The 52,975-nt window shown below is 29.8% G+C and overlaps 8 protein-coding genes, 1 non-coding gene and 3 pseudogenes across 11 annotated transcripts; 4 read left to right on the top strand and 8 right to left on the bottom strand.

The window, feature by feature from the left end:
• Positions 1-972: 972 nt before the first annotated feature.
• On the bottom strand, positions 973-5,293 carry LOC111277026 (binding partner of ACD11 1-like). The gene is made up of 8 exons (XM_022863121.2): positions 5,156-5,293; positions 4,929-5,032; positions 4,417-4,492; positions 3,124-3,195; positions 2,976-3,041; positions 2,117-2,457; positions 1,400-1,523; positions 973-1,286 (listed from the first exon to the last, which is right to left on the bottom strand). Exons 1-8 carry the CDS (start codon positions 5,159-5,161, stop codon positions 1,269-1,271), a joined length of 807 nt encoding a protein of 268 aa, XP_022718856.1. The 5' UTR covers positions 5,162-5,293; the 3' UTR covers positions 973-1,268.
• A 1,960-nt stretch (positions 5,294-7,253) lies between these two features.
• Positions 7,254-11,809, bottom strand: LOC111277492 (uncharacterized). Of its 2 annotated transcripts, none has more exons than XM_089763883.1 (4): positions 11,697-11,809; positions 9,531-9,834; positions 9,215-9,331; positions 7,254-9,128 (listed from the first exon to the last, which is right to left on the bottom strand). In XM_089763883.1, exons 2-4 carry the CDS (start codon positions 9,813-9,815, stop codon positions 7,596-7,598), a joined length of 1,935 nt encoding a protein of 644 aa, XP_089620009.1. In that variant the 5' UTR covers positions 9,816-9,834; positions 11,697-11,809; the 3' UTR covers positions 7,254-7,595. The 2 variants fall into 2 exon arrangements, with proteins under 2 accessions (XP_089620009.1, XP_089620008.1); XM_089763882.1 differs by lacking the exon at positions 11,697-11,809 and adding an exon at positions 11,395-11,601.
• A 950-nt stretch (positions 11,810-12,759) lies between these two features.
• On the top strand, positions 12,760-14,080 carry LOC111277491 (annexin D8-like; annotated as a pseudogene).
• A 737-nt stretch (positions 14,081-14,817) lies between these two features.
• Positions 14,818-16,245, top strand: LOC149518151 (uncharacterized). Its single transcript, XM_089764359.1, has 2 exons — positions 14,818-15,256; positions 15,400-16,245. Exons 1-2 carry the CDS (start codon positions 15,172-15,174, stop codon positions 15,972-15,974), a joined length of 660 nt encoding a protein of 219 aa, XP_089620485.1. The 5' UTR covers positions 14,818-15,171; the 3' UTR covers positions 15,975-16,245.
• Positions 16,246-16,987: 742 nt separating this feature from the next.
• On the top strand, positions 16,988-17,673 carry LOC111278036 (inactive protein RESTRICTED TEV MOVEMENT 2-like). Its single transcript, XM_022864472.2, has 2 exons — positions 16,988-17,142; positions 17,242-17,673. Exons 1-2 carry the CDS (start codon positions 17,046-17,048, stop codon positions 17,586-17,588), a joined length of 444 nt encoding a protein of 147 aa, XP_022720207.1. The 5' UTR covers positions 16,988-17,045; the 3' UTR covers positions 17,589-17,673.
• A 6,781-nt stretch (positions 17,674-24,454) lies between these two features.
• Positions 24,455-25,528, bottom strand: LOC111277490 (uncharacterized). The gene is made up of 2 exons (XM_022863923.2): positions 25,317-25,528; positions 24,455-24,850 (listed from the first exon to the last, which is right to left on the bottom strand). Exons 1-2 carry the CDS (start codon positions 25,438-25,440, stop codon positions 24,570-24,572), a joined length of 405 nt encoding a protein of 134 aa, XP_022719658.2. The 5' UTR covers positions 25,441-25,528; the 3' UTR covers positions 24,455-24,569.
• A 1,710-nt stretch (positions 25,529-27,238) lies between these two features.
• On the top strand, positions 27,239-28,075 carry LOC149518150 (uncharacterized). Its single transcript, XM_089763429.1, has 2 exons — positions 27,239-27,364; positions 27,654-28,075. Exons 1-2 carry the CDS (start codon positions 27,274-27,276, stop codon positions 28,073-28,075), a joined length of 513 nt encoding a protein of 170 aa, XP_089619555.1. The 5' UTR covers positions 27,239-27,273.
• Positions 28,076-28,454: 379 nt separating this feature from the next.
• Positions 28,455-29,420, bottom strand: LOC149518149 (blue copper protein 1a-like; annotated as a pseudogene).
• Positions 29,421-30,651: 1,231 nt separating this feature from the next.
• Positions 30,652-30,731, bottom strand: TRNAL-UAG (transfer RNA leucine (anticodon UAG)). The gene has a single exon. It is a non-coding gene; the product is annotated as a tRNA-Leu (tRNA).
• A 213-nt stretch (positions 30,732-30,944) lies between these two features.
• On the bottom strand, positions 30,945-32,260 carry LOC111277489 (basic blue protein-like). The gene is made up of 2 exons (XM_022863922.2): positions 32,083-32,260; positions 30,945-31,484 (listed from the first exon to the last, which is right to left on the bottom strand). Exons 1-2 carry the CDS (start codon positions 32,246-32,248, stop codon positions 31,153-31,155), a joined length of 498 nt encoding a protein of 165 aa, XP_022719657.2. The 5' UTR covers positions 32,249-32,260; the 3' UTR covers positions 30,945-31,152.
• A 3,354-nt stretch (positions 32,261-35,614) lies between these two features.
• LOC111277488 (blue copper protein 1a pseudogene) lies at positions 35,615-36,804 on the bottom strand (annotated as a pseudogene).
• Positions 36,805-41,083: 4,279 nt separating this feature from the next.
• LOC111277024 (caffeic acid 3-O-methyltransferase-like) lies at positions 41,084-45,522 on the bottom strand. Of its 2 annotated transcripts, XM_089763881.1 has the most exons (5): positions 45,287-45,522; positions 42,277-42,722; positions 41,866-42,176; positions 41,541-41,605; positions 41,084-41,428 (listed from the first exon to the last, which is right to left on the bottom strand). In XM_089763881.1, the coding sequence occupies exons 2-5, from the start codon at positions 42,687-42,689 to the stop codon at positions 41,129-41,131; spliced, it is 1,089 nt and encodes a 362-aa protein (XP_089620007.1). In that variant the 5' UTR covers positions 42,690-42,722; positions 45,287-45,522; the 3' UTR covers positions 41,084-41,128. The 2 variants fall into 2 exon arrangements, with proteins under 2 accessions (XP_089620007.1, XP_022718855.2); XM_022863120.2 differs by lacking the exon at positions 45,287-45,522 and having other exon boundaries at positions 42,277-42,838.
• Between the last annotated feature and the right edge of the window lie 7,453 nt (positions 45,523-52,975).

Raw genomic sequence — 52,975 nt, 5'->3', positions numbered from 1 at the left:
CTTATAATTTAATGATATTTTTATTTTTATTTTTATTTTGGTTTTTGCTTCCCAATTTTTTAATGGATTGTTCCGGAGATTTAGAATGTTGGCATGTTCTTTTCGCTTCTAGTTCTAGTTCTAGGTAAGGTTGTCAGCTTGGTGTCGTAAACTAGAAATTTTCACAAAAATTATAAACCAAGTCAGCCAAAACCTAATGTAATAAGATATTCATGTATACCTGACAAGAGAGTACTAATAAAGGAAAAATATTAACATGTACCTAACTGGCCAACAGACACATTTATTTTTAGCATATGATTGGATTGACTTCATTTGCTCTTCTAAGAGTTTATTTTATGCAATTTGACTTCACATCCTTACATTGTAACTTGAATCTTAAAATTTAAACTCAATTATCTATGTATTTATATCATATTTATTTTATATTAAACACATATAAAATATAAAAATTATTATATCATAATTTATGTAAACACATCAAATATAAAATTTTTTTATTTTTTACTAAATCCGTATATAAATTTATTAAGATATTAAAATATATTATTTATATATATATATATATACTTTTTCGTATCATTTTCGTATTTAAAATTGAGTCCCAACTATCAAATCACAGAAAGAAAACAAGTTGTTTTAAAGTCAATTGTGGGTGTTAGTCCAACTAAAAATAAGGTATGCCTAAACCCCAAATGCAGTTTCGTGCACCTGTACTTGGATTTTTAGTTCATTAATATGATTTTGCAAGGAAAAAGGTGAGACAATATTTTCTTTGGGATCCTTCAGGCTGGTGAAATTGCCAGTAAAGGGTGAATATGACAAGTTTTATTTTGTGTGTTGTTCAATCTTGTTCTGGTTTGCACATGAAGTGATGCCAGAAGGATGAACTTTTGACACATGAGTGTAATTTCAGCTTTCTTCTTAAAGGAAAAAAAAATTACAAAAGAGAAGTATCAATGAGCACAATGCTAACATCAATTTCAGCTTCTTTCTGATTTGAAAGCAATGTCACAAGCTCTAAAATTACAAAGGACATACACACAATACCCCTAGGCATCAAAGAATATTGTAAAAAATAAAACAGAAACATTGTATTGCATAAGCACACACGTCAAGCCAAAAATGAACACAACTTTGTGCATCCTACCCAAAGCATCTAGATCCCCAGTTATAGATACCTCTTTCCTAGTTGGTGTAACTAGGCCATTCAATGCAAGCGTAAACAAGGATCTAAAAGATGCGACCTTAAGATGCCGAATTCTGACTTACACTGCAATTGGATCCTGCACTTGAATAAAATTAAAGGCATGATTAACATGGGAAAATGGACATTGTTTCTTAGGCCTGCAATCTATAATCCTACTATAGTCGTTTGAGTGCTACCAGAATGACGCACCTTGGTAGTCAAGTTTGACATGGCTAGATTGAACTTTTCTCGGGTTTTTGTACCTGCAACCTGCCCAGCCTTTGCAACCTTGCTGAAAGCACCATTAAGCCAAGCTGTCCCGGCAGTTACGTACCTGTCCAGAAGAAATCAGAGTACCCCAATGTTATCATAACTTGAGGATGAAGCTGATTAGAAGGATGATAGCGTTTTTTTTCCTCCAATATCAAATATCATCAAAGAAGCACTGCAGGATGCTCACTAGGCCTTAGAACCAGTTCAAGGTCCAACTAGTAATAATGCAGGTGTCTTTCACACACATAACATCCACCAAGATCAATTTATTCAGTCTAGAAACTTTGATTAAGTCTTATTAAGCATCCTTTCCTAAAGAAAAGACTGCAACGTATTGGAATGACCTTACCAAAGGAGGCCTTTCTAAGTTGGAGCATAAAGGCTGGATATAAGATTTTGAAGAATGCATAAAATAGCTTCATCAAAAGAAACTCCAATATGAGTTTAGAAATTCTAAAAAGTTAAAGTTCTTAAGATAGGGTTTTCCATCATTCCCAGTCTCACTTCTATGAGAAATAATTGGTTCTTCCGCGCTAAATGAAATAAAATGCCACTCATTGAGAGGTTTCATAGTTAACTCACAAGAAATCAAATTCATTATTGTCTTTGATCCAGAGATGTGGAGTCACACTGTTTTGAGAGGAGAATTAATACCTGCTAGATTTGACAGCTGATCCCGTGTCATTTATTTTCCTTTCTGCAGCAAATATTGCAGCCATTGTTTTATCCGACACCTGCAGCCTTTGATCCACAGACTTTACTTTCTCATTAACCACTGAAATTCCCACTGTCAATTTCTCTGTCAGCCCAACTCTCCGGTCAAAGGAAATGACCTTGGCAGATGCACTGGCTGTCAACTGATGTTTCTCATCAAATGCTTTAGCTTTGTTAACTGCATCTTTTCTTATGGCTGAACCTTTTGCCAACATGCTTGCAACAACATCTTGTGCTTTACTAACATACATTCTTCCACTGCTAGGTGAACTAGTTCTACCCTGATGCAATAAACAGATAGCCTGAGTTCATAAACTAAAATAATAAATTTTAGATCCAAATGACAGAATCTATTTAAAGTTGCCACCATAATATTCGTTTTGACTGAGCATGTCATAGCAAAAAGGGCAGGTACAAGCAGGAATTCAATATATCATGCATTAACAACAGGATGATCAACTTCAATTTAAAGACTATAAACCCATGTTTTTCCTTTTCCTTATCATCCTTTCCTTTTCCTAGGGTTAGCGACGGTTTATCAAGTGCATGAACATTCCTGATTGTATTTTCTTTAATCTGGCATTTGTTTAGTAAATTTGAAATTTCAAAATCTATTTGGTTCAACTAAACAAATCGGCAATTCTCAATATAATATTAAACTAGCTATGTATCAAAAAGAACTGAACACATCAACGTATTCTTTCCACCACTTTCCCATATTTAACCAGCCTATGCGACTAGGAAACAATTGATATGTAAAATAAATTTTAGACATTCTAATCCTACAGCAATTTGGTACCTCATCATGTGGTGCATTATGCGCAGCAGGAGTAATAGACACAATGCTGTCTGCTGTTCTTGCTTCCTACATGAATTGCAATTAAAAAGCATAAGAATTTCGCTAAATGCACTTGAAAAGAGAAAGCAAAACTTCACAGTCAACTTACATTAATCTCAGTCTTTGGTACATAATTTTCAGCACAAATTATTGTCACAATCTTGTCAACGATTGTTGCCCCCTGCAGTAGAAGATTCAGAAATTTCACTTCCTATAGTCATGTATGTAGAGTAATGTTGTCTTTAAAAGAACAGAGATTTCTAATCAACATATGCCCAACTCTTGGAAAAGAAAAGGTTGACACAAATTATAATTCATGACAGGAATCCATCTTGTTGAATAGACAACAAATGGAACAGTATAAGGAGAGAAAAAGACAAATGTTAACTACTATAGAAGAGACCGATGTGACAGGATAAAAAACTGTACCAAGAATTGCTATTAGTTAAAATCTTTTTTTAAAAAAGACATGAGATCTATTAATCTAATTGTTAATTAATGCAGAAAAAACAAATGTAGCAAATCTTAAAAAGCGCAAATCAGGAATTACATAGCTGATGGAATTTAACAGTAATTTTCAAAAGTGGGAAACAGGGAGGACAGTATTTCATTTGTCCCATTATACACAGTCAAACCATCTAATGAAAAAAAGGGAATCCAAGGGGGACTTGTGAGTATCCTAGATATCCACAGTGAGACCAAATTAGATATCTGATTAATAGTGAGCTGGATTCCAGCAACACAACTGACTGTCACAACTATCAGCCAACACCATTAACCACTCTTTACCGCTTCCCTCTGATGGTCTCTCTCTGGCCTCATAGGATATGCAATTTGTAGGGGGTTGGAATCAGGCAACAACAACCGTCAACCAAGGAAAACATCTAAAGCATTGAAATTTGTTAGTCCTCTCTTACTTCTGGATATTCCACAATTAGAATTACTAGCTGTATGATTGACTGTATCACTAAGACTAAGTAAATTACTTTTCCCGTTTCTGATAAAATAAATTTAGTTAGAGTAAAACAATGAAATACATTATTTCTTAAAATATTGATCATTTTGTGAGGACAATAAAACTTTCAAGAAAACCAAAATAGCCAACTTTTCCTACTTGGCAGTTGGCATTGCTTTACAATTATAAAAAAATGCTTTACATGCCCACTTATTTCAAGTCAACAAATTATAACAAATTATTTTGATTTAAGAAGGCATAAGCAACCAACTTTTGGGAAGAATTCACAAGGATAAGTATAAACAATGAAGATAAGGGAAAGGCATTGCAAGGTTAGCTGATTTCTTGAAGTAAACAATATTTGAGCTTTACAATGAAAAAAAGGAAAATGCAGGCATCAATAGCACACTACTTAGCAAACCATGGTTAAACCAATTAGGCACGAACCGATAATAACAATGCGATTTCAAGAGCTTTTGGATCCTTGAATGTAACATATGCAGTCTTTGATTGGCCAGGTTCACTGCAACAACCGTAAAACAACACAGCAATCCAAATTAACCAACAGCATCCCTTTTTCTTATGTTAAATTTCCATTATGTTGTTCAGAATACCAAAAAAAAGAAAGCAACAAAAAGAAGACCCAAATTTTATTCCAACTTCCTTTACTTGAACTTATCCACCAACCCAAAAAAGATTAAAAAAATAAAACATTAAAAACTCCAAAGCAGCCTTACCTTTCAGGTTAGATGCCTAGACAATAAAAAAGCAGAATAAAAAACACACGTTCCCTTTTTTTTTTTTAAGTTCACTTTGAAAACATTAACTTTGGCCCACAAAAGGAAAAACTCAAGATCCAAAATTCCAACTTTCTTTCATTTTCTCAGCCACCAAACACATTTTACACCAACCCTTTACACAAAACCAGAAAAGGAAAAGAAACGAATAGAAAAACTTACCCTATAATTTCAATGTGCTCAATATCACCAGAAAAAGAGAAGAACTCATGAATTTCTCTCTCACTTGCTAGATCTGACAGGTTCTTTACTTGTACAGTTCTTGTCTGAAAACCCAACATTAGAAACACAACAAAGTTAACATTTTTAATTCAAAATAACTCACAAGATTTAGTTTTTAGATTCATTAACCACAGAAGACGAGAAGAGAAAAAGAATTTTCAGCTTACCTGCATTGTAAAAAAAAAATTGCTGCAGAAAATGAAGTAAAAAATGCTAAGAGACAGAAACAGAAAGAAGCAGACAACTCGTGGAGAGCGAGAGGGAGGAAAGAATGTGAGCAGGAAATAATGTATATGATTGAGTTTATCATGACATCTCATAAATGCCCTCGCATTTTCTTTCGATTTGCCATTGTTTAATTTACCATTTTACCCTAAACAATATGATATCATACCATTTTTCTTTTTTTTTTGTATTTATGTTTCAAATTAACTTTTTTATGAAAAATTGAACTTTTATTATGGTGCGAGAAAATATTACGTCAATACCAGATTTTGATTTAGTAGTAAGGAAAAAATTATAGAATTAAGAGATTTTAGATTCAAATTTTATTGTGTGTAAATTTTATTTTTGAGTTATATTTTAATTTATTAATTAATTAATTAGTAATTATAGGTTTATTATACTATAAAAGTTGATTATTTAATTTATTATATTAACATAATAATTAACTATAATTGTAACTTTAAAAAATATTATATCTGTTGTTGGAATTGTTCAAATTATTCTTGAATTAGTTTAAAAATAAATTTATTGCGATCAAATGATTTTAAAATGTATTTGTATAAAATTAATTCATTTTTAAATTTATAATAATTTTATGATTTTTTTATATAATGTTAATGATTTTTTTAATTTATAAATAAAATAAAAATTGACACATATTTTTATTTTTGATCTAGTTTTTTTTTATTATTTTTAATATATTTTAAGAAGTATTTATCATTTTATTATTGTTAAATCGAAAAATTCTAATAATAATGGATGAAATAAGTCTTAAAGATAAGTTTTTTTTATAAAAAATAAGAGTGTAAATTAATAAAGTTTTTAATAAATTATTTATGAACATATTTAGTTTTTGTTTGTTAATAATCACTTATTAAATTTGATAAATAATCTTAAATAGTATATTTATATTTGTTTATTAAATGAATTAAACACAAACAGAAATCTGTTTGGTTCGTTTATATTTGTAAATAAATTTATTTAAAATACGTTACTTTATTATTTATTTATTACACATTTATAATAATCGTAACAAAATAACATTTTTATTTTTTATTTTAATTTTATTTTAAGATTTGTTTATATTCATTTAAGTCTATTTATATTCATTTAAGATTTATTTTTTTGTTTAAATTTATTTTAATATGATTTATTTATTATTCGTAAATATATTCATTTATATATATATTCTTGAATATATTTATTTAATATTCACAAATGAGTTCATTTAAACCAATCGAACTGAATACGAATATTTTATTATTTAAATAAATCAATTTTGAATGAATAAAATAATTTTTTATCAAATACAACTCTATCTCGAATATATTTAAAAATAAATAAATAAATTATATATATTTAATCGTTTATATTTAATTTATTTATAACTTATTAAAAAATTAAACTCGAGTAGAAACTTAAATTGTAAAAAATAGAAATTTATAAACATAAACTCGACTGAACATGCGTAATAATGATAAATGTTCATTTTATTTGAAAGAAAGGAAAAATGCATAGTATTTATCAATCACCAATAGCTAATTTAATAATGATAAAAACCCATTTTTAGATGTGAAAGGGAAACCCTAGCTTAAAAAGGGTTAAGGGTAAAACAGTAAAATAGGAAAAAGGTCACGTAAATAATTGCCGGAGTGCCAAGACATTTGCGATTCTTTTCTCTGGTCAAACATGTGGTATTGGACCTTAGGTGGATTTGTCTCTTTTTGGATTATGTGCTTTGTTTTGGTTTTTATTTTTTATTTTTAAATTAATTAAATTAAACAATACTTTGTTTAACATTACTTTTCTAAAAAACAATTTGTAATTTGACAGTCAAGTATTTAATTTTATGTTCGTATATTTGGAAATGATAATGGAATAAATCATGCCGAGTCATTTCGAATAAAATTATTTTTTATGTTATTCTAAATTGGATTACTTTGAATAAAAAAAATTTAAGTTACTTTTGGCTCGGATTATCTCGAGCTTGACATTTGATTATTTTGGTTTGATTTATTTTTGAGTCCAAACAATAAGATGTAATGTAAGTCTCACCATTAACATAGTAAAGTATATTGTTTCTTTTGGGTACATTCATATCTCTGCTTCATTAGAATCACTAGTCAAAAAATGTCAGTAACAAAGTAAGACCTAACACTTTTGTTGCTTTTCTATGCAAATCCAATTGCTTTCTTTTGGACTTTTTGCCATGGTCCATGTCCCACCATGTTTCCTAAGTTGCCTGCTCATTCCATGCAATACATTATTCCACTCTTGGGATGAACTGGACTGAACTCATCAATAAATGGTCACCAATCTGCCCTTCTTAAATCATTGGATTTTCCGAACCCTGCATCGTCATTAGTTCCAGTGTCAGCTTCGTTAACAGTCTGATTTGCCTTTGTTGTCGGTCAGGTTCTCGTATACTTCTTGCAAGCTGTTTGATGGAAGGTGGTGATGCTTGTCTGTCTTCAGTGGCCTTGTGACATCAGGACGAGTATTATTATCCAGCTCTACTCCATCGGAGTCTGTAGCCGTCAAGCTTTTGCCTATTTCTTCATTTTCACTATTAAGGCAAATTGGACTTACCATATATTGCGAGTGAGATTTTTTTCCTGAAGCATGGCATTCAGTTTCTCCTATCTTACTCTGCTTGTCATGTCTCCGTCTTGCTTGCAACAATGTAGAAATGCCATTGTTGTGAACTTCGGGTTCTGAAGTCCTACTCAAGCGCAAAAACACGCTAGGTTTGTTTCCACCTGAAACAGGGAATTTAGTTTCTCTCATGTTCCTCTGCTTGTCATGTCTCTCTTGCAACCTTGTAGAAATGTAGTTATCTTGTACATCAGGTGCTGAAGTCCTATTCAAACGCAAAAACACACTTGTTTTTGTGTTCACAGTGTGTTCATTTTGCCTTTCAACAGATCTAGTCGTTCTCACCATTTTCTTCCATTTATCATGCTTTTGTTGCAATTCTTCCATGATTTGTTGAACTGACTTATCCACTCTGGTAACACACTTCTGTTGTTTTCTAGTTCTATGCGCTGATATTTCCACTCTGGTATCATCCTCTTTGTCTTGTACTCCAGATGAAAAATTCAAGCGTGAGAACACACTGCTCCTGTTGTTTGAAGCATCAGAATAAAGACCCCTGACAGATGTATACTGATTGATATAATCAGAATTCTCATTTGCTTGGCAGTTCTCTACTGGGGATTTTAAACTATAACTGTTCTCCTTTATGTAGAAATCACCTGCTTTTGTGATGGGAGAAGCAGCAGGAACTGGGTGCCATGTATCCTCATATGGATCTGAGGCAGAAAAAGGCAGACCTATTTGATCTGTCATAAAACATCCAGATTCTGGAGAAGCCCTGGTATCTGAGTCAGAATCATCAGAGGGCAACAAAGGTATGTAATCTCCAAGATCAATGTCAAGATTTCCTGGAGTTTCCAACTCTTGAAGCTCTTGTCCAACACTAACAGGCTGACTTTGGATAGCATGGTCAGGATGAGGACCCAATTCCTGTCCAGAAGTAGAGCTGTGAACAGCAACAAATGGTAATGAGCTTTGGCTACAAGGAGATTCAGGAAAGCATGGGCAATTATAGTGCATGCTATCAGATTCCTTTAATGTAGTATGTGAATCTCCAGAATCTAACAGTTGAGATTCATCTTTTGCGACAGTCAATTTACCAGAATATGCTAGGGGCTCTGCATTAGATTGTGAGTCACTATCGATACCCCATTTCAGTTTCTTTCTGCCAATCTGAGTATGATTGGACCAATCTTTCTCCATTTCTCTTTTCTCAAGTGAAGCCTCATGATACCTGTTTACAATTTCACTATCTATAAGATTTTGAGATTGGAATAGTCTTATCTTTCTTGAACCAAACAACCATAGAAGCCTTTGAACCTGCAATCAGATGAACTCAACCACATAACATTTTACAACACAATAAAACTTTTTAACAGAATGACTGCAAAAAGAGAAAAAAAGACCTGATCTTTAGACAGCCCAAAGTTGAATTTGTTTGTAGTGAAGTAATTATCTCTAATAGCCATCTGAAATTCATGTTCCCGAAGAGGATGGCAGTGCCAGATTGTGGTAAATCTGACCTGGACAAATGTAAAGCAGAATACATAGTACTCTTCAACAAGAACCACACTACATCACCCAACCATAAGCATCAAAAGAAAAAGGTAGAGGAAAAAATAAAGCAAAATTACTGAAGCAAAAAATCTGGAAAAATAGTAAAAGTAATGCTGTAATAAAGCAAAAAACCAACAAAGTTTAAAGTGGATTACTGATGAATACCTGCGCAGGAAATTTCTTCCCTGATGATCTATATGCATGAGGAACAATATTTAGCTCACCATCAGTAGTTGCTTTGAAGACTCCATAAAGTTCTCGCTTCTCATATTCGATAAGAAACAAGATCATTCCAACCTTAACTCCTTTAACAAAGTCAGCAGAAGACATTGGAAGACCAAAGAGCTTTCTCTTGAGGCACTCTTCCCTCGTAGATGCATTTGACATGAAGATAGCACCAAAGTCAGGAAATTTTCCAGAAATTTTATTCATCAACCTGCCTTGAACCATTGCTATCTTTGCAAACAAGCTGGAAAGCAAAACAAGAAGTGCACCACATCAAATTTCCTACTTCAAAGGTTTTCTAAGTAGAAAACAAGCAAAGAATACTTCTATTTTGAAAATTTTTATTACTTCTTATACTAGAAATCAGCAGCACTTTATGCTGATGTGGTAAGACTATAAGAATACAAATAGAAGCCTTGCCATAATACATGGCAGAAACCGCAAAAAGTTGCAGATATTAATAAAAATCCAGTTATTATTTTAATGGAAAAGAAAATTCCACAATTAGTGGAGTGATGAACATAATAAACTAGGAAAAAGAGGAAACACATAGAGATTGCATAGAGGCCAAAATCAAAGGAAAGAAGAGAATGCTATTAAGTCAATGTCATTTCAGAGGCAAGAAACAAGAAGACTCCAAAAAAAGAAAATCAGGACACAATGTTTAGAATAAATTTCACTTTCTAAGCATGATTACCTTAAACCCAGAACAAACACTCAAAAGTAAAAGAAATATTGAAAAGCCTTAATAACTTGAACCTGCATTTATTCCGTATTCATGCTCAAAAAAACTTCTTAGAAAATGGTCTCTCGAACTTGAAGAGAACTTTACAGAAATAATTAGCAAGTTGCAGTTATAGAAGTTTATAAATAAAACACCTAATTGATGTATAATTTTGACAAACGTCCAGAATAGAAAAAGTTGATCTGATTGTGAATAACTAAAACCACCTCACTGCCATATTAGCCCATGCAGGTGGCAAAAACAACACATTAACCATAAATCTGTAGAAATCACAGTTCCAAAAGTGAGGCCAGGTAGAACCATCTTAAACAGAGCTATGACAAGGCATCTACGTCTGATAGCTCAAACCTCAAGCAAGAATATTGGCTATCTTTGGTTCAATTCACTGGACCATAAGTCAAGAATATCTTTGCTAAAAGCAGGAGACACTTTCATATATTCTTACTGCTGCATGTTAGACAAGACAACAGTGAATCTTTTTCGGAATTCCTTTCTGTTTACTCAAGCACAGGGGCTTTTGTAGCTATTTGCTCCTAAATATACCCCATTAAATATCCACAGCTAAATTCATGCCACATCCATAGAAACATACCAATCTAAAGAACATATCCATCCTTTCAATACTCCTAATGAAATAACACAATGTATTCAACTTGCATGCCATTGTTTATCCTGAGAAAATGCAATTTTGAACTTTCAATACAAACTTATCAAGATTTAATTATATTTGATATTGTGCAGCTCAAATCATGAGACAAAAGCATGAGAGATGGAAACATAGTAATAAACCAAGCAGGCTGCTAACATCAGTAGATTTGTTAAAACTCAAAAGCTAATACTACCATTTACAGATTTCACTCTACCAAGCACTTTAATTAACATCTAAAAAAAAGAGTTGAATCAACCCCATATACTTAATGCAATTAATTCTTAAGAAACAAAAATGCCAAAGAAAGGAGCAATGGAATCTAAAACCCTCTTAAAAACTAATCTTTATGCTTTTTCATCAAGCTAAACCTAAAAGAATCAAAAGGAAAAAAAGATCAAGAGTAAGGTTACCTATCAATGCGACTTGTTAAATCTACGATACAAGGAACCCAAAACCTAACAGATCCAGCAAATGTCACTAAAACACGCTTCTTTTTACTAGGAAAATGAAGGAAAAGAGAGCCTTGAGCCTCAAGTTACCCATTTTCCATACAATGACCAAAACCCAACAAAAACTAAGCCAAACCCATATGTATACTACCACATTTTCAAAGACCCACTAAGCATATAGCTATAAAGACACCTTTTGGATTTTCTTTGCAACCAAACAGAAAAACGAATAGCATAAGCAAGAAAATACTGAATACACCCACCAAAGAATGGAATATTTCCTTTCGGATCAGATGTAAGTGAGACTGTGTGTTAAAAGAGACAGAGAAAAAGCCATTCATTTCTCGTTAATTTTTTTTAAAATTTATATATAATTATTGTTAAAATTTTAAATTATATTATATTTTAAATTTTCAGATTTAATTCCTATAATTTATATTAAAATATTGGGAGAGTTAAAAAATTTTCTCCTACTATTTTTAATTTCTCTTCTAAATATAGCTGCTACTAATATAATTTTTTGAGATTTCCTATTTTGGGAAAAAAATATACTAATCACAAGCCAACATGATTTTGGAAAAGAAACATATTATTTCATCTACTTTTATATTATAGAGGTTAATAAGATAAAATGTATCAATTAAAAAAAATTGTACTGATTAAGATACACACATGCCCAATATATTAAAAATTAAAAAATAATTAAAAATAAAATATATATCAAATTTTTAATCTCAATTATAAAATTAAAAATGAATTAAAAAAATCCTTACAACTTAATTAAATCATAATGGGTTGGGCCAAGCAAAGGCTCAAGTGGCCCATGTTTTAATGTTTAGAATTTAGAAATAAGGCCTGGCCTATGATTAAATATTATATTGGCACAAGTTGATTTTTTTTATCAAAAAGTTTTTTATTTTCATTGGGTTATTTTGGTGGATATATAATAATTACTTCATATATTTCTAACAGTCTTTTAATTTTAATTTTAATTTTATTTTTTTCATAAAGAAAATAAAAGAAAGATATATGATATGAATATGGGTTAATGCAAGAATTTTACATCAATTTGTATATATAAGTTGTGCAAAGAAAAGTTGGAAGGTCTCTCTTTTTTTTTTAATTGAATTGAAAGTCCTTATAAAGAGCAGTAATTTGGGTAGTAGTCATGTTCATGTTAAAAATTGAAGTCAAGATTATGCCTAAATATCTTTAATTTGATTCAAAATTGTCAAAATTAACCTTTTTTTTTCATGATAAAAAATTATAAATGTTATTATTGACTTTAGACAAGCCTTTATAACAACTACTCCCCCAAACTCCTTCATGGCCACCAAAATCCTAGCATCTTCAAGCCATAGTTTTGAGAATGAATGCAAGGAAATTCATGATTCTTGGTGAAGATTGAACCAGTTGATTCAAGCTTTGGCTAGGCGAACTCAGCTTTAGAGGGACTTACAATACGGGGAAGACCTTACAATTCTACTTCAAAAGACTAGTATGAGTAGCCAGAGAAATGAGCCTGGGGTTTCACCAAAAACCTGTGTGCAGCCTTGTCTCTTTGGATGCTTGATCCTCACGATCGAGATGCCACTGTTGCTAGGGGAGCAATTCAGCAAGATGATACGAACTATAAGGCCCTTGTGGAAATTTTTGTAGGACGAAAATCAAGTCATATTTTCCTCATGATCAAGCAAGCCTATCAATCAAAGTATAAAAGGCAGTTGGACCAGGATATCATCAATATTGAGCCTCCCCACCCTTACCAGAAGGTAAGTTTGATTATAATTACAGGCATCATTTCAAGTTTAAAGCTTAGAATTCGAGCTGGAATTTGAGATAATTTATGTCAATGACTCATCATTGTTTTTGTGACAGATTCTGGTTGCATTAGCTACATCACACAAGGCACACCAGGCAGATGTTAGTCAACATATCACGCAATGTGATGCCAGGATGCTTTATGAGACAGGAGGGAAGTCCTGGAGCCATTGATGATGGTATTGTACTAGAGATTTTCACCAAAAAGGAGCATTCCACAGCTTAAGTTGACATTTTCTTGCTATAAGCACATATATGGACATGACTACACAAAGGTAATGTGTTTCTTATGCTGCATGCAATCTTAATTTTTGTTTCTATATTTGAAGCTTGTCGGTTTGTCAATGTTTTCCAGTCAATCACCAAAGGGACATCCTGGGAGTTTGAGGATGCATTAAAGATGGTTATAAAATGTATTTGCAATCCACCTAACTGTTATGCAAAGTTAACAATCTGTTTCCATATCTAAGTGGCTTGAAAACATTTCTTATTAATGTTTTAACCAAACTTAAACTATAAAAATTGGGAGCATCAGTCACATAATTGAATCACTGAAAGCAATTATGTTACTATTTCCCACTTCACCAGTTGCATACTTCATTTTCAAGCATTAAAGTGATGGTAGCCGATAGAGGTGCCTAGGCAGGAGTGATGGTGAACAGAGCTGAGATGGACATATGGATGACATTCAAAGGGTGTTCAACATAAAAATATGGAGTAGAATTGAGAGAAGTAATACATGGCATCATTTCCTCTGGGGGATTACAGAAACTTCCTTCTTGCTTTAGCGAACAAAACAGCTACTGCCCCTTCAAAAGCATGTTAGTTCTTAATTGTATTTTAGCTCCATTACCTCCATTGAGTATACTATAGTTGTTTTAAATCTTTGTTTTTTTTTACTGTAATTTGGATGGTTAATAGCCTTTAGTGGTATACATATGATTCAATGAGTTTGAATTAGTGAAATACCAAACAAAAAACTGACTTTGTTAGAGTTAAACAAGCTTGAGTCCCCTTAAACTTGCACATTTCAGCTATTATAATTCTCTCTTAACAAACAAAAAAATTGACTTAATTGTATATATAAATGGTCAAATTCCAAAGCTGATCAGATTTGTTATTAAACCAGAAAGCTCAAGAGTGAGTTAACGGTGCAGAGTTCAAAACAGACAACTTTTCATTGGCTAAAATGTCTTCATGTTGAGTTGTATAATTATACAGATCACCAGGAACATTTTTTGTTATCCTTTTTATGAAATTCTGGATATGTTGAAACATTTGTTTAGAAAGAAAAATCCTACATTCACTTGTAATCATTAATGAAATTAACGTAGGTGGAATTGTAATCCAGGAACTCATCCAAAACATTGAAAATTGACTCCAAACAATGAAAAGCATGGATTGGCTCTGTAATAGGTGTACAAAGAAGGCCGTGGCCTGGGGACAAGAGAAGAGATTGTAGCTGTTAGGATTTAAACACAAACTTGCTAAATGCTAGAGTGATTGCGTGAAACGACTAGACTAAACCTTCAATTCGAAATAATTATTCTTATATAAGGCTAAACCTCTTCTTTTGCATTAGTTTGTCACATGCTAAAGACCAAGGAAAACCTATGAAATGAAGAAGAGATCACGTATTGAGGGAGGACAACATATGTATAGCGTGAAGGGAGATTGTCCAAAGTAGCAAACCAATCCAAATGTTTAGGAATTGGAAAAGGAATGATTCTCTTTAATTCCAATAGGAAACCCAAAAGAAACCTCTTTAATTAGACCAAACCTCTTTCAAATATAAGCTTGTTAATCTTAGTATATGTAAAAGGAGTTGTAAAACAGTATTACTCTACCTCATTGAATTCAGAAAACAAACAGTACTATTTCTTCCAAGAGTTCCATATATATCTTTTTCCTTCCAAAATGTTCATTTCCTACGAAGATTTTGAACCTGATTGCCAATACCATAGAGGAGAAGCTCATGACATTATTGAATTTCAATTGAAAGGTAATATATATTTTTGGAAATAATGTTTTTTTGGTCATAAAGTTGGGACATTTTATAAATTTCTAAGCCAAAAATGAAGATGAATGCTGGTTGTTGTGCAAGTTATTGCTCCATTGCAAATTGATTCAATTCTAGTTTGTCAGGTTTTACAAAGGAGCAGCTGAAAGTTCACTTTTCTAATAATGGCGTCCTAAAAGTTTCCGGAGAGCGTTCCCTGGATGGAACTAAACGGATCCGATTCCGCAAGGAATTCAACACTCCTAAAGATTGCAAAGCAAATGAAATTCACGCAAAGTTCAGTTCTGGTATTCTTTTTATAACAATACCTAAGAAAATTGCTCCGCAGGTTCCTCAACAGGAACCACTTACACCGGCGCAACAAGCGCCGTCGCCAATTCAAGACAAAGGAAAACTAGAACAGGAAACCAGCAGTCAAAGTAAAGCGTCGTCGCCAATTCAAGACAAAGGAAAACTAGAACAGGAAACCAGCAGTCAAAGTAAAGAAGCTGCTGAGCAATCAGGTGCTAGAGATGTGATGAGTGCGCCAACTGAACATGCTATATTGCCTAAGGCTGGCCCCAAATCGTTTATTGCGTGGCTTAAAATGGAGAGAAAGACAGCAGTGAAGGTTGTGGCAAGTGTTACAGCGCTGTCACTGCTGTTTTCTTTGCTATTTTATGCACTCAAATTTTATGATCCCATGATTATTCATGTGTAGAAATACCAAATCCTTGTATATGTTACAGGTTTTTAATGCAAAACCTGTCAGAAAAAGAATGATCATGAACGATGTTTTTAGCTGAAGAAATGAAAGAACGTACCAATTCATCCGTTTATAAGAATGGTTTTTGCTCAAATTACATGTTTTTGCTCAATGGGAAAGGGCTAAAATTAAATTAAAAATATGTAACATAACATGTTGATGATCCTCAGATTAATTATTTGGATTATATTGTAGAATAATTAACTTATGGGAAATTTAGTGGAATTAATTGTATTAGACCAAAAAATTAATTGAAAAAGAAAAAGGTTACTATAAGTGGTCAAATTGCGAAGAAGTACTAAAAACCATTGATGAACTGCTGGGAAACATACAGCCACAGGCAACAGCCTTATTCAGAGCATAAATATCTAAAACAAAGAAACAAACAAAACAAATCCCAAACAGAAAATGTCAAGGAAAAAGAAAAAAATTGCTTGAATAATGAATATTTGATCTCTCTCAAGAAAAACTCCAAATATCCTCAAATAATAATCAATTCCCCGAGTGACCTGCAAACCTCTGATATCCCTTACATTCCTAAGTGCAATATTATATATTAATATTTTTCTTTATATTCGAGGCTGTCAAAATTTTATTTCTGAACAAGTTCAGTACTTTACCAATTTTTTATTAATGTGTTACAAAAATAAACTCTCGGAGACAGGAAAATTGGAATTTCTTAGAAAAGAAAGCGTACTCAAACAAGCCTAAAGGGTTAAGAAAAGTCAGGAATAAAAAAACAAAACAGTTTCTCCATCCATAGAGTAAAGATGGAAATTAAGCCTAATTGAAACAAAAAGAAACCCAATGTTCCAAAAACAATCAAGGAATCATTCTCTTACAACAGGAAAAACAAAAGGAAAACTCTTTTACCTGCTTTCTCAAAGGTTTCGCAACTCGGAAACTATAAAAGGAATATTCGGCATATATATATATATATATATATATATATATGGTTACATCTCAATCTTCTCATCGTCCAAATAAGCCTAAAAGAGAATTAAAAGAAGAAGAAACAAAAATAAGATGCAGCCTCCCATGGAAACCTCTTATGAAGATTTTGAGCCCTTCTGCAAATGGCGAAGGGAGCATAAGTGTGACACACTTGAGGTACATCTTCCCGGTAAGATTATATTTCCATATCTTCAAATTAATGATCAATTTACTGATCAATTAGTCTACGTATACTTAAATTTCTGTCGACCGAAAAAAAAAATTGTAGGATTTAAAAGGCAGCAATTGAAAGTTCAACTTAGCAGTTCTGGGGTCTTAAACATCACTGGAGAACGTCAATCGGATGAGGATAAAATGAAAAGAAGCCGATTCCGGAAAGAATTTCCACTTTCGGAGAATTGTCAACCAAACCAAATTCACGCAAAGTTCTCTAATGGCATTCTTTACCTGGCAATGCCTAAGGAAATTTCCAACATTTCAGGTGCTGGTGGAAATGTTAGTTCAGGCAATCGTAATAAAAAGATAGCTATGGAAATCATAGTAGCAATTTCCTTGGCAATGGCTGCTGGAGCTTATGTAATCAAATATTGCCAATGTTCTCATCTTTGGAACTAATACTTTGTAATTTCAACATGAATAAAAATGAAACATTTATAAGTTGAACTTATTGTTTGCGAATTTAATTATCTCCTGTTTTCTCTAATAACTGATTAAAATGAAAATTAAAGAAGAATCTTTATTGGTGGTAATTTGGAAGTATAACCAGAAGGGGAAAGGAATCATCTTGAACAGGTTTTGGGGCACAAATAACTTTTAATGGTAAGGCAAACTAAGGAATTAAAGATTCTGAACTTAATCAGAAATTAGGGAAAAATAATAATAAAATAAAAATGTATAATTAGGTACTCGGTATCATTACTGACAACATATTAAAATTTAGGATGGGTAAATAACCTACAATTAATCAAATATTTGATGGAAAAATGTTAAAATTTAAGATGAAGAATACAACAGCAACAAACTAAATTTTATATTCCATAACTTTGGGATCGGCTGTATGAAAAGTAAAAAAAGTCTCATGTTATATCGTAATTTTAAATTTTTTTGCATCACTCATTTTTATCAATAACAATCTTGTCATCTACTTTTTTAACTCTTATATAATTTTTTATTACTTGCATCAATGTTTTTTATGTTGTGCTTCTAATAGTTTTGGTCTCTCATAAATTTAGGAGCTCATTTCTCTTAATTGGTGCACAGAAACATTTCACATAGATAAACCAATGTTTTATATGTCCAAACTATCGTAAAAGACCCTATTTTATCTTCTCCTCAATTCGAACTATACTACAAGAAATCTTACATATAATGATGCTCGAAAAAATATCAGTAAAACTTCAAAATCCATCAATATAGCACCATAAACCCTATATCGACAGTCAAAATATGTATTTCGATGAATTTTTAATCATTAGTATATCATTATCGGTATAGACCTATACTGACGATTTTTTAAGTGTTGAAATAGCTTATAAAAATATACCTACGGTTTAAGACCGTCAGTAAATGTATATCTATTAATGTAGCATCTGTTGTGTATTAAACTATTATATCTTTTACTGACAGTTAACACCCATTAGTATAGACTTGTATATTTTAATTTTTTTTGCCTATACCAACAATTAATGTTTGTCAATATAGACTGTTAGTATAACCTGAAATATTTCAATAGTAAAACATATTGGTATAAATTTTAAAGCGTTGGTAAAAACTTTTTTTTAAATTATATTTTCAATTATTAATATTAATTTATTTATAACCATAATATAATATAGTTTCATATAAAGTAAAAATACACAAAAAAGTAAAAATATTTAATAACATTTGAAATAAAACAACAACCAAACTGTTTTATAATCCATAAATTTAAAATAAGTCAAGAACTAACATCATTATACCGAATCTAAAAAAAAAAAAGAACATTAATATCTATGATTGAATGTCTACAAACATGGTGCTCGAAATTTGCATCAAAGAATCCTCCTGATGCTATTACTAATGGCTGAACCTCAAATTCTCTATATATATTCTGAATAATATTTTAAAGATTGTTTACATTAGATGCATATTGATCTATTGCAACTCTTATTCCAATGCCAAAGCCACACAATTCATATCTTGATCAGCCAAATTATTATTTAAGAAATTCTTGTAAAAGTGAAGCAGGCATTAAAATTTTAGAAAGATTTTTTTTTTGTGATGTTTTTTTATCTAAGAGGCTTAAAGATAAGCTACTTACTAGATTAAGAAGAGAAGCTCTCCCCCAGCTACATGTTTCATAGTCACATTTATCAAGAGGTCACCAATCTACAGTAAGATAGCCGAAGTTTTCATCTATTTTTCCTATTAAAGCTGTTCCATTAACAAAAACAGTGCCGCTAATAACATTTCTAAGTTCTCTTCTACTTTTTGAGGTGATAAAGACTGAGCCTAGATTCATCTAATACAATAAAAAACATAAAAAAAAAAAAGGCATGCTCAATGACACAAAATTAAAATGCAAAAAATGAAAAATACCTTTAAGAAATAACGAGTCTTGATGCTTCAACTTTAATTCAACTATAAAATAAAATGAATGTTGATGGGTTTAAATTTGTAAAGTTAGTGAAAGGTGGAAAGAGTTTGTGGGAGGTGGAGATTAAGTATGTAGATCGGTGGAAGGTAAAGGTAAAGAAAATGATTTAAATTCATAAGCCCGCCATTTTTTTGAGATTATTCAAGGCATTTTTTATCAGAAACACCTTGAATAATCATTTACAAAAAATTTAATGGGGTTATTCAAGGCATTTCTCGCTAAATACGCCTTGAATAATCCATTGCCTTTTTTTAAGGATTATTGAAGGCATTTTTGGCTAAAAATGCTTTGAATAATCCCTTCATAAAGATTAAATAAGATTATTTAAGGTATTTTCGGCTAAAAATACCTTGAATAATCTCCTGCCTTTTTTTAGGGATTATTCAAGGCGTTTTTGATCAAAAATGCTTTGAATAATCTCTTACAAAAAATTAAATAAGATTATTCAAGACAGTTTTGGTTTTTAGCTAAAAATGCCTTAATAATCCCTTACAAAAAATTGAATAGTATATTAACAAAAACATTGGAGTAGGTCAGTTAATTAGAGCATGTAATTATTAATCATAAAGTTATAGGTTCAATTTTTTCCTTTAGTGTTTTGAGAATTTTTTAAAGGATTATTGAAGGCATTTTTGATAAAAAAATGTCTTGAATTATCCTATTCAATTTTTGTAAGAGATTATTTAAGACATTTTTTGCTAAAACTACATTCAATAATCCCTTGAAAAACCCTCAAAATGCTAGAGGGAGAGATTGAACCTACAACCTTATAGTTAATAGCTATATGCTTTAATCGACTGAGCTATTCAAATATTTTTGTTAACGGATTATTCAATGTATTTTTAGCCAAAAAAATGCTTTGAATAATCTTATTCAATTTTTTGTAAGGGATTATTCAAGGCATTTTGACAAATGTCTTGAATTATCCTATTCAATTTTTTATAAGGGATTATTCAAGATATTTTTGGCTAAAAACACTTTTAATAATCCCTTGAAAAACCTTCAAAATGCTAGAGGAAGGGATTGAACCTACAATCTTATAGTTAATAGCTATATGCTCTAATCAACTAAGCTATTCAAATACTTTTATTAACGGATTATTCAAGGTATTTTTGACAAAAAAAATGCTTTGAATAATCTTATTCAATTTTTTGTAAGGGATTATTTAGGGTGTTTTGGCCAAAAACACCTTTAATAATCCCTTAGAAAACCTTCAAAATGCTAGAGGACAAGATCAAACCTATGACCTTATAAATAATAGCCGTATGTTCTAACCGATTGAGTAATGCCTTGAATAATCTCTTGAAAAACCCTCAAAATGCTACAAGAAAGGATTAAACCTATGACCTTATAGTTAATAGTTGTATGCTCTAACCAACTGAGATGTTCTAGTGTTTTTGCTAATGGATTATTCAAGGCATTTTTTGCCAAAAATGCTTTAAATAATCCTATTCAATTTTTTGTAAGAGATTATTCAATGTATTTTTAGCCAAAAACACATTCAATAATCCCTCTCCAAAATTTTTTGAATGGGTTAGTAAAGGTATTTTTGGTCAAAAACACCTTCAATAATCCCATTCAATTTTTTATAAGCCAATCATTTTTTTTTGTTGTTTTAAGCTTATACTGACGGTTACATTAATAACCATCAGTATATAATATAATTATACTGACGGATAGTCATATATCGTAAAAAAAAAATTTATTTATACTAACAGTTAAATAAAGTATTGGTATAAGTATGGTATATTCTGATAGTATTAAAAATCTGTTAGTAAAAGTCTCTTTTACTGATGAAATTTGACTATCAGTAAATAATCCATACAAAAAATTTTGTATAGATCATTGAATGCATTTTTTACCAAAAACGCTTTCAATAATCCTATTCAATTTTTTGCAAGCTATTTATTTTGTTTGTTTTGAGCCTATACTAACTGTTACGTTAATAACCATTAATATATAACATATATATTGATAGATAGTCATATATTGTCAGAAAAAGTTTATTTATACTGACAGTTAAATAAAGTGTTGTTATTTAAATGGTATATTCTAACAGTATTAAAAATTCGTTAGTAAAAGTCTCTTTTACTGACGAAATTTGACTATTAATATAACCAAGCATTAGTATATAAAAAAAATTTTATAGTGCTACCCTTAATTTTCCTTGATTTCTTATTTTCTCTTCTAATCTTACCACACATCATCTAAACATCTTCATCTCAGCTACAACAATTTTCTCATCATGTAGTTTCTTAACGGCCCAACACTCAGTTTTATATAATAACACATGCCATACAATTGTTTTATACAATTTTACCTTTAACTTTAAAGGCATGTTGTGATTTTCCAACACCCTCAATGTACTTTATCACCTCACCCATCCTATTTGAATCCTATAATTTATGTCATTTTCTATCTCAAAATCACTTTGAATAATTGATCCTAAATATAAAAAATGACTACTTTTTTGTACTACATCACTATCCTATTTAATTACATTGGCACTTGCTTCCCTATGATTACTAAACTTATATTTCATATATTTAGTTTTAGAGCTATTCAATTTAAAGTCTCAAGACTCTAGTGTATGATTTCATAATTCTAATTTCGTAATAAGGTTATCACTACTTTTAGTAACTAGGACTATACCATTGGCAAAGAACATTCATAAGGACACCTTGTCTTGGATATGTCTAGTGAGCTCATCCATAACTAATGTAAAGAGAAATGAACTTAATGCTGAGCCTTGATGCAATCTTAAAGTAATGGAAAAGTTATTAATCACACCCCTAATCGTCCTCACATTCATTATAACTCTTTCATACATATTTTTAACTATATTAATGTACTTTAAAGGAACTCTTTTCTTTATTAAGGTCCACTAAAGCACATCTCAGAGAACTTTATTGTATATTTTCTCCAAGTCAATGAATGTCATATGTAAATCTCTCGAATTTGGGTTACAACTTATATTCAATTACTCTTTCTCAAAATTTCATAGTATGACTTCTAAACTTTATTTCTCTATATTTTGAATGATTTTGTATATCACCTTTTTTTTTGCATAAAAACACTAGAGTACTCTTTCTCAATTTTTTTGGCATTTTTTAAATAACCCAAATTTTGTTGAAAAGATATGTCAAGCATCATATCCATACTTCACCTAAGCGTTATCATTTCAATCGAGATTTTATTTGGTCTTATAGCTTTTTTTGCTTTCATCATTCTCAATACCTCTTTAACCTTATACCTTCTAATATTTCATTTAAATACACTATTTATATCCTTAAAAGGTATGTTAAGCTTGCTTATATCATGCTCAAATTTGTCATTAAAGAGATTATCAAAATAATCTTTTCATATCTTCTTAATCTTCTCATTCTTTGCTAAAACTCATTTGTCACTACATTTGATGCATCTTACGCCATTAAGATCCTTACTCTTCTTATTCTTCATTTTATCAATTTTGAACAACTCTTTTTCTCCGTCTTTTGTCACTAGTTTTCTATATAATTCTTCATAGATCTTAGTTTTTAAATCTCTAATAGCCTTTTTGGCTTTTTTTTTTTTAATTGTCTTATACTTTAAATAACTCATCTCATCCCTATTGTTTCTTAAATTTCTATAACACTCCCGTTTAGCTTTAATTGTGATTTTTGTATCCTTATTCCACCACCAAGATTCTTTTCCTAATGATGCACAACCCTAGATTCGCCAAGTATCTCTTTAGCAACTCTTTAAATTCTGGTAAAAATATTTTTTCACATTATTTTTACATCTTCATTAGGTTTCCAATAAATTTCTTTTACTTGTCTATCCCTAAAAGCTAACATTTTGTCCCCTTTGAAGTTCCACCACTTAATACATGGTTTATAACTCTGATATATGCTCATTGACCCTCAAAGGTGAAAGATATCTAGAATTAGTAGTTTACATTGTGTTGTCACACTCTTACTTAATATAACTTTGTAATCCTTATAGTTTCTTCTATCATCTTTCCTCGTAAAAAAGAAATCAATTTGACTATTGTTTGACTCACTCCTAAAAGTCACCAAATGTGATTCTTTTTTCCTAAAACACCTATTTAATATAGTTAGGTCCAATAGAATAGAAAACTCTAGAATACTATCTCTGATATGGTATGGTTTTTTTCTCCAGAACCATATCCTCCATGCACCCTCTCAAAGTCACTACAATCATTGCCTATGTGACCATTTATATCTCTTCCAATAAACAACTTTTCTCCATTTGCTATGACTTGCACTATCTTTTTTAAATCTTTTAAAAAATTTTGCTTATTGCCTTGATCCAAACCTATTTGTGAGGAGTAAACACTAATAATGTTAACGGTTTCCTTTCTTAATATAAGTTTAACATATAAAATTCTACCTTTATTTTTTTAACTTCAACCATATCATCTTTTAAATTCTTATCTACAATTATTCTTACTCCATTTCTACTCTTTTCCTTACTTGCATACTAAAACTTAGAGCCACATATTTTTATTTCTCTAGCCTTTTCCCCGACCTATTTAGTTTCTTGGAGACATAATATTAATTACTTTCCTAATCATTACTTCTCATATCTTTGCTATTTTACTAGTTATCGATCCTATATTCCAAGTAGCTAAGTGTAATTTATCCCATAGACTAATTTCTTTACTTGTATTCATCCATTAAAACATGAAAACCCTTGACCATTTGATACCGCACATGGGCAGCAATGTGGCATGTTGCTCCCAAGTGATGACCTAGCAACCCTTTCTCATTTAACATTACACCCGGACATCATTATATATATGATGTAATTTTTTCAATTCATAGAAAATCAGAAGTTCATATTCGAAACTTTGATTTTATTAGTAAACATCACTTTAGATTTTGATTTATTTTAGTACAGACATATATATGAACAATTATTTCATTTAACAAATTCCGAAAATTGGTTCACTCAGAATATTAGTACATACAAAATGCAAGAAGCAAAAGCAGAGCAACCATTGCACAGTTGATTGTTTTCTTCCCCATTTTGCAGAAGCTTAAGGCAGAATTTTTACAAGGCAGCCTTAGATTAAGATTCCCAGCTTCAAACTTTGCTTCAATTTCTTTGATGTTGTACTTTGAAACATCAATTTTTTTGTTGAATCGCCTTATTAGACTCTTCCCCACTTGATGCTCTCCCCTAATATACAAGAGTCTGTCCTCACCCATTTCGTACTTCAGTTCTTCCCTTTTGAATTCTGAAAAATTATATAGAAATATTCATATATATATATATATATATATATGTGTGTGTGTGTGTGTGTGTGTGTGTGTTTGTGTGTTTGTGTGTGTGTATGAAATACTACTAGTGAGATTATTTCTGCTTTTTACTCTGAGAAAAGATCTTTTTTTTTTTTGGTTTGGGGGAAAATTTTTTTCTTTTTCCTTTTATGTTACATTTGATCAGATTCATTACATTTAAGCTATACCATGAAGGAGTTTTCTCTCATCCTATAAATATTATCTCATTGTAAAAATTATCAAACAAACCTCCAAATTGAAAATTTAAAAATCTAATTGCTTTGGAGTTTTTTGGGATCTTGTTAGCCTAAATTCGACTCTATAACCTGTAAAATGCAAAAGCAAATTAATAACCAAAATTAAGAAGGCAAAAACTTTTTTTTTTTTGTTTTGTAAAAAGAAGGAAAAGATATTAATTTATACCCTGGAGCTGGATTTCAAGAATGTCAGCTTCTTTGAGAACGTAATCTTTGGCTTCTTTTATCCACTTGCAATAGGGTTCAAAATCTTCGTAAGAAGGCTCAATATTGCTTTCTTCCTTCTTCATTTCCAAAGGAATTTAAGCTTTTTTTTTTTTTCTTTTATTCTCCTCTTAGGATCTTGAAGGGAGAAAGGAAGATGAATTAATCAAGAGATTTGAGTGTATGAAAGTTGTTTCTTTGCTTCTCTTTTTATGGACTTAATTTGACACCTTCGAAACCAAAAAAAAAAAAGGTTCTTTTCTTTTTCATTAAAAAAACAACGTCTACTCTTGAAATTAAAGCATATTCTTTTCTTTTCTAAATGAGGGATTGCTTGAAATTGCATTAACCTTCAAGTATTCAAAGAATAATTTTTAATGAAAAATTATCTTAAACATTGATAATTAAAATTTTAAACTCTATATATAAGTGAATTTAAAGATCGCTGCATGTTCATTATTTTTAATTAAATCAGCAACATCTTCAACGTGAATTTACACATGCATGCAGAAAGTATTTCTTTTTTACAAAGGATTCCTATCTTTATTTTTTTTTTTTCTTATTAATCTCACGTTCCTAGTGAAGAGAATAAGTTCACGCTTAATATTTAGGTAAGGATAAAATTAAAAGTCTATTATAACATTCATGCCAATGTAACATTAATTAATAACTAATAATATGTGATCGTTTGATTTAATAATAAGTGCATGTGTCACGAATCCCACATCTATAAGAGAAGCAAGTGGTCTTAACTTATAAATAATGGGTGTTTTTCCGCTTAAGCGGAAAGTGTGTTAGGTTAAAAACGTGCATCTATGGTACATGCATTTTAAACTTTAGGCATAACCATTTACATGCGACTCTAATATGATCCACTAAAAAAAATCAAACTTCTTTGGAAAAAAATTGCTATTAAATTGCTATTTAGAGTATTATGAGCATTAATCCAAAGATACATATTTTTCTTTTCTTTTTTTCTTTTAAAGGCATTTCCTTCTTATATTCGTATTTCTATATGCACAATTCTCAAAATGATGTCTGTTTGATTGGTTACTACTTTAATCTTAATCTAACAACAATTGTGAGAATATATAGTGGCATTATTAGAATTTTTTTTTTCTTTTTTTTTTTACAAAGGAGATCACAACTAAAAAATAAAAAAAAATAAAAAAATGGTTGCAGCTGATAGAATTTGAATTGTAGAATTATTAAATGTCATATATATGTTGGGAAGATACATTTCTTGGAGTCCATATGAGCACTTCAAAAGTTCATACATAAATATTGAACACCACTTAAGCTCAAAATTTTAAATTATTATTTTTGGATTTTATATATATATATAAAATTTTTCACTCACATTTTTTAATTACGTGAAAATTTTTACTCACATGTGAATCTATCTCAATAATACATTTATATATGATCATCAATTAATAAAGAAAAAACGAATGGATGTTAAAAGCTATATGTCAAGTTAAAACTTGGTAATTGAATTTTTTTTTTTGAGGTTTTGCAAGTCATTTTCCTCTAAGTTGAAAAACAAAACACACTTTTTTTTTTTTTTTTGGTGTTGAAGAAGAGTTAATCCCACTTGCGTAATATAAGTTCTAGGTTGCGCTATCTCAACAAAATCATGTCATAACAATCAAAACAAATTTCTCCACATGAATTCAATTGAGGAATAAATGAAGTTAGGCTTTTAAAGCAACCTTGTCAATTCCTAAAACAACCACAAAATGTGAAATGATACTTTTCTAAGAGAAACTCCCTACGAAACATTTTATACCTCTTGTACTCAACAATGAATCAAAGAGTTAATTTCTTTATAAACATAAGAAATCCTTCATTAATTGGAAAAGAATCCCACAAATTAGCGTTTGTCTTCTTTCGAAATCCGACACGATAAACAACGAAAAATGGAAACACCCACAGAAGAATATTTTGAGCCCTATTGCCTATGGAAGAGAGGAAAAGATCAGTCGGATGCAATTGATATTATGCTTGATGGTATTGTATTTTACCCCTCTTTGAAGAATTTTTTTCTTTGAAATTAGAAATATTTAATGCTATGTTTGAAAAGATGAATTTAAAAAAATGGTTTTGAATTTGATTAACTATATAAATTAAAAATACTTAATTTTGAATACGAGATTTAACCAAATTTGTTCATGCAAAAGAGCTAGAAACCAATAGATATGGAGATTAAATCATAACACCTGTAGTTTCTTCAGTTATCCTTAGATTACGGTTCTTTAATACAAAAAATTTATTATCAATTTCTACTATAATTTCATAGGTTTCAAAAGGGAAGACGTGGAAGTTAAAATCAACCGAGTTGGGGAGAAAAAAACTATTATATCGATCATTGCAGAATCTCCGAGACTCCTTCGGAAGAAAATTGAAATATCAAATGATGTTTATGATATAGAACATATTCGTGCAGTATTTTGCAGAGGTAATCTCAGTCTAGAGCTGCCCAAGAAAGCTGCTTCAAAGAAGCTCGAAATTTCAAAGCCAAGTCTAGAAATAGGAAATTTTTTACAAGAATCGGCCAAAGACATGGGAAATTCTGCTGCTGAAAATTCATCTTCAAAGCTAATGTTTGGAGCATTTGGTTTTATGTTGATATCTGTTGTGTTATTTGCATACACATACTATATGGTGTTGAAAACTAGAACCCCACCAGCTTTTCCTCAAATTTGTAAATGCTTATGTTAATTGAATTGGAAATTAATAGAAACATATATTATTTATTTGGCTATTTTGATTAATTACATCTCTTAATTTCTTGTTTAATTATTTTTATGTAGCTTTTGATATGGAGGTTGTACATCAAGCCAAACAAGTTTCTCTTTGGCACATGTTGTATGAGTTTTCTTATGACTTTCTTAGTTGTTGGGACTAATGATGGATTTCCAGGAAGAATTAACTACTCAAAATTGAATTGTAACTAAGCCAAGACCAAGATTAAGTAAAATCAAATAAAATCAAATTGAATTGCTTCCATAGCTGCCATAAAAACAAGATCCCTGATGACATGACTCCAAAATGGCTAATCAAATCCATGGATAGGGAGATGGAGCCTGTGGCGACCAAGGTGCAGTAGGAGATGGAACTGTTGAAGGTGAAGATGGAACAGGTGCCAAAGGTTCAGTTGGTTTTGCCGGAATTGAAGGTACAGTTGGTGTTCAAGGTTCAGAACTTGGTGTTAGGGCTGGTACCCAGCCATATGAATATTGGACAGTGATTGCAAGCTTTTGACCATAATCGGCACAATGTTTGCTAACACCGCAGATGTATCACTTTCTCCCTGGGGTATTAAGGACGATTGTGTTATTCCCGGAGGTGAGAGCTTCGTTTGCTGGTGGAATGTCCCAACTCTTGAAAGCAGTACCGTTTACTTTGAACACATTGTGATATCCTTGAGGGTATTTGAACACTGCAAAAAACTCAAAGAATATAAAAAAGAAGTAAATAAACTCCTATATTAACCGATTGTACATTTGTGTTAATAGAAATGAATCTACTTATGTATATCTAGCATAAACATAATTTTATAAATCATGTAATCATCTAATTTCATATGTGAAATATAAAAATTTCATGGCCGGTTAGTAAAATAATAATATACAACTATGAATATACCTAATTTATCGCCAACACGAAAAGTTTTATCCTTTGCCCAAGCTTGATAATCGAAATTGATTGTCTATCCACTCTCATCCCCGACGATATAATTTGTTGCAATGGCCATTGCGGGAAGAAACATGGTAATAATGGTGAGCATGAGAAACTTGTTAGAAGCCATTTGAAGCTTGTAACAAAGATTTTATCAAATCCTTATACTAAGCTTCAGTTATTTATGATTCTTTGATTGAATCTGGTTCGGCTGATTAGTTGCAATTAAGGACCAATTTATAGTTTGATTAACTAGGTAGCTAGGAAAATTTCATATGAAAGAGGAACCGGCAAGGGTCAGCATTTAACATTGGGTTATAAGTAGGACTGCCAAATAATAATATTGTTTCCTTAAGAGGACGTGTTTGAACAAATTGAGAATATATATTATCATTTTTGTTTGTTTCCTTGGAAAAAAAACAAGATGAAAACTAAACACATGTCACCTAGAAACATGCCTGCAGTACTTAATTATATAGTAGTAATTGCGTTTGTTTTTGTTTTTGTTTTTGTTTTTTTTTTTAGAGATTTTCAATGTTGATTGTTGTTTAATTAAAGCCGGCTTTTGGAAGAAAATATTTTGTAAGTTCAAAAAGCAAAATTCATCGCCTGACCTCTTTGTTTTCTCAAAAGAGATTTGGGGTTACATAATTATAATTGTTATTATACGTAAGTTATATGATATGATATAATTAACATGTTTAATTTTTTTTTTAGAAACCTTTTAAATATGAATAATATGTTATTTTATATATATTTTAAGTATTAATAATTTTATAAATGAATTTAAACACATTAGATATATATATGTTGCATAATGTAGATTTATTTGTTAATTCGAAATGTACATAAATGGATTAGATGGATCAACTGCATCAAAACACGAATATTTTTTTTGTCGTTAACACAAACACAATTAATTTTACACAAAAAATTCCAATCTGTTTAACTCTGTATCTAGTTTGTGTTGTGTTAATGAATAATGTCAGCATGGAATGATAGGAATGGTGAAACTCACGGTGAATTGCTAAAAATTACTTGGAGTTCAACCAAGCGCAGCAGCAACTAATCAGGCGCTGCCAATGAACCAATGAACACCATGTGATGGGATTTATAATGGGAACTTTGATGGTGCCATAGACAGATTTGGGAAAATAGGTGGGTATAGGTGTGGTGATTAGAAACTCTGAAGGGTTCGTTTTGGGTGTACACATTGCTGATCTGCCATGGATAACAATTCCTTCTCTGTACTAGAGGCACTTGAAGCAGTTGTTTGGTCTTTGGGCTTTGCTTTTGAGATGGGATTCGCAAGAATTGTTATGGAAGGTGATGCTTTAGCAGTTTTGAAGAAAATACAGACAATGACTCTAGACCTCTCTCCCATTGGCCCTATTATAGATGAGGCTAGAACCAAGGTTGCAAAATTCACTAACTGCAACATAGCACACACCAGAAACTCAGGGAATGTAGAAGCTCATTGTTTAGCAAAGCATGGATTACCAGTTCAAGGTGACTTGTATTGGGTGGAGGATCGTCCAGAGTCTTTAAACTCCATTGTAGCTACTGTGCATGAATGAACTGACGAGGTTGGAAAAAAAATTGAAAAGATTAATCAATGACAGCTGTGGGATTTGAACCCACGCCCTTTCGGACCAGAGCCTAAATCTGGCGCCTTAGACCACTCGGCCAAACTGTCGCATTCTTTTTTATTCAAATTAGTTGATAAAATATTATATAAACCAAATACAATTCGGCTTCAATTTGTACTGATTTAGATTTTAGACATCGAACGCATCTGAAGGCTGTTGATAAATCTGAAATTCACTCAAAAGAAGTCATCTGTAACAATAAGAAAATCTTGGTATTTGATACTATACGTACCAGATTAAACAATTGAAAATGACTTTTATTCAACATTCTGCTGAAAATACAAAAAAAAGTCTCCTCCGTGGAGACTTAAAGTTCAAACAGCTAAGCATTTATTTTAGGGGAAAAAGTAAGAAACAATCATGAATGCCAATTCCTATCCAATCCCTCCAAACCGCTTATTGCATGGGTAAAATACTAGACTTCAAACTCCCCTTATGAATGAAAATCTCATACTATTACAATTTTAGTTAATTGACCATGACCATAGCGACAATAGCGAAAGTTATCCCTAAAAAGATCTGGGAAATGCCCTCTTTGGCCAATAAAGTTGGAGCAGCGCTAGAAGCTGGAGCAGTGCTAGAAGCTGGAGCAGAAGCTAGCACTGTTATGTTAAGCTTCTGCCCTGCTTCGCAATGGCCGCTTATTCCACAAATGTACCATTTATTTCCTGCGGCTGCCAACTTAATCGTGTCATTTCCACTGAACGAGCCCAAGCTATGGTTTGATGGAACATTGCAGTTTTGGAAGTCGGTTCCATTTACTTTGTACACATTGTGAGCTCCAGCCTTGTATTTGAAAACTGCAAAAAGCAAAAAAAGCAAAAAAAAGCTCTTTAATTCAGTTCTCTTTTTCTTTGAACTCAAGCTATGGTAATAAGAAATAAAAAATGGGGGCATTCCAAAAAAAGTAATTGATTCCTTGATCTACAAGTAAATTTTATAGCCAAAGCCCAAAAATATATTTTGGACAACACTCAAATTTGGGATTTAAGTTTTCATATAGTAAATCTACCAATATATATAAACTAGTAGTTTTCTTTCATTGCGAACCTTTTTCATAAAAAAAAAAAAAATCATAAATTAGGATAGAGAAAAAAATTATCAATATTTAGTTTAAATTCAGATTTGTTGGATACTATTTTTTAAATATAATTATATGAATTAACTAAATACTTTAAAATTTAAGTTATCAAATCATAAATTCACCAGCATATATAAACCCTTAAGTTTCTTTTAATGAGATTTTGAAACATATCATTTTATCTTTAAATTTATTCCACTGTTAAATGAGATATGTAAGGAGTAAAAATAATTGAAACAAAAGTGATGAATTGGGTTAAGAATATATTGCAAGACAAAAAAAAAAGATTGATTTTGAAACTTATGATGATGGCATACCTAGAGTGTCTCCAACAATGAACTGCTTGCCTTTAGCCCAATCTTGGTAGTTAACTCCCTCTTTCCATCCGTCATTATCACCAACTATGAACTCCATAGCAAATGAGATTGCTGGAGCAATGACAGCTACAATTGCACAAACAACTAATGAACGATGAACAGCCATTAGATAGAGAAATTTAACAAAAAATAATAATAATTAATTTGTTGTTCCAAGGTAAGGCCTGTCAAGAAACATGGCTTGAAGTAAGTATTTATAGTGTGAAGCTAATTGTTGGCTTCGAAAGGCTACAAAATTAAAGTTAAAATTACAAGGAAAAGGAAATCCTTTGATTCATGGGCGGTATTACCGAATATGTTCAGACAATGTGAGATTCAAGGAGAAAATTTCATTGGATCATTCTATGAATTTGGAGATGATTACAACATGTTCTTAGAAAGATACGTAAAAAGAATGGGCCATTCTCTTGGTGTATGATGCTGCTACAATCTTCGTTGTTAATATCTCAAACTGATGTGAAAAGGTTAAATAATTATATATAAAGATCTATTTGATTGATGTGTTTGCTATAAAACGAAAGAAGAAAAGTATGATCATAATTGATTAAGAAAGGACCAGGTTATTTGCCCCAATAAGTAATTCCGATCGAGGCTCAGACAACGATTTTCAAGTTTGAATCCTGCTAAAATTATTTTTTATTAAATTTTAATTTTAAAATATATTTTAAATTATTAAATCTCTTAATCCGACAAATAAGACTGGACCTTAAAATTTTTTAAATGGTTAATCGTATCTGGTACAGGTTAACCATAAACAGATTTAGAAATTACTTTTAAGCTTGAAAATTTACCCATAACACAACATTAAACATCGCTAAAAGTACCTAAAAAATTGTCAAAAGTATTAATTATTTTAGATTTATCCTTATTCAGTAAAAACTTAAAAGAAAATTTCCAAATTTATTGATGCTGGTCTTCAATTAGTTTCGCCGGTGGGATCCAAATTCAAAGTTCAATGAAAGGTGAGTCTGGATATAAAACTTTTTATTATTTCTTTTTTAATTTTCTATTGATTCTTTGCATTTTGTTTTTGCTGTCAGCCGATGACGGCCGGGCATGTTTTGAAATTGTCAAAGACAGCTTAAAGTATTGTTTTGTTAAATTTCCTAGAAAGAATTATCCAAAAAAATAAAAATAAATTTCCCAGAAAGACAATGCTATTTGTCTGATAATTCGACAATGTTCCAACTACTATTTATAAATTTTTATTGAAAACATATATTTAAATATTACTTATCCCAAAAAAAAAAAGTTAATGGCGTTCAAGGATAAATTACAGGCCTTCATGAAAATTAATTTGTACTTGAGGAATTCAAAGAAAAATTCAAAAATTACTTTTTCGAAAGGGACTAAAAAGAAACTCAAAAATAATGTTTTTTTTTATTTAAAAAAAATTCGAATTCAATTCTTTAATACCAAAAAAACGAATACATGCATGCATTTATCAATATTGTAGTGTTAATCTATAGAGTTCAATTATCCAAAACAAAAGTTATAGACCTTCATGAAAATTGATTTGTCCATGAGGAATTTGAAGATCACTTTTGCAAAAAGGGGCCAAAGAGAAATTGATTTATAATAAGAAACTTTTTTATTTTCCATTTTCATGGAGAAAGTAAATAACTCAGCGGAATTTATCATATATATATATATATATATATTTATATTTATATTAAAATTTTCTTTCTTGGTGAGTAATCTCTTATTACAAATATTTGTGAATACTTGCATAGCCACAATTTAAAACATTTTAGATAGAATAAAAGAAAAAAAATCGTGAAACTCCTTTGCCATGCCAAGCAAATTATGAAGCTTAAGAAATAAAAAATAAGAATTGTTTTCGAAAGAAAACATTGACAGTAACTCTGTCACATCTCATCAAGACAAAAGGATAGGTGTATGGCTATCCTAGCTACAATGATGTTATCAAATTAATTAGTAAAATTAATGTTTGACTCCTGATGTTCCAATAAAAGAAAAAGAAAAGATAGAGACGTCCCAGCCTTTATTACTGAACTTAAAAAATTTCTAAGATTTGCTTTCAAACTTTTTTTTTTGTTGCAAGCATTCTGTTTTGGTGTTGAGCTTAAATTGGGGATCAAAAATATAAACTCATAAGTATGAAATTGGTTAAAAGCAAATATCAAAATTAGTTTTAATATTTATATTTTTATTATTTTTATATTATATAATCGTATTATATGTAAAATTATCAAATTTACCTTAAATAACTTGTCAAACTGTCAAATGTTTTTTTTGAAAATTATTTGATAAAATATTATATTAACCGAATACAATTCGGCTTCAATTTTTAGTGATTTAGATTTTAGACATTGAACGCATCTGAAGGCTGTTGATAAATCTGAAATTCACTCAAAAGAAGTCATCTGTAACTGTCAGAAAATCGTGGTATTTGATACTATACGTACCAGATTAAACAATTGAAAATGACTTTTATTCAACATTCTACTGAAAATACAAAAAAAAAAAAAAAATTCTCCTCTTTGGATGCTTAAAGTGTTAAGATTTACCTTCAATCTCATAATCTCATATAAAAAATTAGTGAGTTTTGAATTTATCCAGTATCTCACATCGGGAGTTTAGTAAAAGTATAAGGGGTTTCATCCTTATAAATAAGATATTTTGATTTTAATTTATTTATCTCAGAGAGTTAAACACCAAGAAAATAGCTAAGTGAGTAGTCTATTAAATGGTGTAATTAGGTTTTGGGTTAAGTTTTGAGTAAAGAGTTTAGGAGACTTTTCTCATTCTAAAAGTCTCCGAATCAAATATATTTGTGTGTTTTTATTTTTTATTTGAGCTTGGTATTTTGTGTATGATTACTGCGTGTGGATGTTATTTTTTCTAACATAAAGTTCAAACAACTAAGCATTCATTTTGTTGAAAATATTGACTCAAATCTCGTAAGAGATTTGTTTAAGATTTATTAGAGATTTATTAGAGACTTGTTAGATATTACTTGATGGACTTACAAAAAAAAATTTTAAGAGAAAGAGGATTCTTAATAGGTAAGTTTGACTTACAAGAGAAAAATTTTAAAAGGAAAAAGATTCTTAATAGGTAAGTTTGACTTATAGGAGAAGAATTCTAAGAAGAGAGGGATTCTTAATGGGCAAGTTTGTATGGTTATAAGAGTTTGGGTTTGTGTTTGTTTAGTTTGAGAATACTCCATATGACTAGAGGTCTTATAAGTATTGATTGTTGAGTGAGGTTGATGATTTGATATATGTTTGTAATTTTTTACAACTAGTAGATCTTATTTTTCATCCGTATACGTAGGTTGATTGGACAGAATCACGTTAAATTGTTGTCTCTTGTGTGTTTGATTTATTGTTTGATTTCGTTTCCGTTGGTATGATTGGATTGAAGGCTTTTAGCCCAACACATTTTAGGAAAAAAACTAAGAGATAGTCATGAATGCCAATTCCTATCCAATCCCTCCAAACTGCTTATTGCATGGGTAAAATGCTAGACTTCCAAACTCCCCCTATGAATGAAAATCTCATACTACTACAATTTTAGTTAATTGACCATAACCATAGCGACAATGGCCGAAGTTATTCCTAAAAAGATCTGGGAAATGCCCTCTTTGGCCAATAAGTTGGAGCAGCGCTAGGAACTGGAGCAGGGGCGGGAGTTGGAGCAGTGGCAGAGTCTAGCACTGTTATGTTAAGCTTCTGCCCAGCATCGCAATGGCCGCTTACTCCACAAATGTACCATTTATTTCCTGCGGCTGCCAACTTAATTGTGTCATTTCCACTGAATAAGCCCAAGCTATTGTTTGTTGGAACATTGCAGTTTTGGAAGTCGGTTCCATTCACTTTGTACACATTGTGAGCTCCAGGCCTGTATTGGAAAACTGCAAAAAAAAAAAAAAAGGAAAAGAAGTTCTTTAATTCAGTTCTCTTTTTCTTTGAACTCAAGCTATAGTAACAAGAAAAAAAATGGGGGCATTCCAAGAAAAGTAATTGATTCCTTGATATACAAGTAAAATTATAGCAAAAGCTCAAAAATATAGTTTAGAACTACACTCAAATTCAGAATTTAAGTTTTCATATCGTAAATCCACCACTATATATAAACTAGTAATTTCTTTTTATCAAGAAAAATTTTTATACAAAAAAAAAAACCATAAATTAGGATAGAGAAAAAAATTGTCAATGTTTAATTTGGATTTAAATTTATTGATTGTTACCTCTTAAATATAATTATATGAATTAATTGGATATCATAAAATTTAAATTACCAAATCGTAAATTCACCACCATATATAAACTCATAATTTTCTTTCAATATGAGATTTTGAAACAAATAATTTTATCTTTAAATTTATTCCACTGTTAAATGAGATATATATGGAGTGAAAATAACTGAAACAAAAGTGATGAATTGGGTTAAGAATTGCAAGACAAAAAAAAAAAAAGGATTGATTTTGAAACTTATGATGATGGCATACCTAGTGTGTCTCCAACAATGAACTGCTTGCCTTTAGCCCACTCTTGGTAGTTAACTCCAACATTCCATCCGTCATTACCACCAACTATGAACTCCGTAGCAAATGAGATTGCTGGAGCAATGACAGCGACAATTGCAAAAACAACTAATGAACGATGAACAGCCATTAGCTAAAGAAATTTAACAAAAAATAATAATAATAGTTAATTTGTTGTTCTAAGGTAAGGCTTGTCAAGAAGCATGGCTTGAAGTAAGTATTTATAGTGTGAAGCTAATTGCTGGCTTCGAAAGGCTACAAAATTAAAGTTAAAAATTACAAGGAAAAGAAAATCCTTTGATTCATGGACGGCATTACCGAATATGATCAGACAATGTGAGATTCAAGGAGAAAATTTCATTTATTCGTTCTGTGAATTTTGGAGATGATTACAATATGTTATTAGAAAGATAGGTAAAAAGAATGGGCCTTGCTCTTGGTATATGGTGCTACAACAATCTTCGTTGTTAATATCTCAAATTGATGTGAAATGGTTAAATAATTTATATATTAGGATCTATTTGATAGAAAAATATGATTATAATTGATTGGCTCGGACAACGATTTTCAAGTTTGAATTTGACAAAAATTATTATTTATTTAATAACATGGAATTTTTATTTAATTTTAATTTTAAAATATATTTTAAATTATTAAATCTCTTAATCTGACAAGTTGGACTAGATCTTAAAATTTTTGACCAATTGTATTTGGTACAACCTAACCATATTTAAAAATTACTTTTAAGTTCGAAAATTTACCCATAACAGAAGATTAAACGTTGCCAAAAGTACCTAAAAATTGTCAAAAAAGTGTTAATTATTTTAGATTTATCCTTATTCAGTAAAAACTTAAAAGAAAATTTCTAAATTTATTGATGCTGGTCTTCAATTAGTTTCGCCGGTGGGATCCAAATTCAAAGTTCAATGAAAGGTGAGTCTGGATATAAAACTTTTTACTAATTCTTTTTTGATTTTCCATTGATTCTTTGCATTTTGTTTTTGCTGTCAGCCGATGACGGCCTGGGGATGTTTTGAAATAGTCAAAGACAGCTTAAAGTATTGTTTGCTAAATTTCCTAGAAAGAATTATCCAAAAAAATAAAAATAAATTTCCCTGATAATTAGACAATGTTCCAACTAATATTTATAAATTTTTATTTAAAGCATATAATTACATATTAATTATCCAAAGAAAAAATTAATGGCGTTCAAGGATATAACTTACAGGCCTTCATGAAAATTAATTTGTCCTTGAGGAATTCAAAGAAAAATTCAGAGATCACTTTTTCAAAAGGGACAAAAGGAAAATGAAAAATAATGTTATTTTGTTATTTGAAGAAAGAAATATTCGAATTCAATTCTTTAATACCAACAAAGCGAATTCATGCATGCATTTATCATTTATAGTGTTAATCTGTAGAGTTCAATTAGCCAAACAAAAATTATAGGCCTTCGTGAAAATTGATTTGTCCATTTGGAATTTGAAGATCACTTTTTCAAAAGAGGGGCCAAAATGAAATTGGTTAATAATGAAGAAACTTTTTTATTTTCCATTTTCATGGAGAAAAGTAAATAATTCAACAGAATATATATATATATATATATATAATGGAAGTATTAAATTTTCTTTCTTGGTGAGTAATCCCTTATGAAAAATATTTGTAAATACTTGCATAGTCACAATTTAAAACATTTTAGATAGAATAAAAGGAAAAAAAATTTGTGAAACTCCTTTGCCATGCCAAGCAAATTATGAAGCTTAAGAAATAAGAAATAAGAATAAAGCATTTTACAAATATTTGTGAATATTTACATAACAATTGAAATTAAGTTGAAAACTTTTAATCTTGAAATCTTGCAATTGACCCCAACACCACTAAATTAATAGCTCAATTGTTTAAAAATTTTTCTAAAGAAAACATTGGCCTACCAAGCTAGTAGTCTAGCATTTAATTAGTAACTCTGTCACATTTCTGTTAGATCAAAAAATTCTAATCTAATTATATCAACAAAAACAAAATTAAATAATTAATTAATGATATAAAAAATAACAATTTAACATGATTCGATATAATCAACCTACATTCATAAATGAGAAACAAGATCCACTAATTATTGAGAATTATAAACATATATCAAATCAATCTCACTCAATAATCAATACCCATAGGCTCTCTTAATTTCCTCTATTCCTATGAAATATTTTCAACCCAAATAAACACAAAATCATATACACTCATGCACCCATATCTATGTAAATCCTCTTAGTCTCTTTTAGTCCATTCATAAATATTCACATCACTATACCTATTTATACTATCTCATTCTCCTGTAGTCTATTCAAACATACATACCCATCAGGACGTTAAATCTCTAGTAGTCTTATGGGATATCTATATTATAAAATCATATAACTCTTTTACATTTTTTTTCATAACTAACCTTATAGAGACGTCACCTATTTATAAGTATACAAACTTACCTATTAAGAATCATTTTCCTCTTAGAATTCTTCTGCAAGTTAAAGTTGCCTATTAAGAATTTATTTTCTCTTAGAATTCTTCTTCTATAAGTCTTTTTATCTATTCAGTAATAACTAATCAATCTCAAATAAATTTGTTATAGGATTTGAGTTAGTATTATCAACAATATCATGAGTACATGGCATGGCAAGGCTCTCCTGGCCACATCATGATGTTATCAAATTAATTACTAAAGTTAATGTTTAACTACTAATGTTTGACTAGAGAAAAAGAAAAAATGGAGATAGTCCAGCTTTTATTACTGAATTTAAAAAATTTCAATGATTTACATTCAAATTTAATTTATTGTTTTTTCCAAGCATTCTACACCATGATGTTATCAAATTAATTAGTAAAATTAATGTTTAACTACTGATGTTTGACTAGAGAAAAAGAAAAGATAAAGATGGCCCCATCCTTCATTATTAAATTTAGAAATTTCAAAGATTTGCATTCAAATTTAATTTATTGTTTTTTCCAAGCATTCTACACCACACCATGATGTTATCAAATTAATTAGTAAAATTAATGTTTAACTACTGATTTTTGACTAGAGAAAAAGAAAAGATAAAGATGGCCCATCCTTCATTATTAAATTTAGAAATTTCAAAGATTTGCATTCAAATTTAATTTATTGTTTATCAAATTAATTAGTAAAATTAATGTTTAACTACTGATGTTTGACTAGAGAAAAAGAAAAGATAAAGATGGCCCATCCTTCATTATTAAATTTAGAAATTTCAAAGATTTGCATTCAAATTTAATTTATTGTTTTTTCCAAGCATTCTGATTTGGTGCTAGGCCTTGATTGGGGGCAAAAATCTAAAATCACAAATATAAGATTGATTAAGGGTAAAGGTTGGAATTGTTTTCGGTATTTGTACTACCACGTTCAAGTTATAAATGAAAAGAGGATTAGCTTAGAGATAAAAAAAAAATTAAAAAAAAAAAAGAATTGACCCTCTTACCTAGAGAGAGTGAGGGAATATTTATATTTTGGGGACTGGTGACTTGTTAGGCTAACATGGATGAAGTATTCAATTTGCCACACCAATGCAGCCCATCACATCAATTCGAATCAAATAACCAAAATAATCTTGATTCAATTGTGTGCCACTCTTTTACAGTAAAATACTATTATTTTCTTGTAAACCAAAAATGCCCCTATCACATTCAAACTTTATTAATTAGAACATGATAACCATATGCCCATGGTTATATGTATGTGTCACGGACTTAAGAAAGAATTATGAATCTCACATCAAACATAAAATGAGGGTCATTGGGGTATAAAAAGGTTCACAACATCTCTTTCTTATGATGCACCTTTTGTAGGATAAAATCATGAGGTCATGGGAGGTCAAAGCGGACAATACCTCACAAGGGTGTGAACCATGGCAGTCAAGCTGATATGAGACACTGGAAGAATAGATGCCCAGGTTCGGGAGTCATGCGGGTCGAAGCTTAAGTCTCGGCCCGTGACAAGTGGTATCAGAGTCAGTCCTAAACCGTTCGATCCACATCAAGCACATCGAAGGAGGTAAGGAGGGTGATCAGCCTCCGTGATGAGGGTGTCACGAGATTGGGTGAGAGATAATGTCACGGCCTTAAAGAGGAGTTTTGAATCTCACATCGAACATAAAAGGAGGGTCACTGAGATATAAAAGAGTTCACACCATCTCTTCCTTGTGAGGTACCTTTTATAGGACAAAATTGTAAGACCAGGAGGGTCAGAACGGATAATACTTCATAATAGTGTGAATCGTAGTAATCAGGCTGATCAGGGGCGTCGGAAGAATAGATACCCAAGTTCGAAAGCTATGTGGGTCGAAGCGTAAGTCTCAGCCCGTGACATATGCAACATCCCTTTATTCAAAGTTTATGGGAAAATTCAAAACATGGGTGTGAATTGATCAAACTTAGACTGAAGATTTTATTGCTGTAAGTAGTTCATATTTTGTACAATTCCATCACCCAATAGTTATAAGCACGACAAACAAGTTTCAAAGTAGTGAATCCAGCTTCTGTTGCCAATTTCTCAAACTCTTTCTTTGTTCTCTCCCTTGCACCAGGGACCAGTTGGAGCAAGCCCAAGTCAAGATTAACTGTTGCTATTGTGACAAGGTCAGTCATGGGCAGTTCTGGCACTATGGATTCTACTAATATCATTTTCCCATTCTCTGCTACTGCTTCATGACAATTTCTCAATAACTTCAAGCATTGTTCATCTCCCCAATCGTGAAGTATCCACTAAACCAGATTTTTACAAAAGGGAAAAAAGAACATTTCTTTATCAATTTTGAATATATAACAAAATGTATGTTTGGCAGTACTTTTGATGGTTTCAACTTTCATAGCTAACCTTCATGAAAATCACTTCTCCATGAGGAACTTTGGTGAACATATCTCCCCCTACATGCTCCACACCTAACATTAGGAAAAGAATACAAAAGCTATCAAATTAAATAAGGAAAATTTAAACATCGAAATACGGTTCTTCCAACACAAAAAAAGGGAAAGCAAGCCAACAGTCGAATGGCTTGTTGATAGAATGCTGGACTTTTAATTAATTTTATGTACCAAGTTCAAATCCTGATAGCCTTGAGGAAAACAACAAAGTTTCCCTTTTTATCAAGTATTTTTGGAGAAATTTGTCAATAAATTTGAATCAATACTTTTAAGATTACCTGGGATATTGGGTGCATCCTTAAGAACAAAGGGCAAATCAAAGTTAATTCCCTTAATATGTGGATACTTAGAAACAATCAGCTTAAGGTTTGTTGCCAATCCCCCAGCCACATCTACCACTTGACTTAAGCCCTCAAATCCCTTGTAAATTTCTAAAATTTTTTTCATGACTATGGTAGTGTGGTTTGACATCAATTGGTTGAAAGTGTTGGCTAAATTTCTATCTTTTGCAACCACCTCAAACAAGTCCATCCCAAATCCCCTGACCAATGATAATCCACCTTCCAATGTTGCTTCCTTAAAGAGGTTCCTATACATATTGACAAGATACTCAAGGTTAGAGATGATGAACACATAAATGCAACAAATCCCATAAATTCTCATGGAAAATTAGAAGGAAAATGACTAACCAACACTCGATTAAACGTTTATCCTGGACCAGTTTTAGCATTGGAGCTAGAGAAGTTCCATCTTCATTTTGAAGGAAGTATTTGCCAACTGAAGTTATACCATATAACCTTTTCGTGTGTCCATCTTCATCAGTAACAAGATTGCAAGCTAAAATTGAATGAGCAGTAAGAACTCGAAGGATACGATCAATTATATTCGGAGCATCAGGGTTGTTAGCAGGAAGGTTAGAGACTATCTCAGCAGGAGAAAGCATACAACCTGGACCAGCTTTCGCTATGATCTCTAACAAATCAAGATCAATGGCAGTTTTCAAGGCAAAAGGGAGCACTGCTGATGTAGCAACTTGAACAGCCTGCAAGAAATCCATCTCTTCCTTTGATGGAAGTTGTTGTTGTTCTGGCAGTGAACTCATCTTGACTTTAATTCCTATAATTCTGGCTTTCAACTGGAGTTTGAATAAGATTTTAATTAGCAAATTCAATTTCCATCCATCACTACTTAATTTATTTGTCAATGCTTTCCCAGTGAGGTGGCACCAGTCAATGATCCCTTTTTTTTTTTTTAAATTGTGGCGGCTAAGTCTTATCTATTAAAATTAATAATTTAATATTTTATTGACAATTAAATAATTTATTTAATAAAAATTGAGGCGGCTAAGATTAAGTCGTATCTATTAAAAATAAAATTTTAATATTTTATCGATAAATTATTATTAAATTGTTACGTTTTTCTCAGTCACAAAGAATAATACGAAATTATTAGGGACAGGAAAGACTTGATAAATTTTCAATGCCAATGCGTTAGTGGAGATCGTAGTAAAATGTTGCGGCATCGACAATTTTATTTTATGTTATTTTATCTTGTTTAAGACTAGGCCAAAGCCATTTATTTAAATAAAATTTTGTACAATATAACATATCCTATTTTTTTTAATTCGTATTTTATCTACAACATGCACATCATGCCTATATATATATATATATATATATATATATATACATATATGTTTATCTGTGGCATATGCACTCTTTAAAATGTGAGATGTTATATATTTCCAATATGTATAAGATCACGAGAGAGAAGGGAAAAAAATAAGGTTAAATAAAAAAATAATTCATTATATATATTTTAATTTAGTACTTAAAGAAATAAAACATCAATTTAGCACTCAAAATTTCATTTAATCATCTACATTGATATCTAAAATTAATACTATCAGTCAATTTATTGACATTGTATGAATATCTAATGAGATATTGATACGTATCTAAAAGTTTAATTAATGTTTCATCATCAATTATCACACTAATATTAAAAAAAATTTTAAAATTTTAAGAAATTCTAAATTTTTTAAAGTCTAAAATATTTTTAAAAATTATGAAAAATTAAAAAAGTCAAAAAATATCAAAATTTTAATAAAAAACCAAAAAAATTCTAAAGTTTTCAAATTTTGAAATTTTAATAAAAATAAAAATTTCTTATAATTCAAAAAAGATTCAAAAAAATTAAAAATTTGAAAATAAATAAAATTGTAAAAAAGTTTTTTAAATTTTTCAATTTTTTGAATCTTACATTTTTAATTTTTTTAAATATTTTTTGAATTTTTTGGATTTTTAAAACTTTTTTGAACGTTCATTAAATTTTTTAAGTTTTGTTTTATTTTCAAATTTTTAATTTTTAATTTTTTAAATAATTTTATATATTTTTTTTAAATTTTCAAATTTTTTTTCAAAAAAATCATAATTTTTAATTGTTAAAACTTTTCAAAAAATTATATATATATATATATATTTTTTTTTTTCATTTTTGTCAATCTTTTTTTTTAATTTTAGAAAATTTTATTTTTATTAAAATGTTTTCTTTTTTTGAATTTTTTAAATTTTCATAGTTTTCAATTTATATAATTTTTAAAAATATTTTGCATGTTTTAAATTTTTTTTCTAATTTTAAAAAATTAGATTTATTTAAAAATTATTTAGAATTTTATTTGAACTTCTTAGAAAAATTTTAAAAATTTTCTTTTAATATTGACAACACAATTGATAATATGGTGTTAACTGAATTTTTGACACATATCAATATATTATTTGATATTCATGTTACATCAATAAATTGACTAATAGTATTAGCACGAAGTACCAAAATAGATAACTAAATAAAATTTGGAGTATAAAATTAATCATTTTATTTCTTTGGTACCAAATTGATAAATAGTATATAATACATAAGTCATTTTTATATTTAACCCAAAAAATACTATATTCAAGTAACCACATAGCATTTCTAGGTGTTTCTCCTAAAAAAAAAGTCAACATGGTTTGATAAGTTTTCTTATAGAGTAAATGTTCAATTTTAGAATAAGTTGTTTGCTTGGTTGCTTAGTTCAAAACTAAATGTTTTATTTTATAGAAATAAAGATTAAATGTTATTGACTTATAATAATATAAAACCTTTTTAGATGAAAATATGATTATCGAATACACCCGCCATAAAATTTGAAAAAAGTAATAGATAAAAATGATGTGAAGATTTTCAAATTTTAAAAATATTTTAATTTTTTTTGGCTTTATTTTCTAATTTCTTACTTAAAAAAAAATACCAAAATGATATAGTTTGTCTTCATATTTGATTAGGATTATTTCCAGAAATTGATTTTGAAGGCAACAAAGCAAGGCAAAAAAGAAATGATTCCAACACAAAAAAGAGTTGTCCAGTAATATAACACAAACAATTCCAACTTGATGTACAAAAATTATTAAAAACAAAAAAAAAATCACAAAAATAAAAGAGTTAAGGTTTTGAATTTTCTCTAAATGTACAACAAAATCAAACTGATCATGAATGTCAAATTAAGCTGAAACTTGTGATTTTAGAAGATAAGTTCACTGAACAAGGCTACACTAATTTTGAAATCACTTATAAGAAAAAAGCCCAATTTTTGAAGCCAAAAACCCCTTTTCCCCAAATTTTCTATTCTTAAGGTTTTGGTTAAGAAAGAAGTGATCTTACCTTTAATCAAAATAACCTTTATTCTGCAATGGATGAAGATGAAAAGAATCTTTGGTTGATTCAAAGTTTTGTAACTCTAATTCAAGATTGAACCTTTATGATTTTCCAAATCCAAATACTGGGAATGAGATTGGTAGTATTTAGACTAATAAGTCTTTGTTGATTTGAAAACTTAGAGGAAGAAGAAAGACAAAAACATTGAAAATAATTGAGATTTTTTTTTATGGGAAACAAACAAGGCAAAGAAGGAAAAGTTGTTGACTCTTAGAAGAGTTTCAAAGGTGGCAATTTGATGAAAAAAATTGAGATCAAATTTTTTAAAAAGTTAATTAATTAAATTAGATTTTTTAAAAATTATGATTTAAATTGATATTTTATTATCTTAAATACGTGAATAATAATATTATCACATTAGTAAAAAATACCCCATTGACTTGTCACATCAACAAATAGAACATGTGTGTTTAATAATTCAATATCTCATTTGAGTTAACAGTATTTGTAGTGCATTTTTTCAATTTTATTAAAAAAATCTTACATTATTATAAGTTAATAACGTTTATCTTTATTTATATAAAATAAATATTTAATTTTAAATTAAATAATCACTTAAATATTTTATCTTAAATTAAACATTTAACCTTTCTTATTCTATAATTACGGCTTCACATTTATATCATATATATATATATTATATTACAACATACATAGTTACTTGATAAAATTTATTGACATAGATGTTTACATGAACGGTTTCATTTTTTGACATGTAAGAAAATTCTTAAAATTTTTCTTTAAAATGATACATAAGATTTTTACTAATTTTGAATTATTTATCAAAAATATATATTTAAAAAATGATTGAATTATCTAAAATTTTAAATTATAAATGAAAAATTAATTTAAATTTTAATGAAATTCTTATTCCTATATTACCTCATCTCAATTTAAAACCAAATCCAAATGAAAAGTAATTTAAGTAATTTTTTCTTAGAAGCATCATTTTTCTTTATCCTTTAAACCCAGAAGCCTCTCTAACGATTCTTCAACTAAAGCTTTCAATTAGGGTGGGCAACCCAACCCGTCCTCGACGAGTTTTGATCCGACCCGAGCCCATAGAATAGAGTTTTTTTTTTTAAATCGGGTTTCAAATCGAGTTGGGTCTGGTAGTGCTAAGACGAGGTCGGGTTCAAGTTTTAAACAAACCCAACCCGATCTGATATTATATAAAAATATTTTTTTATTTATATATATTTATATAATTATATATTTAAATATTTATATTTAAAAAAATAATATTTTATATTTAAAAAATAATATTTTATTAATTTTCAGGTTTGGTTGGATCGGGTTCGAGAATAAAAAAATTTTAAAAAATTTGGGTCGGGTTGGGGTCGAGTTTGACGGATATGAAGTCAGGTCGGGTTTGGGGCGAGCAAAAACCCACCCAGACCCGGCCCGTTACCAACCCTACTTTCAATGGCGAGCTGTGTTTCTTTAAGCTTCTCAATTCCTCTTTATTTTTTTCAAAACCCATTTAAGGTAACTCCCTCTCGAAACCTAAAACCCCTTTATTTCTTCAAAATTATTTCCCTTAAAGAATTGTTGTAAAAAATAAAAGTCTCATTTGTTTTGTTAAATGTTTACAGTGCATGTGATTGACCATCATGCCACATAGTAGGAAGAGGTGGACTAGGAATAGAATACGTCCCATATGGCATATAACCATAAGTTTGCTGGTACATGTAAGAGCCATTATCATTGTAAAAATCCTATCAATATATATTAAACTTATCAAATACATATTCAATCTAACATGCAATCAGTGTAGATTACAAAGTAGACCAACATAAAAATTTCAAATCCAAAATCTTTCAAAATGAAAATGTTAACAAGATCATTTGGTTAACCCATAGTCACCAAACATAACATCAGCAACACATTGGCCTTCAGTCCTTAGAAGTCAAGCAGTTACAAGTGCATCAATTGATGAAAGATAAGGTTGCATAACAACTGGTTGGCCAAGGATGACCCCAACAACACATTTCAATTTAAGTTTGCATTGATCAAGTGGCTAATGATCCGCTGTTCTTAATGGAAAGACTCTAATTCAAGTTTACGAGAATTTCTGTGAGATATTTAAGTCTGTATTCTCACATTTTATTGGTTCTATAATCACGATAAAAGGTTTTGCCTTCAAATAACTTGATCAAATAAGCCAATGTCTTGACTATCTTTTGGTGTACTAATGCTAATGGTTTCTATATTGTGATTTTTCAGAGAATCTCAATGGGTTTGGGACCAAATGGCGAGCTCTGTTATCCTTCTAGCCACAAGCTTGCCAAAAGTGACATGGTTACTGGAGTTAAGAAGTTCCAATGTTACGACCTCAACATGCTTAATCTTCTTAAGCAAGGTGCTGAAGCAAATAAAAATTCATTATGGAGATTAAATGGTCTACATGATGTGCCCACTTATGATCAGTCACCTAACTCAAATAGTTTCTTCAAAGATCACGATGGATCATAAAAAAGTTCTTATGGTGACTTCTTTCCTTCTAGGTAGTCAAGTCAACTTATATTTCATAGAAATCATCTTCTTTCTCTTAAAAATTTACAAAAATTAAAATTTTTTTTATATAAAAATATTATTTATAATATATTATATATAAATTATCATTTAATTATAATTTAACATTTATAAATATATAATTATATATTAAATCAATAATTAAAAATAAATTTTAAATTATGAAAAATTTAATAAAAAATCTCGTAGATTAAAAAAACCAGTTTTATATATAAAAACTATCTCAAAGGATAGTTATTGACACGTGGCAACTTGAAGATGCAGGGTCCGTAAGATCCCCATTCCTTGTGCAAAAGGGCCCCCCCAAAAAAATAATTGCTCCAATAATTGTCTGTCTTGCGTCTCAAAGTTCCCAACGCCTGAAACTTATGATAGCCACCTACGGGCCTACGCCCCATTATTATTGTCGACATCCTTCCTCAAAAACAAAAAAAAATCGATCCAATAATTGTCTGCTTTGCCTCTCAAAGTTTCAAAAGCGTGAACTTATGATGCCCACCGACGGGCCTACTCCCTATTATTATTAGTAGTATTATTGTTATATCCGTAGCCTGCGCTACTACCTGATCTTATCGTTTCCCCATCTTTCTATTATTCTCTCATTTTCTAATAATTTTGCTTTAAAATTCAAATCTATATTTTATATGTAAAAATTATCCCTACAAGATAATATGTTGACATAACATGTTCACTGCTTGCTATATGTTATTTTTATTACTTTTAAATTTTTGTAACTATTTTTAACTATTAATATGTTAATACGTGACAAATCTTTTACTTATCATATGAAAACTTTTTAAATAAAAAAAATTTCAAAAAAATTATTTACTTAACTATAATTATAAAAAAATAATAGCAGTTGAGTATAAGGATAATGATGATTTGTTGGTAATTATAATACCCTAAAATATTTTGTAAAGAAAAAAATAAGCACTTAGATAATAAAAAAAAATCCATAAAAATATACCTAATTTATTAAAGAAAAAAATCAACCTTCAAAAATTTAAAACTAACAAACATATTAAATTTCAATCACTTATTAAAACAAAAAAAAAATTACAACTAAAAATAATCAATCGAAAAAATAACCTACATGAAAATCAATTAAAAGATCTCACAAAAAATAATAAAAATTCTTTAATAATTATCGGATCTAAAATTTAAATATTTTTTAATATATCTTTTAAAATATATATAATTAAAAAACTAAGACTATTAGAGTTGAGATTTTTTAATAAATTACAAAAAAATTAATAACAATCAATCAATACAAACAACCATATAAAAAATTCTAGATATAAGATTTTCAAACTCCTTTTTTTTTAATCTAGAAAATTTAAAAACTAAAAAAAATAAATTTTTTAAAATTATTTTTCATAAAAATTAAAAAATCCTTGTGGGTAACATTCTAGTTTTCATAGTCATAATTTTTAAACCTCGTTTAAATTTTAAGTCAATTCTTAAACAAAAAAAAAATTAAAGCTCAAGCTCAACTTGAATAAATATATAATTAAATTATTATAATTATATAAATACATATATGTGAATTTTTATTTTTTAAATTTTTTTTAATTTTTTATTATATAATTTATGTTTAATGGATTTGTTTTGGATTTATTTTTTCAATTTAGACCAAGTCTAAGAAAATTTTGAGTCCCGAAATATCAAGCCGGGCTAAGCTTGGATAAGCATATAAATTAGTAATATCAAATATGGGCTTGGCTCGGCATATAAATACCTCTACACATAAATCCAACAATTAATTTAACTGACTTAATTTATAAAAAAAAAATACACTGATCAAGAATCGAAATTAATCAAATCAAATTGATCTTTTTACGTAGTAAGATCAAATTCCAAAAAAAAAAAAAATCTGAAAATGAAAGACTAACAAAAAATGCAGTAGAGAGATATAGTTAGATCAGATGACAAAATCCAAACAATAGATGAATAGAGTAGCAAAAGTGAAACCTCTAACATCACTATTTTCAAATTCCAAAGCATTTACACCAAGTAAACATGAAAGATAATCAATTCCTTAAACATTTTTGTAGTCATTGCAATAAAAGACCTAAGAAATGGCTACTAAGCTAACTGTTTTATACATTTATAAAGTTGGGTTAGTTTTATTGTGTATTTGGGTTGTCCTTTGTCTTTCACTCGTTGTTATTTAGACGAATAAAAAAAAACCATTCAAATCAAAACCACAGAGATTGCATACAGAAAAGGAGGATAGTGATGACTTTCTCTAAAAAAACCAAAAAAAAAAAAGAAAAAAAAATTTACCTATAAGAGGAAAAATGAAGGTGATTGTGAGGTCTGGTATGGCGTCTAGGTTTTTAGTGTTTAGGAAAGATGCTTTAGTCATTCAAATTGCACAAATAGAATAAGATATCCAAGCGTTTGCCTTTTTGGTAGGGCTGTGAAAGGTGAGAAGAGAAATAAAGGTTGAGCTCAAGTAGTGGAAACGGTGAGAAACATAGGAAATGAGAGATTTGTTAGGCAAAAAGGTCTCAATCCAATTAAGTTAGCGAAAGTATAATCAAATAATTGATGAATCACACAAGAGATAATAATTTAATGTGGTTCGATCCAATCCACTTACGTTCACAAATGAAAAAAAAAGATTTACTCTTTGTCGAGAATTACAAATATACATCAAATCATATTAACCACTCAACAATTAATACCCATAGACTCTTTTAATCTCTTATAGTCCTATAAAGTATTCTTAACAGAAACATATATATGCCTATGTATACCCCTACACTATACTTACGTGAACTTTATCAGTCTCCTCTAGTCCACTTACAAGTATTCAAATATACACCCCCATAAAACATAAATCTCCAATAGCCCTATAGGATATCTATCATATAAAATCTTACAACTCTCCTGCATATTTTTTTTATACCTAACCTTAGAGAGACTCGATCTATTTATAAGCATACAAACTTTTTTATTAAGAATTTTTTTCTTTTAAAATTCTTCTTCTACAAGTCTTATTATCTATTAAACAATATCTAGCCAATCCCAAATAATTTTTTTATGAGATTTGAGTCACTATTTCTAACAATCTATTGACTCAAATTTTATCAAATCATCTATCTTCATGTTGGACATGCTTGGCTTCACATGCAATGAAAGTTTCATAATCATCTTCTATTGTGTGTCTTCATGGTTCACTTAAATCAATCTTCAAAACATAAATTCGAACTTCTTTCTAAAATCAAGCTCTTTTAGACTCACTTATTCCTATGGCTCAAATCTTCATCTCTGATATAATTTGTTATGCAAAAAAATCTCAATCCAATCAAGCTAATGGAAGCATAATCAAACAATTGATTAATCATATAAAAGATAACAATTTAATATGGTTCGGTCTAATCGACCTACATCAATAGATAAAAAAAAGATTCACTAGTTGTAGAGAATTACAAATATATATCAAATTATATTAACCATTCAATAATTAATACCCAAAGACCTTTTCAATCTCTTCTAGTCGTATAGAGTATTCTCAACTCAAATATACATATATCGATGTGCATCCCTATATCATACCTATGTGAACCCTCTTAATCTCCTTTAGTCCATTCATATATATTTAAACATACACACCCATAAAACGTAAATATTCAGTAATCCTATGAGGTGTCTATCCTATAAAATCTTACAACTTTTTTCTTATGCCTAACTTTAAAGAGACTTCATCTATTTATAAGCATATAAACTTACCTATTAAGAAAGTCTTACCTATTAAGAAAGTCTTCCCTCTTAAAATTCTTCTTCTGTAAGTCAAACTTGCCTATGAAAAACTATTTTCCTTTTAGAATTATTCTTCTAACCCTAGAGAGACTCCATCTATTTATAAGCATACAAACTTGCTTATTAAAAATTTTTTTCTTTTAAAATTCTTCTTTTGCAAGTCAAACTTGCCTATTAAGAATTATTTTTCTCTTAGAATTCTTCTTCTGTAAGTGTAAATACCCTAATCTATCTGAGATTCTACTTGATTTTGATTTTGTTAATAAAAATAATAATAAATAATTTAAAAAAAACAAAGGAAAAATGAAAAATCTAGCAGGTTGAATTTGTGTGAAATTATGTATGCAGACTGAAGAGTTTAAGCTGGACCTGATAGTTGGAGTTAAAACTTAAAAAGGATTAAAACCTTTCTGGTGTATGGTTCTTTGAATTTAAACCCCATAAATACACGCTCACAATAAGTAGCAAAGACACATAAAAAAGTAAAGAAAAATACACACAAAGATTAGAGAAAAAAGCACACAAAAGAAGCTAAAGAATACAAAAAATTTTAGAGATTTTTTAGGTTAAAAAGAAAATTTTTTAAAAAAAATTTTTTCAAAAAATTTCTAGTTTTTGGTTGAATTTTTCAGCGATATTTGAAGATTTCGATGACTTTCTGGTGAGATTTTCAAATTTCGATGAGTTTTTTTAGTTTTCGACAATAGTTTTCTAGAAACCAATGAATTTTTTACAAACGTTCGATGAACTAACCTAGAGTCCAGCGTAAATTTTTAGAATCTGATGAATATTCAATCAATGTTCATCATTTTTTAAAGAGAAAAAAAAATAGAAGAAGAGAGAGAAGGAAAGAAGAAGATCTGAGGAAAAAAAGGGGATTTTTACCTTTTACACTGTTTAGAAACGACGTCGTTTTGGAGGTTAAATGGTTTCAAGATTTGTGTGTTTCTATTCAAGCCGACTTGACCCGAGCACTTAACCTACTTTCGACCCGCATCCCCCTACATGGCTTTAGCCAAGCCGAGCCTTAAGTCACGTGTTCCAACCACTTCCCTTGTCTATAACCGAGCTACACCCTTTAAGTCACCAAACCGAGCTATTTTTATTTTTTGGTGTTTATTTTATTTTATTTATTTTATTAATTTTTTAAAAGTATTTTTGCATGATTAAATTTTAAAAATTAGAAAAAAAATATAAAATATAAAATAAAATAAAATATTTTTTTAGAATAAATAATAATTATCCAATGATAAAATTTTTAAAAATTTCAAATGGTAAATTTCTAAGAATTCTTATATGAGATTTTTTTTTCTAAATTTGTTTCAAATAGTG

Source organism: Durio zibethinus, chromosome 7, assembly GCF_047325235.1.
Source record: "Durio zibethinus cultivar Kanyao isolate XHJ-2024 chromosome 7, ASM4732523v1, whole genome shotgun sequence".
In the NCBI taxonomy this organism is placed as follows: domain Eukaryota; kingdom Viridiplantae; phylum Streptophyta; class Magnoliopsida; order Malvales; family Malvaceae; genus Durio; species Durio zibethinus.
Note: the sequence above shows the minus strand (reverse complement) of the source record. Positions and strands in the feature narration are given on the sequence as shown.

Coding starts and splice junctions, on each gene's coding strand:
- LOC111277490 (XM_022863923.2), bottom strand. CDS start 25,440: ATGAAGAAGGAAGAAAGCAATATTGAGCCTTCTTACGAAGATTTTGAA. Junction 24,851..25,316: donor TCTTGAAATCCAGCTCCAGG/GTATAAATTAAT, acceptor ATAATTTTTCAG/AATTCAAAAGGGAAGAACTG.
- LOC149518151 (XM_089764359.1), top strand. CDS start 15,172: ATGTTCATTTCCTACGAAGATTTTGAACCTGATTGCCAATACCATAGA. Junction 15,257..15,399: donor TATTGAATTTCAATTGAAAG/GTAATATATATT, acceptor CTAGTTTGTCAG/GTTTTACAAAGGAGCAGCTG.
- LOC111277024 (XM_089763881.1), bottom strand. CDS start 42,689: ATGAGTTCACTGCCAGAACAACAACAACTTCCATCAAAGGAAGAGATG. Junction 42,177..42,276: donor AAACGTTTAATCGAGTGTTG/GTTAGTCATTTT, acceptor CAATATGTATAG/GAACCTCTTTAAGGAAGCAA. Junction 41,429..41,540: donor GAGAAGTGATTTTCATGAAG/GTTAGCTATGAA, acceptor AATCTGGTTTAG/TGGATACTTCACGATTGGGG.
- LOC111278036 (XM_022864472.2), top strand. CDS start 17,046: ATGCAGCCTCCCATGGAAACCTCTTATGAAGATTTTGAGCCCTTCTGC. Junction 17,143..17,241: donor ACTTGAGGTACATCTTCCCG/GTAAGATTATAT, acceptor AAAAAATTGTAG/GATTTAAAAGGCAGCAATTG.
- LOC111277489 (XM_022863922.2), bottom strand. CDS start 32,248: ATGGCTGTTCATCGTTCATTAGTTGTTTGTGCAATTGTAGCTGTCATT. Junction 31,485..32,082: donor CATTGTTGGAGACACTCTAG/GTATGCCATCAT, acceptor TGCTTTTTGCAG/TTTTCAAATACAAGGCTGGA.
- LOC111277026 (XM_022863121.2), bottom strand. Junction 4,493..4,928: donor GAGCACATTGAAATTATAGG/GTAAGTTTTTCT, acceptor CGGTTGTTGCAG/TGAACCTGGCCAATCAAAGA. Junction 3,042..3,123: donor TACCAAAGACTGAGATTAAT/GTAAGTTGACTG, acceptor CAATTCATGTAG/GAAGCAAGAACAGCAGACAG.
- LOC111277492 (XM_089763883.1), bottom strand. CDS start 9,815: ATGGTTCAAGGCAGGTTGATGAATAAAATTTCTGGAAAATTTCCTGAC. Junction 9,332..9,530: donor GGAAGAAATTTCCTGCGCAG/GTATTCATCAGT, acceptor ACATTTGTCCAG/GTCAGATTTACCACAATCTG. Junction 9,129..9,214: donor TTGGGCTGTCTAAAGATCAG/GTCTTTTTTTCT, acceptor ATCTGATTGCAG/GTTCAAAGGCTTCTATGGTT.
- LOC149518150 (XM_089763429.1), top strand. CDS start 27,274: ATGGAAACACCCACAGAAGAATATTTTGAGCCCTATTGCCTATGGAAG. Junction 27,365..27,653: donor AATTGATATTATGCTTGATG/GTATTGTATTTT, acceptor ATAATTTCATAG/GTTTCAAAAGGGAAGACGTG.